Genomic DNA, 64,406 nt, shown 5'->3' with positions numbered 1-64,406 from the left:
GTTCACCTCACGAATCAAACAATCCTCAAAGATATGGACATAAGTCTCCGTAAAATGATCTCACACCAATCAACTCACTTGAGCACCACAATCGTCAACAACCACGGCAGGAACTCCCCAAGGGAAGACACGAAAGAAAGGGGACCACTAGTCCTAAAAAGGACAACACCACAACTCCATCTCTGAAATGAAAGACAATAAAGTCAACGACTTCACCCTCTACATGGAAGTAAGTCGACCAAAATCTATCAAATCCTCACCAAGGACTCAAGACAACAACGATGATCCTTATGGACCCACCAACCCCAAAATAGTGCACAACACAACGGAGGGAAGAGACTCACTCCTTGTGAAGTCCCTAACACGAACTAGCACAAAACCATTGTGGAAACCCGTATACAGACTACGTGCGACCAAGGGAAACGAATGGGAAAACCAAACCTGAAAGTCATGCATATGACAAGGAATGCAACTACCAGAAAGAAAATCTACTTACATAAATGAAAATCAAAAGCACATGCTGCATGTCTCCACATAAACACAAAAGCATGTCATTAAAGCGCAGTAACAACATAGCATCTCGAAGCATATAATAAAGGCATGCTGTTGCCACACAACAAGAAGGCAAACGTGGATAGACCTTCACCTACTCATGCATCACAATATCATAAATCATACTACTAACATGGTAGTAAATGAAACTGCAGAAAACAAAAGTGATGGAACAATGAACCCTATGGACATCGTGTCCTAGAGTGCCTAGGTAAAAAGGAAGGACCAGTCCTAGCCATACAATGACTCCAAAAACCAATGCAACAACAACCTGTCTCAAAACAAACGTGAGCCCTTACCACAATGGTAAGACTCCTACAATCCATCTCTGAATCTAAGGGTGACACTACAAGTGACACTAACAATGCAATGCTCTCTCTACCCGAAGCATCTATCAATCGACTTAACCCCAAAAGCGTCATCGCGCAAGGAGAACTCAAAGAAAATGGCAACTCTAGCCATATAATCAGACAACCAAATCGATCACTACGACTGATCCCCAAAACAACCATCATCATTATCAATCAAAAGGACTACACCTGTCGGAACAAAACCTAACGCTGATTCCATCCGAACTGCACTTGTAACTTGCCAGTATGGTAGCATGACAGTGCCATGCACCCGCCCACAACGTACCTGCCCACGAAAATTGCAATTTCAGAAGAACCTTCCAAAACAACCAAGGATCCCAAAAGGTCCAAAACCTAACCATGGCCTAAAATCAACAAATCCAGTACTACGGTTGTGCCTAATGGCTCACCCCACGAGAGCCTATACAAAAGGTGTCTTTCCACCTACCTCAAAACCAACTCTAGGTCAACAACAACCTAAACTACAATATAACCGTGACTACAATCACCATCAACCTCAACTTGAGCCTCAATGACTAATCTTGTGTCATGCCAAATATGCAATACAGTTATGCATATACAAATTTGATCTAGAATACATTATATGTCATGCTCTTTACATAATAATTAAATCATGCTAAACAAACGGCATACCACATGTAGCACGTAAGCACATAAACATGTTATCAAACTAAAACATGTTATCATGAAGCATATAAACACATAGAGTATGGCAACATAAGCATGATATGCACTCAAAACCCGTCGTCTAAGGTATTCAAACTTAGGAGCTCTGATACCACCTGTAACGACCCAGATTTCTCAACCCGGTGCGTTAGTGATGAACCGGAAGTTGACCCGATAACGGACCCGAAATGCAGAAGCGAAAAAAGCCAAATGACCTCAAGAGATGTATATCATCCCTAAGACCCCAAAATGACTCTCCATGAAGCCACGGAACTCAAATGAGCCAAGCAAATGAAGCAAGAATGCCTAACCCGAAAAGAGATGAACTAAGGGCAAAATGGTCATTTCTCACTGAAAAGGGTGCCACCGTGCACACCATTGGAAGGACAACGAAAAATGAACAAAATTAAACTCAAGAATCGTCTGATTCTGAGTCCAGGCAGAAAAGATATGAAATTCCAACACCCGATACGAAAGTTATGAAGTAATGACTTAACATTTTTCAATATTTTCATAATAAACTTTGAAAACAAAAGTGCATAGAAAATGAGATACATGTCATTGGCCTTCGGCCTCATCTCATACATGTTAAATACATTGAAAAGAGTGCACTTACATACACTTTACATATACGAATCAACGAATACAAGTTTAAACAAATCAGGCTATAAAGAGGCATCTTATGCTAACACTTGCATAAAATAGAAACTTAGAAACTGTAAGCCATCCAAGGAGCAATGGAATCTTCAAATCCTGAGTCATGTACCTGAAATATGCCCCAGTATCGTAGGGATGAGTAACATAAAGCTAGTAGTAGGAGATGAGCATTCATCGACCTAGCATTTTACAATTTTATCACCTTATGGTGAAACATGTTAAAGGGGCTCATGCCACCTAACGTCTATGTCAAGATGAGAACCAGGGAGCATCCTAAGCTACCTAGATCATTTCTATCATAATCACATTGTTCATGCAATTCAAACAACATAGAAACATGTTATACAAGGCAATAAGATATAGATTCTCAAAGTCTTCAACTTGAAATCCAAAATACGAAAACAACAAGTGTAGGTCATGCCACCTAACGTCTATGTTCAAAATGAATCTATAAGGTCATTCTTAAACTATATTTGAACATCAAAACACAAATTATGATATCGATGCAAGTTAACCAACAATGGAACTTCCAATACAACGCATGAAGCATGCTTTCACAAAGCTACATCTTAAGCTCAAAATAGGAAATCAAATAAGGAACAACAAGTTACGATATCATCTAGTTATTAACTTGAAATGAAATACAAAATCAAACAAAGTGGATACTCAGACGTCACGCCGGATCAGACCGACAACATAGTTACTTTAGGGTTACTAGCCCATGGGTAACCTGCCTATGTGCGCACTAGACTATATAGAGGGACAATCCCCCGTACTAGAACCAAGTCCTAGCCCTAGCCAAACAACGACATCCCCAAGTTTCTAAAATCATAAAATTGGGCAACAACGTATATATATCAACATGTATATACAAGATATCAACTATTTACCAAGCACAACCCAAAATTTGGAAACTTATACAATATATGCTCAAAATTCACAAGTATTATGGCATGTAGGATGTCAAATACAAAGTGTGCAATTCCTTACACATAGCAACAATATATTCAATAAGGAAAAACATATTCTATATTTAATTTGACAAGATTAATTTCAAGTTAAAACAGTTTAAGGGCAAAATACAAGTCCTTCTCTTCCATGCATGTAAAACACTCAATAATGACATAAAAATACTTCAAAATAATAGATCAATACCTCACTAGAGAATTGAATCTCTAGATACCAAAGCAAAACTAGGAGTTAGGCTAGATCCTTCAAGGGTTTTGAAGAGGAGGATGAGGGGAATAAAAAGTATTCCAAGTTCAAAGTTCTAAAGTGAGTGAAAGGGCACCAAAAATGAAGTTAAAGCTACTTGTCAAGCTTTTCTCCAATGGTGGCTTCCTTAGGGTTCTTGAGAGGAAAGTGATGAATGAATTAAAATGTGTAAACCCTAAGCTAAATTGATGGGCTTCTCCACTCACTAGGTGCTCTTGCACTACCTCTCACACACACACTAATGCAAGACTAAAGGTGAGTCCTACACTTGTCAGGAATCCAAGTAAGCTTCCAAGATTAAAAATTAACCCTACACTTGTCAACCATCCATGCCAACAAGTGCACCAATCCTAGGACAACAAGTGGGTGAATCTCCACCCTTCATGTGTCATGAGATTAAGCCTTCATGTGGTTCCACCACAAAATCAACAAGTGGCACCATAGGAATGTGACACTTGTCACATTTTTCAGAAATTGCAAAAAGGTCCTTTTTGAAAATATCTTCTAATTTAATTTACAAAATGGTCCCTAAGACAAAAAATAATTACTTTACTTAATTACCCAAAAACCCCTTAAGTTATGGATAATTACAAAAAGTCTTATTTTCATGACTTTTACAAAGAAAGTAAGCATTTAATATGCATTTCTACCAAAGTAAAAATGTAGATGTCATGGAATTTAAATATCATGGACGTATGCCAAGCCGGAATCAAATCCGAGTACAAAAAGTGAGGTTAAGCAAGGAAAAATGAAAAACGATTAAAGGACGAAAAAGGAAAAGACGAAAAAATGAATAGTGTCAAAAAAACAAAAAATGTAAAAATGACTCGGTTTTCAAAAGAAGTTGTCAATCCAAAGGAAAGAGTCTCAGAAACCATTTCTGAGCACTCGAGACGATACTAAGAGGCGGGAAATCGAACCCGAAAAGGAAAAGACAATGAAAAAAATTTATCCGCAAAATTTGAAGAAAGGGAAAGAAATGAAAATGACCTGGTCATTACAGTTTCCTGCAAAACAAAGACGGCAAAGTCAAACACCAATGTGGTGCCGGCCGTTAACCCTCCGACGATCAAGTTAGTAGGGGTTTCTAGAGAAGAATTTCAATCGTAATTTCCTTAATAAGAGTTTTTTTGTGTGTCCCTTATTCCCGAATCGTCTTTCTTTTTATCGTCGCTTCCCTTATTCGTGATAAGGGAATTTCATCATCCTTATCCCATGGAACTTATCCCATGGAAATCTTATCCTTGCTAAGATTCGTCATCATTCCCATGGAAATCTTATCCTGTATAAGATTTGTCATCATTCTTATTCAATGGAAATCGTTATCCCTAATAACAAAATATTATCGTTGATCACCGAAGAGATCTGGCGGTTGGTTAACACTTAGTTGCTTCTATCGTTAGGTTAAGATAGGTTAGGTTTATTTTTCTCTATCAGTTGCTCCCTATTTCTGTGTACGTTTCAGACTAAGAAAATAGTACCTAATATGTATATACTTTCCTATATCTTATTTATTTCCTTTTTACTACAAGCCCCCTTCCAAATTTTAGTAGGACTCTTTCACAAGAATTTCATTGTTACCAAAAATAGAATTTTTCTCTAAATAAATATATATATATTTATTTATTTACCTCTTTTATTTTTTTCTCTTTTCTTGTTGTCTAAAATCTTTTAAGCTGGATCATGTCACTGAGTTTCTTGTGGATCGTTGTAGTTATTATTGTTTTTACTTGGAATCTTCCAAACCCCAATCTATGAGATACATAATTGGGTCCAGTCATCTCTGTTGGGTTATTGGTGTAATTCCAAAGTGGTTTCGCTATTTTCTCGATATCCACAATCTCATCATGTCTATGAATGAAAATAACTTGAATGTTGAATCCCAGTCTCAAGACTCAACTTCTGAAAGTGTTGAACTTGATCTTGATATGCTGGTGAATCGAGTGTTGATTACTCCTCAAGACCAAGGATTACTTTTTCCAAGCAACCCCCATGTGAAGGAGAATCCTTAATTAAGGATGAGAATTTACGTAATTGTAGATTTAAATATTCCATTCCTTCATTTATTCACCTTCACATACCCAAACCAAATGATAGATGTTCTTCTGTTAGTTTAGGTGAGGTATGCTTTTTCGAGTCGATTTTCGCTGCTAGTTTACGTTTTCCGATTCATCAATTTGTAGAAGAAATATTTTCTCATCTGAAGATAGCTCCTTCTCAAATTGCCCCTAATTCATGGAGAATTATTATAGGCTGTTTGACTTTTTGGGGAAAGTGTGGCAATGGTTGTCTAACAGTAAATCTATTCTTGCATTTTTACTATCCCAAGAAGAAGAAGGATAACTTTTGGTACTTTCAGTGTAGATCAAAGAAGATATTCCTCATTGTTGCAGCTCTTGAAAATAATAAAGGCTGGAAGAGTCGTTTCTTTTTTATTTCCGGTGCATACGGAAAATTTCCAAGTGTTTGGAATAATTCAGATCCTGTAGGTAAGATTTATATATATGTATATATTTTCTAATCCTTTGGTGGTGTTAAGCAATTTTTTTTTTTTTTTTTTTTTGCCCTTAGGAACAGTGCCCACGGGTACTGTTCATTGAACAGTAAATTTTTTTTTTTTGCCCTCGGCACTGTTCATTGCCGTGGGTACTTTTTTTTTTTTTTTTTTTTCTTTGCCCCTCGGGAACAATGCCCACGGGTACTGTTTATTGATCGGAATTTTTTTTTTTTTTTGCCCCCGGCACTGCTCGGGAACAGTGCCCATGGTACTGTTCATTGAACAGTAAATTTTTGTTTTTTTGAGAGACATTTATTTTATTCACTCATTTAAAGAATTGCAACTTACAATTCCTTTTTCCAAACTTCAAAGACAAACCAATTCTCTCAACTCAAGAAGAAAAATATGACGGTAATGCCTCTGCTTACCCAACGAAGACCTTTAGTGATCTTATGACTGATGAAGCTTTAGAATTGTACGTATTTGCTACTGGCTCAATTGAAACTCCCACCCATTCAGAGAAAGGTAAGAAAATGAAGGTACCCATATATAAACTTACTAGGTCCTAGTTAATTTTGCATTAATATTTTCCTTATTACTTTTTATTTTTTATGTAGGCAAGAAACTTAGTAAAAGGCTCCTAGCCCAAGTCCAGTCGAGTAATCTTTCCTCTACTCCTACTTCCAAAAAATTACGAAGAGTGGGAGAGGAAAATCATAGTAAATCCTCAAGCTCTGGAGTGCTATTAGGTCCTACTCCTACGTCTTTAGATTTCAGCAAATTTGGTGGGTTCCTTCGAGTTTCGAGAGTTTTGGTTCGATATCGACTTCCACCAACCAAGTCTCATCCCAAGGGGAATCAATTCTTGGTAATGCTAATGTCGCGTATGATAGGTTACATAAAATGGTGGTAAAGGATGACGCTGCCAGATTGTAGAATTTGCCGGCATTTGAGCTTTCACGGAAATTTCTTCATCTAATTGGCCAAGTGAGATTTTAATCTTATCATGTGCATCCCTTTCTTTTTTAACTATTTGCCACTGTTTATTTATTTATTTATAGGGCACTACATACTCTGTTGTCATTGCACAAGAATACGAGAAGCTTTCCTTAGAGATAGCTTCCCTCAAGGCTAAATACGAAGATGCTACTTCTATACTTAAAAATAAGGAAGATGACTTGGCTAAAGCAAAATTAAGCTTTCAAGATGAGAAAGTGAGAATTACCAAAGAATACTCTGATAAGCTGGAACTTGAGAAGCTAGCTGCCGTGGAGAGCTTCAAAAATTCTGATGAGTTGAAGGTGCTTATAGGCAAGGCTTGCTGTGATGGTTTTGACCAGTTCAAAGCTCTTGTTAGCAAAGATCGTCTAGACATAGATTTTTCTATGTATGATATTCTAGCTGAGAGCGAAGAGGAAGATTAAACTTTGTAGTAATAGTCATATATATATATATATATATATATATATATATATATATATATATATATGCTAGGTTTTTCGCTTCCTTAGCATGTCGATCCCTTAAAACTTTTCAGAATATCTCTTAATTTAGAAAATGGTTGTGTTGCTTTTGACATTTTGTCTTTCATGATGTTGCTCCATACTTATTATTTCCTTATGCCGAATTCCTTTTCTATTGATGCGGCTCTCCCTTTGTGATATTGAACATATATTTGTTAAAGAAATATTCGAACACTTTTTCAGGCTTCACTCAGTCCGTCCTTCTTCTAAAGGAACGTGTTTTTATGAGCTTCACCCAGCTCGTCCCTTTAATAAGAGAATGTCAATCATCTCTTTTAATAAAGAAATGGACTTAACGTTTTACTAGTCCTTTTGTAACTTATTTAAATCAATAGTAATGTCGTTAGCAGTAGAAAAATGTGAAATAAAGATGAATAATTATTTTATTAAAAACTTATCGAAAGTAATATTCGATAGTCAATCATCAACATTCATTAAACGATGGTCCGTTTTATTAAAGCTAAAAATATTCTATCACTTTAAAATAGTCGATCATCAGCATTCATTAAACACTGGTCCACTTTATTGAAGCTAAAACATTCTATCACTTTAAAAGTTAGACAACAAAATAAAACATAGCCTGGCTCTGAGGCTCACAAAACCACATTCGAAGAAAACAAGACTTGAGAAGCTCGCCCTGAGGCTCACAAAGCAACTCCTGACTCCCAAAGGAAGGATTCAAGTCAGCCCCCACTCATCGTCCCATGACGCTAAAAAAAACAGAGACCTCAGTGACATCAATGACGTCAAGACCACTACGAAGTCCTAAGAGATGACATCGACACCTTTGACACTACCATGTCTACATCACGAAGAGACAAAAGAAAATGAGACGAAATGGTGCCTCCGTGGCTTACGTCTCATCTCGCCAGATGGAGACTACAGCTCTACATTCACCTGAGCCCTAACAAGAAGATCCTTCGTGAGTCAAAACTGTGACGCTATATGCGTGAGAAGGAAAATGAGATCAATAATAACACGAGTTATTATGATCGAATGTAACTCGCTTACTGAATGCATCAAATAGAAAGCATGTCAATGTATGCAACATACAATCATGATAAGGCAGATAAGCATACATAATATACTAAACAGGTAGTGAAAACTTCTAGGCACTTAAAGGCATAAGCATGTATCAAACCAGGATGCTTTTAGACACATAAACATGTAAGTGTAGAAAAAATGTAATCATACCAAACGTGTTATCAAGAAACACATAAACATGTTATAATACCGAAACATGTTAGCAAATAGCATATATATATGTATAACATAGCAACAAAAATGTGATGTGCACCCAAAACCCATTGTCCACGGTATTCAAACCCAGGAGCTCTGATACCACTTATGACGGCCCAAGTTTTTCAACCCGGTGCGTTAGTGATGAATCGAAAGAATGACCTGATAATAGATTCGAATTACGGAAGTGAAAGAAGAAAAATGACCTTTAGAGATGTACATCATCTTTAAGGCACCAAAATGACTTCACATGAAGCCATGGAACTCAAATGAGCCAAGCAAATAAAGCAAGAATGCCTAACCCTAAAGGAAATGAACCAAGGGCAAAATGGTCATTTCATACTTAAATGGGTGCCACCGTGCACACCATTGGAAAGACAATGAAAATTGAACTCAAGAATTACCTGATTCTGAGTCCGAACAGAAAAGATATGAAATTAAAACAAAGTGGCCTTCTCCATTTAGGAATTACCACGAACCTATCTCACTAAAATTAGAATAACTCTCACTATAGGTGGAGTTTTGAATGGTTGGTACCATTGGAAAGCTAGCTTCAAGCTCTTGAAGTTAGACATAAGAATCATCCAATTTGGATTAGAAATGAAAGAGTTATGACCCTCTAAAGTCAATGGAACAAAGCTATCCAAGGAAACTGAGAAGAAAAAATGTTCCAGGGAGGATTGGTTGACCAAAGCCCAATCGTCAGTTGGCCAAAATGATGATTTCCTTAAAAAGCCTACTAGAAATGGAGTCTTGAGATGTGTCAGTCGACCGACGCCTCTGTTGCTGCAAAAAAAAAAAAAAAAAAAAGGCTTCATAACTCATCCGGCCCAACCTCGATACAATGTATGAATTTCCATTGATTCAAAACATGTTTCAAAACATGCCAAAGCCATAATTAAGCATTTATAACATGCTAAACGAAAAAGAATCATAAACCATGCTCCTATGCATGAGTTTTTCAAAAAAATACATAAATCATTCCAAAAATAGGTCAAAAGTTGCAACTTAAGAGTTTTATGAAATATGATCATGCACGCATACATAAAATGACATTTTAGATGCACTACAATGGCATACGGCCTCAAAATAACCCCAATGCAAAATATGACCCCTCAAACCCCAATCTTTCATAAAAATTGCCTTAAAAGATGAAATATCACCCCATGGCATGTAAATGAAAATGAAATGGTGTTTGGCCCTTGGCCACACCTCATACATATCTAAACAATACTACAGGATGAATTTCATAGATAAAGTACACTCCGGTGCAAAATAACATAGTAAAACTTATGTTTTTTTTTTATATATCCTCATTAAAGGTAAAATACAACATCCATGACATATATGTAACTCTAAACGAAGTTTGGCCCTTGGCCGCATGTCATATACATAAAATAAGAATAAAAAAGTGTGCTTAGGCACACATTACAAGTTTAGAATCAAATATATATATATTGACAAAAAGGGCTATAAATGGCACTTCAAGCCAACCTTCACAAAATGGAACCTTCAAGTCCACAAATCATCTATGCATAATGAGAATCTCTAACCTTGATTCCTGTACCTGAAAAATGTCCCCAGTACATAGGTGAGTAACATAAAGCTACTCGCAGGAGATGAGCATGCAAGGACCTAACATTTTACGAAAATATCACCTTAAGGTGAAACATATTAAAGAGGTTCATACCACCTAACATTTATGTCAAAGTGAGACCCAGGGAGCATCCTAAGCTACCTTAGAATATTTTTAGCATAAATCACATCATACATGCAATTTCAACAACAGAGAAACATGTTATACAAGGCAACGAGATAGAGATTCTCAAGGTTATCAACTTGAAACCTAAAATGCAAAAACAACCAAAGTGGGTCATGCCACCTAACGTCTATGTTCCAAATGAATCTATAGGATCATTCTTAAGCTACATGTGAACATATAGCATAGATGTACTTAACAACATCAAAGTTCGCAATACCTCATTAAAATCATAAAGCATAAGTGTACTTAACAACATTTAAACCTGCGATGATTCATTAAAAATCATAATGCAAAATGTACTTAACAACATTTAAAACCTGTGATGATCCATTAAAAATCATAATGCAGAATGTACTTAACAACATTAAATCACCACTAACCAAAACCACAAGTCACAATTAAACGTCGGTTGTCAACTTGGAATTGAATGCGAAATCAAATAGTGGAATACTTGGACATTATGCCTTGGATAAAGCCAAGACTTATGGTTATTTCGGGCATTACCACCCTAAGTGCACACTATAAATGGGGAGAACTCATACCTCCCGCACTAGAGCCAAACTCTAGCCATGTCTCTGTATCAAATGTCCCAAGTGACTCCAAAATAAATAAGTCAACAACTTATATACGAAATATATAAAGCATGAAACTACATCTCATGCACAAGTAGGTTGTAACCACACAATACGTGTTTTAAATCCACAACTACTATAGAATGACAATGTCGAATCTTCAGAGTGCGATTCGTTACACGCTAAAATAACATCACATGTCGAATCTTCAGTGTGTGATTCGTTACATGCCATAACAATATAATTCAACATTGAAAACATAACTCATATATCCATTACAAGTCTAAAATCATGCTTCAAACATAATACCAATGTCAAACACATGATTAAATCATTGACACAATAGAAACGGAAATTAATTACATAACGTCATTAATTTCTCTAAGCTTCAAATCTTAATCAAATGATCACTAATTAACACATGTTAAACAACATAGCATGGTCATTGCATATACCAATTCAAAAACTTAATTAGGCCATTGGAACGATAAAATGGAATTTAATTAAATTATGATAATCAAATCGCTAAATTCTAAAACAACATCAAATGGTCCCAAATTGCCATATGCTAGTATGCAAGTCCTAGTCATCACCAATATCAAGTTAAAAACTTAATTAAGCCAATGGAACCTTTAAAATAGATTTTAATTAATCTTTTAATTAAAATTTCTAGATTTTCATACTCATCCAAATGCTCTCAAATTAAAGTATGTTAAAGAACATACCAAGACTCAATTTAAAAGCATATTACAAGTCAATTTCACGCAAGGTATGTCTTTGAGAATTAAACTTTAACCAAGGATAATTATTAAATAAAAAGTACAACTCTTATTCAAATAATTCTAATTTAATATATGTTAACAAATATATTAAAGCTAAACTTTCTAGCATGCCACAATTTAATTTTAAGTTGTATGTCCACATGAGAATTAAATTTTAACCATAGAAATTAATTAAATTAAATTCTATGACTTAAACTAAATCATGCATACAAGTTATAAAAGCTCCTAAAATCATCAATATAACATGAATATAACCCTAAGACACCCTTTACCTCAATTTGAGGTGAAAATCTCAAAAGCCACCAAAATGAAACGACTCCAAATTCGACGATGCTTCGAGGTTTAGTCGGGGATAAGACGGTGAATAAGAACCCCAAGGAAGCCCCATCAAAATCATAACTTAACTTCCAACCTGAACTCAAGAAATTGCCAAAATGGGATTCCAATCGGTGGAATCGAAGGCCTCGCCAAGACGAACATAAAACACTAAGGCACTACGGCGTTTCATTAAGGAGAAGAAGCTCAAAAGAGGAGAGAGAAGGTGGCAGCCATGGCTGCCATAGGATCCGGCCAAGAGAGGTGAGAGAGAGAGTTAAATCTAATTTTTCAATTAAAGACCCCTTATTTATAGAATAACTCAAAAAGTGCCCCGAAAGGGCTTCGCCGGGTCCGGAAAAGTGAAATTTGAGCAGACACACTCAAATAGCAAAACTTTATGAACAAAAAAGAACCAAAATGAGAAAATATGAATAATGGAAGAAACGGCGTCAAAAATTGAGTCCCGAATATAAAGATATGCCCCGAAGAATTTCGGCGGCAACTGGTGCCAAAAAACCCTGAAACTGGAGAAAAACAACCAGAAGGGAATTCTAAGAGTACACGACTCGACGAAAAGTGAAAATGAATCACGTACAAGGATCCAGGCTCAAAACAAGGCATTTTGCAATAACTTTCATTAATTGTGACGGGTTATTAGCCGCTCCTTATACGCCAAATTGATGTAGTGAATGTGCGGTTCAAAGAAAGCCTTTTTGGGTCAAGTTTAAATTTATAAAAAACCACTACCAACACAACTACTAACGTAGCAAGGGTGAGTAGTGATCGTCCGAAGGGATTATGGGGATTGAGTAATGTCAGAGTTGATTGTGGAATCACAATTAGGGCTAGTAGGTCGACTGATCAAACAATTGGTTGGTTGGTTGATTAAAGAACAACTAAGTTAAACTAAGTAATAGCAAAAGAGTGCAATTAAGAGTAAGTAAGAGAGAGAAGAGTCTTGGGGTTTAGAGATCACCACCAAACAATGCATTTCTATATTATTGACAAGTGATTAATGAGGACAATTAGGGTGTTGCAATATTGGTGCGTGTGTATTTGGTTGATTCAACAAGCATGTATGACTAGTTAAGCATGTATTGTCTAAACATCATGTGAAAGGCACAATATATCTAAGCAATAAAGCATATATTGTCTAAACAACATGTGAAAGGCACAATAAATCAAACCAAGTCATTAATCATTTCATTAGGCTCACAATCCTAATACAACACAAGATTAGAGACATATGCTAATTGCATTCAAAAGCTTGGATCATCAAACAACAAGCATAGATTGTCTTCCCAATTAACACTACACTACAACTACACTACATCTACACTACTAGCATGAAAATAAACTAGGGGAGAGGCACAATCCATCAAGAGATAAGCATGAACCATCAAGAGAGTCACAAAAGCATTCTTTTAAGCACAATGTTTTGACAATCTTTAAATCTATGGCATCAATACACATGGACATGCATCAATAACACAAAATCTAGAGACAAGAACATGAAAATCAATTCTAGCATACATAGACATATGAATAGAATGAAATTATCAATTAGAAGCATTAAACCACATAAATCTTTGAATAAACAAGATCTATATATATCAAAGTGTCAAAACATCAATTACAACACTAATCCTTCAATAATACACAAGATTAAGATATAGAAAGCATGCTTGGGGCTAACTTTAGCCCCAAGAGGATGTCTAGCCACTCATGGTGATGATGCTCCAACCCTCAAGGGCTAACTCCATGGAAGAGGTTTGCTCTTTGTTGATGAAGATCTCCAATGGTGTCTCTAGCCTCCTCTTCCTCTAAACTTCCTCTCCAAGAGATGATATGAAAGTAATAATAATCATGTTTTGAAAAAGCAATCCTTATCCTTATCTAGGTAGGTCAAAATGACACCCAAAATGAGCTGGGGTCGTGCACACAATATTCCCTAATGATTGGATAAAGGACAACTTTCAATGAGATGGAATTTTAATTTTTTCGCACTGGAGGAAGTTCGATCGATCGAAAGGAAGTGAGATCGATCGAAAGTAAGTGAGATCGATAGAACTTAGGCTGGATCGATCCAACTGGCTGAGCTTTTTGGAAAGAGACAAATCCAAGATATTTATGGGAAATATTTATAGGAAAAGGACAAAAGTGGTTAGTGGGTGGTACAACTGTGGATAGGATCAATCATTTGGATAAGGGCAAAGGTGTTCGATTGATCAAAGAATGATGTTGGATCGATCGAACTATTGGACTTTAGCGCTTTGGGTCAAAGCTTGGATCTATCTTAAAGTGCTGAGATCGATCGATGTTCGATCGATCGAACCTTGGACTTGGATCGATCGAACTTGCTGCTTTGCTTCATTTTGCTTCTTTCTTTCTTCACTTTGCTCCTTTCTTTGTTAAATCTCAAAATTACTTCAATTAAGCTCTTATTTGGCTGAGTTAGCTTATTTTCGGGATAAGTGCCTGAAAATGGAAATAATACGAAATCAATCTAAAATGGTAAAGTAAGATAGATAAATGTACTAGAATGCCTAAGCTTAAAGGGTTTAAATACGCACTTTTCAGTGCTCATCACAGCCCCAAACTTAAATATTGCTAGTTCCTAGCAATGAACTAGATAGTAAAGGAATGAAATGAACAACTATACAACTTTAAACTAGAAAACAATAAATGGATAACGCCACTTTCGTAGGGAGCATGATTGCATTTAGCATATGCAACAAGCCTTTTAAACCCCTAGGTTACCCCTAGTGGACGAGTGAAGTCTCGTGAGGGTTTCCAGAAATGGTACCCACAAACATTAAGCTCATTTTTTCAAAAGAGGTACCAATATTGCAAACAAGCATTGGGAGAAAACTACCTCAAGTATGCAATTTTTCAACCCTTTCCAAGCAATCTCCCAAAATCTCAACATCAAGCAAGCAAGTATGGTCCTTCACACATCGAGAAAATAATCATGCAAATCAAAACAACTCTAGAATCCTTTTGAGTGGACCGGCATTAAATGTGTTGTTATCTAAGCCAACTAAAGAATTAATCACATCCTTACCCTCAAACTAGCACACAAATCTAGTACCGATCATCAAGACAAAAAGTGGATCTTTTATTAAAGCTTTATTGTTCTAGGTGCGCTTATTCTTTTCACTCATTTTATTTTTATTATTATTATTATTATTATTATTATTATTATTATTATTTTTAAAGGATCAAAGATGGAAGCATAGTGCAATGTATTGATCTATTAAGGTTTCTAGCGATTTATGAGGTCGAGCGTTAGGTCAATGACTCCCAAACCAGACGACTTTAGGGCACTAGGTGTTTAAACACCCCTACGGACTTACAAGCTCAAATCAACTAGGCTACAAATCAAGACAACAACCATCTAATCATTTCCCAATTCTCAATTTTTGAGAGAAGTGCTCACTTTTTATTGCTTTTGCTTTTGCTCTTTTTTTTTTATTTTTTATTTTTTAAAGCAATTTCAATTATTAACCTAGAGTTTAGGCCCTCCACCTTTCGGCGCGAGAAGTTCAATGCTTGATGAGGCTAGAATCCCGGCTACTTAGTGAAAAGGGGTTGTTATCCACCTTTATCAAGAATGAAAGCTTTCAATGCACTATTAGCCCAATTGGGATATAACCAATTCAATAATGAACAAAGCATGTACCCCACAAATGAATGCTAGTGTGCACCTGTGTTAGTGTAGAATCCTAGAATGAATCTCAAAACAATCACAAAATCAGGATGATGTGGACCACAAATGCAAGCAAGATATCAATCTTTCAAAAAATTTACTCCTAAATGGCTTCCACAAGGCATACAAGGAGTATTGGTCTCTCAAGTCAAGCAATTTTTAAACTTTAAGTAATATAGTCCTCAAAAGATCAAAATCATAGCTAGATATGGACCAATTATAGAAATATCCCTCAAATACACAAGTCATGCTAAAAATTTAAATTTAAAACTAACACTGTAGAGCACCATTCCCCCCAAACTTAAATTGCACAATGTCCAAAATGTGCAAAGAGAACAAATGCAAGAGTATACCAGTGCAACTAAGCAAGAATGATCGGGACTGAAGTATCCGAAGTGGGTAGCATTGCCCCCCCAAACTTGGGATGAACTGTGGTCCTGAAAATTAGCACTTGGATAAACTCATCAGATAACAAAATGGGATAATCAGTACACAGTGAACATGTAAGTGTAAATGGGATAAACAGATAACGAAATGAGAGAGGTATATGGGTGGTCCTGGAAATTGGGTAGCACTCTCTCACTGAAGTTACTGTGATACACCTGATGGAGTCAAACATACAGATATGAGAATACAATCATATGACATCCATAGAAAAAATAGATATATAAAATAGAGAAAGTGTAGGTACAACAAAAATATCAAAGCCGACAGACCGGCTATAAATATAATACAGTGACAATAACAGAGTATCAAAAGGAGAGAGGGATCATAAGACAGAAAAGATTAGGAGCTCAGGAAGATGAGGTAAGACGGGTAGGTCTGGCTCCGCGGATGTCTCGGGATAGATCTCTGAACATAGCTGTGACATCCGTGCGGAAGGTAGCGAACTCCGCTCTGTGGGTCGTGAGGTCAGCTCTGATTGCAACAACAGCGTCCTCGAGCGTCTGCAGACGCACTCCAAAGCCGGGGGTCAAGTCTGGTATGGATGAGTCAGAAGACAGTTCCTGGGTCTGCTCCTGCTCGTGGATAGGTGACCTGGCTGGATAATGCTAAGCTGCTTCATCCGCTGAGTGCTCCAAGTTAATGTCTATATCAATGTCATCATGCTCGGCAGTTGGATCGACTGGTGCATCGTCTGCTGCGGGAGTTCCTGCTGCTGGCTCTGCTAGTGCCGGGGCTGCCTGTGCTGCCTCCTCCTCCTCTAACTTCAGCTCTGCAGCCGCCAGTACGGCATGGATCTATAGGTGAGTGATAATAGCTCTTTAGCTCTTGTCCCAGTCCTTCTTGAGGAACTGACAGGAACCTCTCTCGGGGTCCTCCTGCGGGTGGATGGGATAACGCTGGTCAATAAGAATCTAGGTGATAAGGTGGCTGAATGGAAGAGACTTAGCCCTTCCGGGCACCTCCTTGTTAACGTACTCATCGTAAAGCTTCCTCATCACGCTCCAGATAAGCGCAGGAATAGATACCCAGTGGCCGGTATAGAAGGCGTACAGGGCTGCTAGATAGCTGCCACACCTTTGAATCTTGTGTCCTACCATGTATATGTTTCGGTAGAGCACCGAATCTGTAAACTACAGGTCATCCGGCAAGAATGTCCGGGTGGTGAAGGTCTTGCCACCGGCATGGTGACTTGTGAGAAAAATGGCCATATCGGCGTAAGAAGGCCTGGGAACCTGGGATATGTCTCCTGAAGCTCGGGTGGGTACCGATGTGGACAGGAAGTCGAATGGGCCAGAGTATCCACTATAATGGTGATCTCATGGCCATCGATAGAGGTGATGATCTCAGCTGTAGTGCGCGGCGATGGTCAGAGGTTCTGGTAGAATAACCGTACCAGTCGAGGGTAGATCGGCTCTGTGACTGGGGCAAGAATAGCTGAGAGGCCCCGCTGAATGATGCCCTGTTAGGCAGATCAAGTCAGCACCGATTTGGAGAAAAATGCGATGTCGAATGCTAACTCGTGCTCGATAATCATGTGTGCATATCTAGGCGCAAGCTTATCGTGCTGTAGATGAGTTGGTTGAACAGGTGGAGCCGGCTGAGCTGGCTGCTCAGCGCCTCTATGCAGTGGAGATGGTGATGGAGTGAGCGCTAGATGAGCCGGCGACTGGGGTGGAGTAGGGTGTAATGGCTCCTCTGTATGAGAGGGCTGCGCAGTCTCCCCAGTCCGCTGTCGGACTCTCTTCTGTGTGTGGTCGGGAGTAGGGTCACGGACATGAGATGGACCGGTCCCGTCGTCAAGTCTGCGTCTGGTGCCGTAATGGTGTCTATGCGCTACAGTCTTAACGCGAGCCATAGTCTGCAAATAGAAATTCAAAAGTTAGTGCCATCATATATAGAATATAAAGCTCAAGATAGAAATATGTATGTCAAATATGATAGACAAAACAAAATATCGCATGATTCTAAGCAAGTGGCAAAATATGAAACATACTGAACAATGTGAGTATGAAATGCATCCAATGTGGAATATCACAGGCATTGGGCATATATAAGGTAGCATGAATATAAGATAAGATGAATGAAATATGTATATAAGATCTGTGAAATCCGATCGATTAGAAAAAGAAATGAGATCGATCATAAAAGTTGGATCGATCGAAGGTTGAGTTGGATCGTTCGCAAATATTCGATCGATCATAAATTTTCGATCGATCGATCGAACAGTGCAACGATGAAACCTAACAGTTACAGATCTGTGGCTTTTGAAGCATGGGGCCCATACAAGTGAGTTCGTGGGCCCTCCAACAACATAAATCAAGCCTAAATGTATTCCAAACGTGGCCCAAACACCCAAATCTAACAAAATCTTCAAAATCTATGCACACATATACACACATATATATATAGAGATGGATGCTAAAGCTTTGAGAATGGAAGATTCAATATGAGAGCAACATGATTACAACATTTAAAACAAGTATTGATACATGAGAGTTCAAATCTAGGGAAGGATGTCTCGGATCTTATCTCAAGAGAGCGAGAGAAAGAAGAATAAACTGAGAAGATCTGAGATGAAGAAGATGGAGATGAACTGAGATTCAAGATACTTGGATCTCACCGAAGGAGTTGCCGGAGCTAGGAGAGATGATTCACAGTGAAGAGGGACGAGAGGCTAGGGTTTGGTAAGTGAGATCGATCCAAATGATCGATCTCAAGACCCTTGGATCTGTTTTTAAAAATATTTCCCGACTAGTTCGATCGATCGAACTTTGATGAACTCCTTTCAAAGTATTTTTGGATTTTTTTTAATTTAATTAATTAAAAACTAAATAAATTAAAATATTTTTGAATTTTTGAAAACTTGTTGAAAATTAAAACAAAATAAAATGAGAGTGAAAATAGAATAAAAAAAATAAAAATGAAAATATTTTTGGATTTTTGAAAAGTTGAAAAGTCAAACTAAAAATAATGAAATGAAGATTTGTGATCGATCGAAACAAGAGTTCGATCGATCAGACAGAGAGCACAAATATGCAGGTTTTTGGTTCAAAAATTTGGTTAAGTGTTGGAATATGAGATCGATCGAACTGAAAAGTTGGATTGATCGAAGAACTTTCAGATCGATCTTGGAATGTTTCGAACGATCAGACAGAGACCTGAAATATGCAGGTTTATGCAGGTTCAAAATTTTTTCTAAGTGTTGAGTCCTGAGATCGATCGAACTTGGAAGTTGGATCGATTGAAGGTCTCTTGATTGATCTTGGAGTTGGTTCAAACGATGGGACAGAGAGGTAATTTGGATGCAGGTTTCTTCAGGTCGAAAATTTTTCTAAGTGTTGGATGTAGAGAAGAGTTTGATCGATCGAACTTAAGTTTGAGATCGATCGAACTTTGCCGAATGCTCAATAATGACATGAAAGCATATGCAATCCTTACCAAAGTTCCTTGAAATGCATATGAACCAAAAATAAGTATCTAGACTTCGCAAGAAACAAAATGAAAGATAGAAATGGGGGAGAAATAGGGTTTTGACACCCTACGAATACCTTTGCTAGTCTTTAACGTCTCTAGCAAGACGTTAGGCTCTTTTAGCCCAGGTCAAAGATCTTGTGACGCATCCCCTCCTTGTTGGGGTGATAAATGCTTTAAACTCCACCCAACAAATGGTCCTTTGAAGAACTTGTTGGATCAAGCTCAAAAGAAGCTTTTGATCATTTGTCTATGCAATTAAAACCTTTGGGCTTCCATGCCTTTTTAAAGCAAGAATTTGAAACAACACTTTGAGAATGCAAGGTTGAAGATGATCCTTTGGAAGTTTTGATTTTACACAAAAGCTCATTTCCTTGGCAATGAAGATTATGACATTTTTCTACAACATTGACCTCTTCTTCATACTTGTCAAGTGAATTGGGTGTGGGATTAAAGATATTCAACTTTACCTTCATGTGGCCAAATGAAATCTTCATCACCCCTGTTCTATAATTAATGTTGGCATTGGCGGTTTCCAAGAAAAGACGGCCAAGGATAACGGGAATTTGGCTCTTAAGATTGGAAACTGGTTCTGTGTCAATGACAACGAAATCAACCGGGAAGAAGAATTTATCAATCTTGATCAAAACATCCTCAATGACACCCCTAGGTTTTTTAATGGATCGGTCAGCAAGTTGTAAAACTACCGACGTCAGTTTCGATTCACCTAGGCCCAATTTAACATAGACTAAATATGGAAGAAGGTTAACACTTACTCCTAAGTCAAGAAGTGCCCGATTAATGATATGATCACCAATGATGCATGATGTAGTGGGTGAACCGGGGTCCTTAAACTTTAGAAGAGTGTTATGTTGCAAAATTGAGCTTACTTGCTCGGTCAAAACCACTTTTCTTGGTGTTTGGCTCTTGTTCTTCCGCTTTTGGGTGCACAAGTTTTTCAAGAATTCGGCATAAGCCGGAATTTTCTTGATTACATCCAATAGTGGAAGGTTAACTTTCACTTGCCTAAACATTTCCATGATTTCATTAGTTTTTGCCTTTTGCTTGTCTTTTGAAATGGATCCTTTTAAGACATCTGAAAATGGAACCTTTGGTTCAAACACTTTTTCAGAATTTTCTTTTGAACTCTTTTTAACACAAGAAGTTTTCAAATCATTTTTTAATAAAACCTTTTCAACATCATTTTTCAAAACTTCTTTTTCAAACACATTTTTCAAAACTTTCTCATTTGCAAGATCATGTGTATGTAATGAAGGAGGAATGGGATGTGAAACGGGACGGGTGATAACTTAAGGTTGCACCGATTCATTCTCTTCATTGGATATTTCAACTTGATTGTTCACAACTCTACCACTCCCCAAGGTAGTCACCGCATTAACATATTCAATGGTATGCTCCTCCGATGAGGAATGGGTTTTCACAACACATTGTTGCTTAGGTGGGGCATTTATAGGCATCTTTCCCTTCTCTCTTGCATTAAAAGTGTTTGTTATTTGCCCTACTTGGGTTTCTAGCTTAGCAATGGATTGCGAGTGAGAATGAAGTAATTGTGTGTTAGCCTTAAGAGTCCTCAAAGCATTTAAAACTTTTTCTTCAAAGGCGGGACTTCTAGTGTTTCCTTGGGAATAAGATTGGTTGGGAAAATGAGAATTAGAAAATTAATTCCCTTGTGATTGATAAGGTCTATAACCTTGGGATCCTTGGTTTTGAAATGGAGGTAGAATGTATTTCCCTTGGAAACCGCCTTGGGAAGGGTTTAAGCCTTCTCCTTGGTTTTTCCAAAAGAAATTCGGATGATTCCTCCAACTTGGATTATAATGAGTACCATAAGGATTGTTCCCTTGGTTTACAAAAGCCGCATTGACTTATTCATTAGGTTCATTATGCAGTTGTCCATGAGGACAATGAGAAGTAGAATGAAGAACACTAGAACAAGTCATACATGTTTCATTTGATGCACGATGAGAATGGTTAGGAAAGGAAGATACTTGGTTCGCTGAGTTTTGGTTAATCAAAAATTGATCAAACCTTTGAGCTAAAGACTTCATTTCGGCGGCTATTTCATTTGAATGTTCGACTTGATATAAGCCAACACTCTTCCTACCTTGTGAATTTCTACCATTCTTAGATGATAGTGTTCTATGCAAAGAATTTTCACTCATGCTTTCATAAAGACACCACACGTCATCCTCATGCCTATCAATGTAAGAGCCACACATGGAAGCATCAACCATACCTTTATAGTTGTCCGATAAGCTCTCAAAAAAATATTGAACTAATTGCCATTTGGGTATGTCATGATGTGGACACTTCCTAAGCAATTCATTGAAGCGTTCCCATGCCTCATGAAATGTTTCTCCATCCCCATGTGAAAATTCTCGAATTGAGTTAATCATGGCATTGGTCTTAGAAACCGGATAGTACTTCTTTAAAAAATCTTGTTGTATTTTCGCCCAAGAAGTGATTGAAAAAGGCCTAAGATTGTTAAACCAATACTTTGCTTTGTCCTTTAAGGTGAATGGAAAAAGTTTGAGTCTTAAGACCTCTTCCTGTATGTCCGTATATTTTACGGTGGAACATACTTCAAGAAACTCATCCAAATGCTTGTAAGATTCTTCACTAGGAAGTTCATGAAAGTTAGGAAGCATTTAAATAGTTTGTGCTTTAATTTCATAATGATGTGCTCTAAATGGTGGCAATTGAATGCATGTGGGTGTATTATATTTATTAGGCACATAGTGATCTCTCAAAGCAAGAGGTGGGTTAGTTATTGAGGTGCAACATGAACAGCTTGGTTATGAATTCCTTGATTAATGACGGGACGTTGTGGAGCATACATTGGCCTTGGCATTCCATACGGAACTTGGCCTTGTTGTTGTGGTGGTTGGATGAATGGCCTTGGCATGCCTAATGGTACTTGCCTGTTTTCATTGTGCACATTGGGATGAAGGATACCTTGTTGGTCTATGTGACCAATGTCCTCAATATAGTCATCATTATAGTCATCCATAGAAATTAATTAAATTAAATTCTAGGACTTAAACTAAATCATGTATACAAGTTATAAAAGCTCCTAAAATCATCAATATAACATGAATATAACCCTAAGACACCCCTTACCTCAATTTGAGGTGAAAATCTCAAAAGCCACCAAAATGAAACGACTCCGAATTCGACAATGCTTCGAGGTTTCGTCGGGGATAAGATGGTGAACAAGAACCCCAAGGAAGCCCCATCAAAATCATAACTTAACTTCCAACCTGAACTCAAGAAATTGCCAAAATGGGATTCCAATCGGTGGAATCGAAGGCCTCGCCAAGACGAACATAAAACACTAAGGCACTACGGCGTTTCACTAAGGAGAAGAAGCTCGGCTGCCATGGGATCCGACCAAGAGAGGTGAGAGAGAGAATTAAATCTGATTTTCCAATTAAAGACCCCTTATTTATAGAAAAACTCAAAAAGTGCCCCGAAAGGGCTTCATCGGGTCCGGAAAAGTGAAATTTGAGCAGACACGCTCAAATAGCAAAACTTCATGAACAAAAAAGAACCAAAATGAGAAAATATGAATAATGGAAGAAACGGCATCAAAAACTGAGTCCTGAATATAAAGATATGCCCCGAACAATTTTGGCGGCAACTGGTGCCAAAAAACCCTGAAACTGGAGAAAAACAACCAGAAGGGAATTCTAAGAGTACACGACTCGACGAAAAGTGAAAATGAATCACGTACAAGGATCCAGGCTCAAAACAAGGCATTTTGCAATAACTTTCATTAGTTGTGACGGGTTATTAGCCGCTCTTTATACGCCAAATTGATGTAGTGAATATGCGGTTCAAGGAAAGCCTTTTTGGGTCAAGTTTAAATTTATAAAAAACCACTACCAACACAACTACTAACGTAGCAAGGGTGAGTAGTGATTGTCCCAAGGGATTATGGGGATTGAGCAATGTCAGAGTTGATTGTGGAATCATAATTAGGGCTAGTAGGTCGACTGATCAAACAATTGGTTGGTTGGTTGATTAAAGAACAACTAAATTAAACTAAGTAATAGCAAAAGAGTGCAATTAAGAGTAAGTAAGAGAGAGAAGAGTCTTGGGGTTTAGGGATCACCACCAAGCAATGCATTTCTATATAATTGACAAATGATTAATGAGGGCAATTAGGGTGTTGCAATATTGGTGCGTGTGTATTTGGTTAATTCAACAAGCATGTATGACTAGTTAAGCATGTATTGTCTAAACATCATGTGAAAGGCACAATATATCTAAGCAATAAAGCATATATTGTCTAAACAACATGTGAAAGGCACAATAAATCAAACTAAGTCATTAATCATTTCTTAGGCTCACAATCCTAATACAACACAAGATCAGAGACATGCTAATTGCATTCAAAAGCTTGGATCATCAAACAACAAGCATAGATTGTCTTCCCAATTAACACTACACTGCAACTACACTACATCTACACTACTAGCATGAAAATAAACTAGGGGAGAGGCACAATCCATCAAGCGATAAGCATAAACCATTAAGAGAATCACAAAAGCATTCTTTTAAGCACAATGTTTTGACAATCTCTAAATCTATGGCATCAATACACATGGACATGCATCAATAACACAAAATCTAGAGACAAGAACATGAACATCAATTTTAGCATACATAGACATATGAATAGAATGAAATGATCAATTGGAAGTATTAAACCATATAAATATTTGAATAAACAAGATCTATATATATCAAAGTGTCAAAACATCAATTACAACACTAATCCTTCAATAATACACAAGATTAGGATATAGAAAGCATGCTTGGGGCTAACTCTAGCCCCAAGAGGATGTCTAGCCACTCATGGTGATGATGCTCCAACCCTCAAGGGCTAACTCCATGGAAGAGGTTTGCTCCTTGTTGATGAAGATCTCCAATGGTGTCTCTAGCCTCCTCCTCCTCTAAACTTCCTCTCCAAGAGATGATATGAAAGTAATAATAATCATGTTTTGAAAAAGCAATCCTTATCCTTATATAGGTAGGTCAAAATATCACCCAAAATGAGCTGAGGTCGTGCACACAATATTCTGTAATGATTGGATAAAGGACAACTTTCAATGAGATGGAATTTTAACTTTTTCGCACTAGAGGAAGTTCGATCGATCGAAAATAAGTGAGATTGATCAAAAGTAAGTGAGATCGATCGAACTTAGGCTGGATCGATCCAACTGGCTGAGCTTTTTGGAAAGAGACAAATCTGAGATATTTATGGGAAAAGGACAAAAGTGGTTAGTTAGTGGTACAACTGTGGATAGGATCAATCATTTGAATAAGGACAAAGGTGTTCGATCGATCAAAGAATGATGTTGGATCGATCAAACTTTTGGACTTAAGTGCTTTGGGTTAAGGCTTGGATCTATTTTGAAGTGCTGAGATCGATCGATGTTCGATCGATCGAACCTTGGACTTGGATCGATCGAACTTGCTGCTTTGCTTCATTTTGCTTCTTTCTTTCTCCACTTTGCTCATTTCTTTATTGAATCTCAGAATTGCTTCAATTGAGCTCTTATTTGGCTGAGTTAGCTTATTTTTGGGATAAGTGCCTGAAAATGGAAATAATACGAAATCAATCTAAAATGGTAAAGTAAGATAGATAAAGGTACTAGAATGCCTAAGCTTAAGGGGTTTAAATACGCACTTTTCAATGCTCATCAAATTGCACAATGGCCCTTCCAAAAAGTGAAAACTACACAACTGGCCCAAAATGAAAATATCTTCCAAAAAATATTTTCTTAGAAACCCCTGTAATAAAATATCTTCAAAAGATATTTACGAAAAACACCCCAAGAAAAGAAAAAGTTTATGAAGAACTGTACATCCATACCCCTATGGACACCGGGAACAATCAGAGTACTTTTCTGCAAAAATAATGTTACGTATTTTGTGGAAACCACTTAGAATGAAGATATGTGAAGTCAAAAACCAACTCCGAACACAAAAGGTGTGGTTGTGCCACCTAAGTGACAAACGGGGAAAAGACAAAATAGGGAAAAAGACAAAAAGTGAATAATGTCGAAAAAGAAAAATGTGGAAATGACTCGGTCCTCAAAGGAAGTTGTCAATCTAAAGAAAAGTGTCTCAGAAATCATTCCAGAGCACTTGAGACGACACTAAGTGACGAGAAATCGAACTCAGAAAAAGAAAGATCAACGGAAAAAAAATATCCGTGAAAATCTGAGAAAAAGGAAAGGAAGGAAAATGATAAGGTCATTACAATGCATAACTTGTTTGTTTTGTTTTTAATGAGTTTGAGGTTTTGGGGCAGTGTTGTATGTTAAGTTACAGAAGGTTTTGACCCACGTAAGCGAGGGGCTTGATCGCTTTTATGTTTCTGATTGTTTAGTTCTTATCGAACAAATAGTTTGACCACTGTAGCTTATAGATTGAGCTATTTTAAGTATCCTTGTTTCGATCATTTAGTTGCCTTTGTAGAATCGTGTTTGAGGATGACGTAAAGAGATGGATCCGAATGAAGTTGGACATCGAGTAGGTGAAGGGCCATCCCAACCAGATAGGCTTTCAATAGGACAGGGCCGAGATAAAGAGGTGGATGATAATCCACAAGTACTGGTGGATGATATCTTATTAGTAAGGGCTGTAACCTCAGCCTTTCAGAATTTAATGAGTACCACAGCTCCTCAAGTGGTACCACGACCGGCTATTCAACTACAGCAGACAGAAATAGAATGGAATCTTAGGTACCTGATTCAGTTTGACAAACTCATGAAAGTAGCATTTGAGGGAGGAGCAGACCCGTTGGTAGCGGACGATTGATTAGATGAAGTTGAAAAGCATTTCAAAGCAATAGCTGTACCCGATGATCGGTTGAAGATTACCTTAGCCATGTATAAGTTTGTTAGTAACGCGATAGTCTAGTGGAAGACCATGACTAACGCGTATGACATTGACAGTATGAGTTCTGATACATTCAAGAGTCTTTTCTTTGATAAGTATTTCCCGCAGACTAAAAAACGGGAATTGAGGACACAGTTTGATGGGCTTGAACAAGGTGGTGTGTCAGTGACAGAGTATGAGAATAAGTTTATTTCTCTTTTATGTTTCGCTACAGATGTGTTAGGGAACGAAGAAGAGAAGACATGGCGGTTTGTGTAAGGTCTAAATCGTTTTATTAGGCAGGGGGTGACACTTTTGGTATTAAAGAATTATTCAGAAGCGGTTACGAGAGCACTGATGGTAGAAGCCAAAGCCAAAGATTGGCAAGAAAGGAGTAGTATTGTGGGTCTTAGGAACGAGGTACGAGTATAGGTACTTTATTTAGGAGCCAGGACAGGAGGAGGCACATAGGTGTTTCATTGTTTTCTCAAGAGCAGCGAATGACAGGTGTTATTCCTATTGTTGGTGCTTCTTCAGGGTCTCTAGGATGAGTGTGGTGTGTTATCACTGTAGATAGCCAGAACACCACAAGGCAGAATGTCCTCTTAATAGACCTAGCTCCGGAGTTTGTTTTCGGTATGGTCAGTCAGGCCACATGAAGAGGGGCTGTCTACAAAGGAGATGAGAGATTACTGTGATGTAATGGGGGGTTTCCTGTGATTGTGTAATGGGGGATACCTACGAGTTTTGTAACGGGGGTGACCTATGATTGTGATGTAACAGGGGGTTACCTGTAACTGTGTAACAGGGGATACCCGTGAGTTTTGTAACGGGGGTTACTTGTGAGTCGTGTTGTGTTGTAACGGGGGACACCTGTGAGTCGGTTTGTGTTATAATGGGGGACATCTGTGAGTCATGTCGTATTGTAACAGGGGACACCTGTGAGTCGTGTTGTATGGTTGTCTATAAGTCATGTTGCATAGTTGTCTGTGAGTCGTGTTGCATGGATGTCTGTGAGTCGTGTTGCATTGTTGTCTATGAGTCGTGTCGCATATTTATCTGGGAGTCATGTCGTATTGTCATATGTGCGTCTTGTTATGTTGTCGCCAGTGCGTCGTGTCGTGTTGTAACAGGGACTACCTGTGAGTCGTGTTGTGTCGTAACGGGGGGTACCTGTGAGTCTGGTGCAATAACGGGGGTTACCTGTGACTGTGTAACGGGAGATACCTGTAAGTTCTGTAATTGGGGATACCTGTGAGATTGGGTGTGACGGGAGATGCCTACACACAGTTATTATGGTAATGGGGCCTACCCATGAGTTTGGACAAATGCCTGTGCACTTTGTGCAGTGTCGAGTTCATTTGTGCCAGGATGGTGGACAAGTCCTATAATGTGGTTCCAAATTTGGATGATGCTAATGAAGGTTAGTGTGTGAGCCCTTGGGGTAGGATATAGTTCGAGATATTTTATATGAGTTTCAAGTTGTAATGATGTATCAGTTGTGACCGTTATGTATTAAAACAATGATGTATATGTAAGACTATATGAGTATTTCAGACAAATTTATTGGATACTGATGTGTATTTTATGAGTAGTTGGGCTATTATGTGTTGGTTTTATTAATAAATTGATGACAAAAAGGGTTTTTAGCCATATTACTTTAAAGGTCATTGATGTAATGGTCAGCATTACCTAGTTGTTTCTTTGAATGGAAGGTCTAGATTTTCGCTTATAAGGTTCTTCTTTGGGTAGGATGGGACGCGATGTCTTAGGATTCGTTGTTTAGCCCTAGTGTTTTGGGAAAAGGCACTATTCTCTATTACGTGTCGATGTTAGGTGTATGAGTTACAGATTGAGCTGTTTCATCTCCGTATAGTTCTTCTTTCATGGCATATTGTATGCAAGGTATCGCTAGGTGCGTGTTCAGTTTTGTTGTGGTAAAGGGACTTGATCTTCTATCTTCTTGTTCTGGTCCTGGCAAGGACTTTGTTGTCTGTGAGTTTTGTATCTCCACATAAGAGTTGTGTATGTCAGCAGGTGAAAGAACTTTTTAGAGTTCTCTCTTTGTTAGAGACCTAAATGAGGGTTTAATCAAGATCGTCCAGCTTAACTCCACAGCAGGAGGTGAAGTCTGGGGTTTCAAAGGATTCATTTTGAGAGGTCGTGACCGATACGACGTAAGGTGTGACTTGTTTACCGGTGTGTACGTTTTCTTAGGGTCTTGGAGTTAGAAATAATATCTAGTAGTTGTGATGTGACTCATGTGTGGGGAATGGTTAGACCGTGTGTCGTGGATCGTGCATCTAGAGTATACGTAAAGATTGGTACATATGTATGCTTGAGGATTAGACCTAAAGACAAGAACGACGTTGCTGTTGAGGTCGGATCGACGATGGGAATGGCTTGGCCAACCATTTCTCTGAGTCAATCTTTCCTTAACACAATGTCGGATTAAGGGTCAACGATCATTGATTTTAGTATGCTTAGTGACAGTCGGAGTACCGTGTTGTGCGTTGCATACACGTGGTAGTACGACCCCATTTTAGAGTGAGTCTCACTTGGGATTGGTGGTATTCTTTACACGTGTTCGGTGACTTGTCGTGGATGGTGGTGTACTTGGTGTGGGATTATGTGTCTAAGGAATTTTAGTTGTTGGATCAGTTGATCCTTGAGCTATGCTGATGGGATTGTTTTCTAGGTATCTGATGGTATATTTGACAAGTTGGATGGTTTTCTCGATTTTAGTCTTAGGTGTTCAACTATGATATGGCTATTGAAAGCAGCAGTTATTAGTGATGGTTTTAAGAGTTTCTTTAGGATCACAAGTTAAGCTCACGTATTGGTTCGTTGAACGGTTTTGTAACAACTATTTTGTGGGCCGTAGGGCGTTTAGCGCGGATTGTGTGAGGCGTTGCTGGTTGGACCTACCGTGTATGGAATCCAACAGCTTTCTGGTGGGATGCCTCGTGTGGACCGCGTTAGTGCGATTTTATGTATTGAATTGCTTTTGATCTGGGTTGAATGTTTCACCCCTTGTTTTTCACGTGCGGAAGTAGATGGTTGAGTGTCGTGGTGACTTAGATTGAGGAATTCTTTACGTAATGCGTGTTATTGTGTGGGTTGATTGAAGCCATCATTTGCGGATTTGGTATCGACTAGTGGTAAGTTCTGGTTATAAGGATGATAATCCTAATGGTTCTTCGGTGGTTAGGATTCGGTGGAGTCACAGAGTTTGGTTAGGGACTTGTGCCTCGTGTGCTTATAGGTGATGGTAGAGAGTTTTATTTGGTATTGCAGTGCCTTTTTCATTCAGTTAGTTGTTCTGGGGGATGTGATCATGTGTGGCTATGGTCACTGGTCGGTCGAGGTTGCGTTGGGTCATAGGCACAGGGTTACGAGTGACATGGGTCATGGATTCTTTGTGTCAAGGTTTTCGATCGTGTTACGTGGGGTACTCGGAGACATACTTTATTTTTTTTTTTCCTTACGTTTTTCTCTTGTGAGGTGGGTTGATTTCAGGGACGAAATCCTTTTAAGTTAGGGAGATTGTAGTGTTTCCGATTTTCACCTTTTTCTTTTTTCTGGAATTTTCTGTTTTGCAAGGGCATTTTAGTCTTTTCTCATTTTATGTGCCAGACACAGTAGGGTGTGCCGGGTGTGTCCAGGAGTTGGTTGGGACATTTCCTTGAGTTTAGGACACTTGAAAATGCACCGGTTGCCATTTTGGCATTTTTTCGTTTTTCGTGCCGGAAAGTCCCGTGTTGGACCCGCTACTAGAATTGTGCTTACGGGGGTTTTGTTTGAGTCAATTTACATCTCATTTATTTTTGTTTATTGTATTTTATGTGGATGTGGTATAGTGTGTGTGCATATATGTGTGTGGTGTGAAATAAAAGTTAAAAATGAGATTTTTTTGTGATGGGACCCACCACTAATGCACTTAGTGGCCAAGAGTCCACTGTGGCCTCACATTTCTCTCTCTCATTCTCTCTCCCGGCAGCTCTCTCTTTTTCTCTCTATTTTCTTTTTTATCTTTCTTTTTCTCAAGCTTTTAAGCTTGATTTATCTCCAATCATTGAGAGACTTTTGGTGCTGTTTGCGGCAAAATGGAGAGCTCGGCGAGATCTACACGTTGATGTAAACCATTTTCTTTTTAGCTAACCCTAGGAAATTTGAATTTGATGGTTCAAATTGGGGGTTTTTGCATCTAAGTGAGGTAGGGATGTCCTAATCCACAAATACTCTTTGATTTTTGTGAATTTACTCTATAATTGAATGTATAGCATGCTTAATTGTGATTGATTCTTGAAAAAAAATCATTATATTGTTGTTAATGACATGTATATCTATGTGAAATTATATGTGTAGATGATGTATGTGTAAGTGGTTTGTAAACTTGATGTGGGAAACATGTTTATGTGAATTTGTTTTATAGATTATATGCTTAACATGCTAGATTATTGTTGAATGAAAGCGCCCGCGCGCGCGCACACACACACACAGATATATATATTTTATGGAATTTCTTGTAAAGCATGCTAAGTGGTTAAGCGTGAATTTAAATGTATGATGATAAATGTTGGCATGACTTGTTTACGACTTGGACTTGTTGTTGTTGATTTTGTTGTTAAGTCCTTTCCCCTGTATGACATGATCCCGTTGCCTATATTTCTATTCGTTGTATGGATTCACGGAGTCACAAAAGGCATGTCTTAGGCACCACCTACTGAGCAATTTGCTCACCCCTTTATATTAACATTTTTTAGGTCATTTAGCTTGGATTAGAAGTCTATTTTTAACAACCTTTTGTAATTAGATCCCATTTTGCAAAGCTTTGTATAGCATGCATAAATTTTGTAGCTTGTGGATTGTAATTATAACTTCATGATAACAAATGTTGTAAACTTGATACAATGTTGATACAACACATGTAAATCATATTGGGATCATGTATTGAGTATGCAAAACTTGTATTTCAATTGAATGAAATGTAGAAGTCATTTTGCAACTTGTTAGAGTAGGTTTAGATTCATTTCAAAACTCTGGCATGGATTATTATACACTTTTACAATTCACAGCAAAACAGTAGCTGTTTCATAGCTCAAAGGGCCATTTCGGCCGACCGAAATAGGCACTTCGGTTGGCCGATCATTCCAGTAACCTCAGTTACTGTTTGGGAGTCATTTCGGCCGACCGAAGCTCTATTTCGGTCGATCGAATTGTAACTGCTTGTATTTTCTTATTCCTTCCTTGGTATAAGTAACCCCAAGTCTTGATAGTTGCTTAGAGCCTTCTTGATGCATACTTAGAATGCAAGAATGATGTGTTGACCCTAGACTTGATGAGTTTGACTTAGGTGACCTCGGGTTCGGGTAAGGACCCGGTTAACGGTTCGGGCCTACGGGTTCGGGTCGTTGCATTGACATTATGAAAGAAAATTTCTGTATATTTATTTATTTTGATCTTCCTCTGCTTTAGAGCTTATATACTTGTGTTTAAGCAATTTTATTGTCTAACCAGAGATTATTGACATCTGCAGAAAATATGGCAGATTGTTCTGAAGGTTGGTTGCTTTCCTTACTAGTTCTCCTATTGGGTTTAAGTGTTCAAACTTCACAAGCTCGAATAAATATTGAAAATGGGGTAAAATCGTCTGTCTTTCTATCTCCTAAGTTTGTACTGAAACCAGGATCAGTGGTAAACAAGTACTACCATGACATTGACTTTCCAAGAGGTCATATTGCCATCAAGAATTTCAATGCTGAAGTAGTTGATGAGGCAGGAAATCCCATTCCCCTTTCCGAAACTTACCTCCACCACTGGCTTGTTGTGAGATACTATCAGCCTAAAAGCCTAAAAGTGTACAACGAATCTGATATTATTTTGGGTGGGAACGCTGGTGTATGTGGTCGTGCTATTAGCCAGCATTTTGGCCTTGGATCCAAAACACGGACAACAGCCACATATGTGCCAGATCCCTACGGAATAGAAGTTGGTAATCCAGCAAAAGTTCCTGATGGATATGAGGAGAAATGGTTGATGAATGTCCATGCAATTGATACGCGGGGTGTGGAAGATAGGGTGGGATGCACCGAGTGCAGGTGTGATCTTTATAATGTTACAAAAGATGAAAATGGCAGACCTTTGAAGCCTGGTTATATGGGAGGCTTGAAATGTTGCTATGATCAGACACAATGCACGGTGAGAAAAGGCTTTGTGAGTGCCAAGAGAGGTCTACACATGAGATATACAGTGAAGTGGGTTGACTGGAGTAATTTCATTTTGCCTGTTAAAATATATATATTTGATGTAACTGACATGTGGAAGAAGTTAGATAACGGAGTTACAGAACATCATTGTCAGGTGAGTTTACTTTTCTTCTATGTCTTGAAGTCATTAAGTTTTGTCTAAATTATAGATAGATGCAAGAAATTTTAGTATATGCATCTATATATCAATAGAAAAGGCTTTTAAAATTATGTAGTGCTAAAAGAATGTCCCTTATCAGAGCAGCTTTACAATAGTTTATATGTGCCACATAAGTGTATAAAGGTAGATTTTACAAAGTAAGGTCTTGATTGCATACAATGTATGTTAATTGTAGAGCTGTGATGATACTTGTTAAATTAGTTTCTAAGAGAATGTTTTGGGAGATAACTCCATTTATCATTATTTGAAGAAAAAAAAAGGTGGGGAAATTAATGTTAACTTGTATTTACTAGAGCTATATAATTTGTTTGTTTCTTTATCTTTTATTTATTTATTTATTAGGTGGAGTATAATGTTCATGCTTGCACTGCCACTGATGGTTGCATTGACACCAAAAGAGTAAGCCTCTCCATGCCAACTGGCGGTAATGTCATCTACGGTGTTCACACCAGCATGCAGGGGGAATTGGTTCAACTCTTTATGGAGAGGTGATTTTCTAACTTCTTACTCTCATCTGCTAGATTGGTCGGATTTTGTTTTTTCATAGTATATTAATTACCAGACTTTGCATCCTTAACTGCCCTCTTTGATGTTCTTAATTAGTCGATTTTTCCTACTGAGATGTGTCATGAAATGATAGGTCTCACCAGCAAAAAATACTTAAACATATATCTCCCGTCTAAAATTTAACCCTGCTGTCAAAGATTATGAAACTTCTGAGGCTTGATGCAAGAGTAATATTCCCACATGAGGATTTGATGATTTCATTAATTTCTCAATATAAATTGTTGAAGATGGAAAATGTTAGTGTTTTATTTATTTTATTTATTTATTTATTTTTTTACACGGTGGGCAACAACATACATGGCTAATAAGTTGAGTAATGTTTTGTCATGATTTTATCCAAGACAAAATGGCGATCATTTATCCATAAAAATTTAATACAAAAGAAATTTCTTGTAAGAATGAAAAAGTGGCTATCCCGTCATGGACTTCTAATTTGTTTGTGAATACTAGTTTGTATTTTTTTTTTTTTTTTTTTTTATACCACAAATTACAAATTCCTTTAGTATATTTCTTTGCTAAAAGCATGTAACCAATTGTCCTCCATTCTTTTACCCCCATCCAAGAGTGCAGGCTCAATGTTGTACATGGTATGGAGAATGGTGTCATTTTTCAGAAAAAAAATTCTTGTTTTGTGGGGCTTAGTTTGATATCTTTACCTTCATGTGATTATTGAACATGGACTAATATTGAATTAGGATGGACGGGTAATATGCCATTCGACACCTACTTATGGAGAAGGAAAGGAGGCAGGAAATGAGGCTGGTTATATGGTAGGAATGTCCACTTGTTATCCTCAACCCGGCTCTGTCAAGATATCTGGTGGAGAAACTCTAGTTCTGGAATCAAATTATAGCAGTGCCAAAAGGCATACAGGAGTTATGGGGCTCTTCTACATTATGGTTGCAGACTCATTACCACAGTCCAATTCTTTCCTGCCTGTTCAGGTTGATGTAAGATTTTCGTTCGGCCTTTATTTATAATTATTGTTTTAGTTTGTTTTAATGATATTTGAACAATCTTGTAAATGCATTGATGAATCTAGTGTAAAAAGAACTCTTTTTCTAGAAACCGTAGGATTCAAAAGATAAATGGTGATCAAGGTAGGAAATGTATCTTATCAGACAGGAAGCTTATCCTAGCCTCTGATTTTGCTTGGTTCTTGCAGGAGCATGAAAAGATGACATTACCATATAATCGAATCAAACCGATTACTTTGAACCATACAAGTTTGGGTTGAGTTGTTTTGCATTATGTGGCTGCATGGTTCTTGAGTTCAAGTTGTATTGATGGACCTAAGTCAGGTAATCATAGTAGGGACTAAGGGTTGTGGTTCCAAGTTAATTGAGTTCTAATGTATCAGGTTGCTTGACTTTCTTGTGGATTTTCAAAATAATAAATTCAACTTGTCATGATTGATGCCTAATTTGTGTCTCCATTAGGTATGTCACCATACTACGAAAATGCGTACACATGCACACTTAGCGCTTGTCATTGAGTACTTGCTCAAAATGCTTTAAAAAATGTGGCAAATTAGTGTTAGTTTTTAGGTAGTCTCTTAAAGAAGCATTCAATTTTTTACAAAGTTCGGTATATCTCACGCTTCCCGACCTTGCCCCTTTTGCGTATTGCTTTGGACATTTTCTCCTTGATTCAAAACAGATTTGATCCCAATTGAACCCTTAAATACATCACTTAAATGACAGCATTTTGCATTATATGCCAAGTACAAAGCTGATGAAATGTCTTGGACATCACAAGTGATCAGTGAAGATTGTCTTAGAATATTTTTTTCCACATTACCTCAAGAAAGGTTTCAAACAGTCAAATGAAAAAAATCAGCGGTCTCATTAAACATTATGCGACTCCAAAAATAATTGTCTCTCAATGGTTACTAAATCCAATAAAGACTGCAAATAGTCAACTTGCTTGATTTAGTACGTAAGTTAAAAAAGTACACCAGTACAAATAACACTCTTAATCAAAAGTTTCTACATCACCAATGACTAAAACCCAACATCATTATTGCATAAGCCTAGAATATATTTGTCATTTTCTCTTCATTGTCTAGCTTCAAAGCACAAAATGTTTAATGCTGAAAATATTTCAACACACTTCATGCCTCCCTAAATGCCAAATCTCGATGTTGTCTAGTTTGCAGATAGTTTTATTTATTTATTTATTATTATTTATATTTTTTTATCTTACTTTGTGAAACCAAATGATTCCCTTCCTCCTACTTTTCTTCCTAACAATTCATATGCAGATCTTAAAAGTATCCTTGCAATGACCCAAATCCGGACACTACTTTACTAAAACAACTATAACTCTCAATGTAGATGGAATCTGAGAATGGATTTGGTACCATTAAAAGCTAACAAAAAAATATTCAATCTGGTCTCAAGAATTTCTGCATTTGGATTTAAGATGGAGTTATGATTGACTACTCAAAGTTGGGGGTCCAAAACTGGAGTTTTGCCAAGACAACATGGTTATGAGGGACTTGAACCGGCTCAACATGGGTAGTGTGCCCGTTGGGAACCTAATTTCACTTTTGAACATGTTCAAGGGGGTTGAACCGGTTCAAGATGGCCAGAACTATAAAAATGACCCAGAAATGCCTAATTTGAGTGCAAAGGGTTATGGGGACCTCTTAGGTTCCATGGAGGGTTATTAGGGTTCTTCCTAACCTACTTAAACATGATATATATAACATCCAAAACTCCCATTACACTCATAAACAAGAATATGCAAAATCATCCAATCACCTGCATAACTATTCTCCATTCATTTGAGTTACGTAGTCAAAATAGTCCGTTTATATTCATACTCATTTAGCCATCCATGGTTAAAATAGATCATTACATCATTGTCCAAAATAAACATAATATAGTCCCAAAAGAATAATATTACAAGTTTGAAACCCTTAAGGTCAAAATTACAATGCCTTTACAATTAAGATCACATAAGCTATAAATTGGTCACAAGAATATCGAAAAATGCTCTCATCACCCTAACTATACTTGTGAGAGTACGTCATCAACCACACATTTGTTATAACCTGAAAAATATTAATGGAAGGGGTGAGCACGGAGATTCAGTAGAAATTGCCTAAGGTGCCAACTTTGGACTCCCTTGAGCCACACATCACACATTCGGGATAAAAGGAAACAGGGATCATTCTTGGAGATTTCATAACATTTAATTCACAAATCAATCTCAACGATAGCATTTCGAAATTTCAATACAAGTATGCATAGAATGTAATACAATGCCCATGATTTCCCAACCTTAGTCTCAACCGACTCCAAACTTGGCCTTTACCGGCCCAATTCCCACCTACGCTAACCGACTTTACCAAGTTGGGATTGACACTATCCCTGGCCTCTTGGCTATTTGGGGCCTAGTATCAACTTTTTCACGTCTTACACCGGACCGCGCCCCCTCTAGGTCAAGTTAGCATGGGCTCACGATACCCAGTTAATTTCTAAATTTCTCTTTCCTGCTCATCCTAAGATGGCTAACTTGTCAAGTTCCTCCAGCTTCCTCACCATTCTAAAATGGTCCATTGTCCTTCTCATTTAAAATTCCCACCATGCCATGCATATGCATCAATGGTATGAAAATGACATTTTCAAGTAAATTAACTTAACATGCCATTTCTTTATAAATTGAATACCACCATAGCATTTTTCACATTAGAATAACAAGTATGGCATTCTCATTTAATTTAATCACAAGCATGCTCGTCATATATCATATCAACACAAATCATGTTATAATCGTCATTTAAACAACTTTTGCACAAAGGCCATGTTTTACACATCTTTTGCATGAAAATAATCACATCCTTGTACTATAGGCTAGCATGGTCTAATAATCAAAACATGGTCATTTGTAATTCTACACACAAGAAAAAATTCAATGGAGTTTAAGTATTTTTGTTTAATGAAAAGTAAAGTTTGAAAGCTTAGAAAACCCCTATCTCAATTTCTTCTAGCCAAACAAGCCCTAAGGCCAAGGCTAAAAATCGAAATCCTCTTAGCCTATGTAATATTGGTACCAAATGAAAGCCCTCCTCGAGCTCTCCAACATCTCCTTCTTGATCATCTTCAAATTCCCACTCTAAACCTCACAAATTTAAGCTTAAAATATTATGTATATATGTATATGTATAGATATAGCAAGAGAAAGAGAAGAGATAGAGAGAGAAGGGAAACCGAGAATAAAAGGAAGAAGCGGTTGATGGCTTGGTCATATATTGCATACTTGGCCATAATGTGCCACTTGTCAAGCTTAGAATGGTTTCTAACTTTAGTCAAATTACTAACACGCCTTCACCCTTCCTTTACAAAGCCATCCAAGTCCCTAAAATATCTCCTCAATGTATACTTACATATATATGTATATGTGTGTGAAAAGACCACAACACCCCTCAATGCAAATGGCAAAATCGGGAGAAGTTCTCAAGTCAGGTAATCATCCCGACTTCCGAAAAATTATGGAAATAATCCTGTCAATAATTTAAAATATATTTTTAAAACCCTCAGCTCGAAAAATGATCAAAATGGCCCTCGGGGCCTGCGAAACACTCAAAATGAGGTACGAAAAATAAATAAAATAAAATTTTAAAAAAATCCAGAAAAATTTGGGACATTACATATAGAGAGAGAGAGTTGTAAAGAGAGGGAGATATAGCCCGGTGAGAGGAGAAGAAAGTAAGTCCATAATGGGATTTAGCCCCATCCAAAGTGATTGGTCCACATTGGTCTCCCCTTTGACTTCTAAAATTACTAAAGTAACCTCCTTTCATAAAGCTGACACATAAGCCACAAAATATCCCCTCCCACACATACAACACACATGTGCCCACATAAAATGCCTCAAATGACCAAATGAATAAATAAGGTAAAATATTCGAGGTACGAAAAATAAATAAACTAAAATTGCCAAAAAATCCAGAAAAAAACATAAAGTATGGGACATTACAATCTCATAATTGTCATCCAATTCCAATTCAGTTACTTGAACCAAAGAATTTCTCTTTTGTGAAGACATCATATGGTTACATTCTACCACAACAAAAGGATGATTATGCATTTTCACAAACATATTTACCCAATATTTTTCACTATCTTTATTTGATCTAACATTAATTAAGACATCATAATCGATTCTCGTCCCAATCCTAGAGTTCTTTCTCATACAATTTTGACTGTCTTTAGCTCGAAACCTTTGCTTAGAACAAACAAACAAACAATCTTGATACAACATCTGTAGTAAAGTTTATATTGCAATGCGACTTTCTTATACTAAATCCAATTATATGCCCATGCTTATTATAAAATTTAGATGCATCCTCAATCAAATTGTAACGACCCAAACTAGAGGGTCCGAAACATCACCTGGGTCCTAACCTGACCCAACACTGCTTAAGGGTAATACAGTCATTACAAGGTGAATGAGAGAATGATTTGACTCTAAATGAGATAAAGGGAGTCTATTTAAATCATCATAGCCATATAAACTCATTTGGTGCAGTTCTAGATACAAAGACAGTGATTTCACTTAATTAGGCCTTTACGGTTTGGAAGATTTTAGTAGCAATCTAAACTAAAATGGTCATAACTTCCTATACGGTTGGAATTTCGGGATAGGATTGATATCATTGGAAATCTGACTCAAAATCTTTAAATTTAGACCCAAATTTGACCCAATTTGGTTAAGAAATAAACGAGATATAATTGTTTGAAGTCAGGTCAGGAAAACTGATGCGCTAATGGCTTCAGCTGGCTAAAACCACGTGTTAGCTGACTAAAACTAAAGGATCAACAGGCTGATAGTGATGGTCAATCAGCTGGCTTATATCACCAGCCAGTCGAACCTTCCTAGGAGCTAAAAAATGGACCCTTTTGGGATACTTAAAGCCTTTGACACCATCATGGCTTACTTGTGTGCTTGAATGTGAATTAAAACTTCCCCAAAACATGGACACATTGATAAAATAACATCCGTACATCATAATGAGATCAAGTTACCTCATTATACATCAAGATAAATTTATCTACATTGAACTTGAATACATGAGATAACAAAACATAAACTTCCTAATCATGATTAAGAAAGTGAAGGCGTGTCATCTTCTTCATCACCTCAAGTCCTGAAAATGTTTAAAATAAAGGGGTGAGCACCACCACTCAGTAAAGTATGCCTAAGGCATGGCTCCTAAAGCCAAGTGAGCAAATACACAAAGAACATGAGGTCAAGAAAAGAGATCATGCTTCCACGGGAAAAATAATAAAATCATCAACACATGACATTAGCAATAATATATAGTTGTAACCACATTCACATACACAAGTTCATTAGAACATTATCAATATAATCAATGCTCATGCTTCATGCTTAATGCCATGACTTCATCCTAGCTAATCCTATGACCTCTTTCTAGGTATACTTATACCATTTCAATCAAACAAAAATCCTCACATTCATCGTCACCAAGATCCACAAACACCAAATGGCACAAGTCCACCACTTGTCCACCATTTGGCTCATCGGCTAGCTATCCCTAGCGTAAAACCACCGCTCATCACCATTTTGGGGCCTAGCTACCAAAATCTCATAAAAAAGACTAGTGTTTGTCTTTCATTCATCACAAACTTCCCTTAACTTAAATTTCATCCTTTTCACATCACCCTTTCACTCACACATTCCCTACCCAATGCATGAGCTAAAAATACTTATAATGTCCCAGATTTTTTTGGATTTTTCTGAATTTTTATTTATTTATTTATTTTTCGCGCCTCATTTTGTGTGCCAAACAGGTCCCGAGGGCAATTTTAGTCATTTTCTTGAGCCAAGGGTTTTAGATGTGTATTTTAAAAAAAAAAATCAATTAGAGACAACAAGATTAATTTTAGAATTTTTCAGAAGTCGAGACAATTTTCGAGTTCGGGAACTTTTCCCGATTTTCTCATTTTAAGTGAGGGGCATTGTAGTCATTTTGCATGCATATACATATATATATGTAAGTATACATTAGAGTAGAGTGTGGAAAACATACTACTATTTGAATAAATAAGTGATTAATATCATGCTAAGTATGTGAATTATATGATTTTGGCGCAAAATGCTTAACGTATGACCTAGTATGGTTTATTATGTTATGAGATTTAATAATGAGTATGCTTGTAAGTAGTTACAATAAGATGTCATGTTCTACTTGATTTAAATGGAAATGCTATGATTATGATCATATTAATTGAAATGTCATGAATGGGGTAAATTCTAGAAATTGTTACATTCATGCCATAGTTGCATGCATAGCATGGTTTGGGACATTTGACTAATGCATAGCATGGTTTTGAAAGGATTTTATAAAAAGGAACCGGATTTCACGAGTCCGATGATAATTTGACCTAGGGGGAGCACATGCCGGTTTTGGACGTGAAGAAGTTGATACTAGGCCCTAAATGGTTACCGGATTTGGAACCAGGGATAGTTATCAATCTCACCTTGGTAAAGTCACTTAGCGGTTTTCAAATATGAGTTTGGGGTCGGTAGAGACCAAGTCTAGGGCCGATGTAGGCCAAGTTAGGGTCGGTACAATACTTCCATGAATGCACCTAGCTAACCTCATGAAATGAATATGTCATTAAATTTCATCATAACCATCTTACAAAACAAAGCTTTTTTAACACAAATTTCAACAATTTACTTCACATTGTTAAGTTGTCAACGTCAAGCATGCTTATAGTCTATAAAGCTATATTCAAATCATGTAACACACAAGCATTACCAATGTCATGTTATAACATTTACCATTATCTCAAGAGTTAACATTTAACACTTAAACTAGCTCAACTTCCACTTCTAAAGCATGCTTACCAAACTTTCACATAACTATGTTTGCATACAAGATTGACACATTCTCATCATATAATTCATGCTCTCAATTAATTCATATAATCATCTTAGTACACAATTTGATATAATTTTTCATGTTAATCATACTAATAATTCCTTCCACAAAAATAGTATGTAATCAATATCATTAAGCATAAATATATATATATATATATATATATATTTGTTATGACATGAATTCTCATATAGTAAATCAAATTATTACAATAAGGATACATAGCATGTGGTATCATGAAATCAACACAAAAATACTCACAAATCACCAAGGACTCTATGAATTAGACACCCCTAACTCTTGAATGCATAAACCCTAGCTTTGGTCCCTTGTGAAACTACACCAAAATGCAAATTATAACCACCAAAATGAAGAGAAGGAGAAGGAGACCAACTTTCCTTCTTGGGGCAACCCCAAAAGTCCACCCCTAGCCTTGGCTGAAAATCTAAGATGCCCCCAATAATCTCCAAAATCATAGCATCATGTAGATCAAGGCATGCTTTCCATTAATGGAGGAAGAAGAAGAAAAAGAAAAAGAAAAAGAAGAAAATAAGAGTGGGGCGGGTGGGAGAGAGAATATGCAGAAATAATACCCCCTTGTCCCCCACATGTGACTTGGTCAAAGGTTGGTCCACCTTTGACCACCAAAATGACCTTTATACCCCTCATATACAAATTAATAAACCCCAGTCATGCCACATTGATGCAGAAACCCACTTATACCCTCACATTTACACCAATTAACATATATAACATGTACATGAATCCAGAAAATAAATCCGAGCACACAATTTTCGGGCATGGGGCCCACGCGGAACCTCCTAGCCCGAAAATTAAAAAAATACAAAAACATACCAAAATACATTTTTAAGATTCCTAAACTCAAAGAAATGTCCCAAATGACTACCAAAACCCTTATAGCACTCTAATTAGTGCACGACATGTAAAACAATGTATAAAAAATTCATTAACAAAAATTGAAGAAAATTCAGAAAAATCCGAGACGTCACACAAATCAAATTCCATTATACGTTAAGGTTTCTATTCTACATCAATTGTCTTCTTATTTATGGGATGCCTAAAACATTGTCCAAATATTCACATTAAAAAATCACAACTCCTAATCAATTTAAATAAAATAATATATCATCAATTCAATTAACAAAGCTTGCTTTGGGATTCAGGCTTTGGGAGCCGCTTTCTTTGCTCTATTTGGTTAACTTTATAAATTATTTTTTGGGGTTATTTGATTGGCAAGGGTTCGAGAGAGGGGCTAGAATGTTTTATGTAGCCATATCTTTGTCAAATGTCCTCTCCTGTATTCTTGGTTAGCCAAGGAAAGGGAACCCCCAAGTATAGGATCGTTGATATAACAATAATGTAACGACCCGAACCAGGGAGTCCAAATCACTAACCGGGTCCTTACTCGAACTCGATGTCATTTAAGGGCAACTCTGTCATTTCAAATGTCACAACATAATATAAACGTCATTCCAAGTCTCATGGTGTCCCATAGCATCAATAAGTAGGTAGGAAATGGTCACAAAGGGAGAAGAAATATGCATTAGAGGAAAACAGAAACCGATTGACGTGTAGTGGAAACATGTCGACTGGTTTGCTTCCCTCGAGCCAAAAACCACACTGGAAGATACCGATCGACGTGTTCTCCCTAACAGTCGACCGGTTCACCCTGCTAAAGCCTGTTTAGCCTGTGATAACTACTCTGCAACCCCGACACCCCATTGGTCCATTTTGGACCTTAAATACAGTCTAAACCTATCCCGAAAACATACATTTGATGGTATAAAATATAAATAAACATCTGTGCATTCAATTAAACTAAAAAAGAGTCTAATACATCATTTAATGTTAAACGAGTCCGGTTACATCAAAGGGTTGGCTTAAGGCCTTACATAAACATAAAAATCCTAATGAGATCATAATATACCAAAGAGTGGTCTCAAAACCATTTCTACCCATGAAATATATACATATCCTTCCTTAATACAAATTTACAACAAAAGAGAAACATATATATCAATTGCAAAAAGGTATAAAAAAATAATCCGTTAATCCCAGCAAAACTTGTGGAGGGATGTCATCCACCATCTCTTTCATATGACCTGAAAATAGTAATATAAGGGGTGACCACAAAGGCTCAGTAGGAGGTGCATAAGACACACCTCTTATTGACCCCGTGAAACCAAATAAAGTATAGAATAAAGAAATACAGGATCATGCAATTTTAGGAGACAACATAATAATAACAAGGGTCATCTGACCATATATACACAATACCAACCCAATGGAGTGCAATGATATGCCAATGTCACTCCTCGATTCCAAAACATTTCAACCGTTAATGCAACCCGGCCTATAATAGCTCTATGGCGCCACGAGAAAAAGGGCTGGCTAACTATCCCTGATCACATGGCAACTCTAAGGCATCATTTGGGGCCTAGGTAGCTCAACCACACTACGGTCCCTCCCTAGTTCCCTCTAGATCACATTAACACCACGGACCACTAGGCAACTCCTAGGTGCCCGGTTTTCGCAAACAATTCAAAAAAATTTCCCAAAACAAATTTCATTTCTTTTCAAATCATTTTACCTATTTCTTGCCCAATGCCATGCATGAATGTTTCATGCTTTCCAATGCCATGACCATATCAAACTCTATACGATATATCAACATTATTCTAACATAGCCACTCATACATCAAACTATAACATTCTTGCATTTTTTGAGGAAATTAATTCAACAAATTCTCAAACAACTATTTCATCAATTATAACATTTGACATTCAAGCAATTGAGTGTATATCATGACAATAAATCATCTAAGCATGCAATTGAACACATTCAACACATAGTACACCTTAATATGCTTCACTTACATAAAATCTCAAATAACCATAAACAAGACCTACAAATTAAGCATACCTTTGACAAAATTAAAGAGAGATAATTCATCAAAATCAAAGAAAGAATGTATTAGAAACCCCTACTTTAAAATAGAAGAAAAACCACAAAGCTAGCCCAAATCACGAAATCCAAAAGTGGGCCAAATCAAGCTTTGCTCCGATCAAATCAAAGCTCTCGTCATGCTCATTAACTTTGCATTCAGTGGCAAAGTCAAATTCTAAGTGGAAGATGAGAGATCTAAGCTTTTGTATGGCGAAAGAAAAAAGAAAAATAGAAAAAGAAGCAAAAGCTGCAGGAGAGAGAAAGAGATTTTGGCCCAAAACTAATTTGTGAAAATATATATATATATACATTAAACTTATAACACGTGGGGTCCGTCCAAATGAAATCTCTTTAACATATATATATATATATACACACACACACACACACTAAACACATCACAACCACACATTTCTAAACATACAACCATGTAAATATACATCAAATAATAATGTACGAAATGCAATGGCCCTGAAAAATAATCTCTGTGCACCACAAAACCGATTATGGGTCCCACCCGCGACCTCCCAGCCTGAAAACTAAAAAATGTCGAAATGGCCAACAATGTATTTCTAAGAGTCCCAAACTCGAAGAAATGTCGCAACCAACTCTTGAAACTCACTCGGCGGGGTGCTCGGCAAACAAAACGAGGAAATAAATAGAATAATTCTGAAAAATAAAAAAATTCCAGAAAATGAAAAATAGGAAAAATCAGAAATATTACAAATAAGAGTTCTAAACTGGTCTAGAAACATGTCTTTTATCACTGTTCGGATTACTGGTGTTTAGCATATTAATTTCAAACTCTTTTTTATAGTTTTGTGTCAATAGAAAGAAGTAAGACTAAAGCCTGATCACACTCACATTAGGATCGGAAATTACTTTGTCGATATCTACCATATTACTAAAAAGACTTTCTCATGAGGCCTATATCTCAGCAAGACAAATCCTTCCTTTTTATGTCACTTCATTCATCTAGCACCTTTGAAAGGCTATTGCATCGATATAAACCATTTTTTGCTCCTAAGCTTACATTCATTTTTCTGATTTTGTTTGGCCACAAAAAAAAATAAAATAATAATTTCTCAGTTCCTATGGAGCTGTAGGCATGCTAGGAACTTTAGAAGTTCCAAGTGAATATCAAATCTAAATTCTGGAAGGAATATATAATGGATCAGGTGATTGAAAGGAGGCCTGAAATGAACCAAACCAAAAAAACAACCCCTGAAGAGAGAACATAAATAAATATAAGGAAATAAGACTTCATGTCAAATAAATGATGCACGTTATCCCTCTATTACCAGAAAGATAAAAAAATTCTTAGGGATAAATTATGATAGACTAAAGATCCTTACACATCTTGGAGTCAAGCTGCACGACTTGTTAAGCCTATTGATGCTGAGTGTCTGAGACTTCATCACCATGTTCGCCATAATGTGCGTGTCATACCCAATGATACCACTATTGCTAGAGTTCCCATCTTCTCCACTCACCAGCAGTGTCAGAGTTGTTGTTGAGTTACCCCTAGTTGTGTGGCCTTCTGCCACGAGTGCAAGCTCAACCCTGAGAGCACATAAGCTCGCCCCATGTGTTCATAGAACTCCACTCTGCCATTCTCCCCTTTGTTTATATCAACTCAGCTTCAAACCAGTTGTAGAGACCATCCCATACTTGGGCAGATGCAAAAGCTAGCAAGATTAATTTCCTATATGCAAGCACGACCCGATTTCCCATCTTAGCTAAGTCTTATACCTCAACAATGCCTTTTGCCACCCAAAGGTGATTCCTTTGTCGATTAACCTCCAATGTCATTATCATGTTTAGAGGAGACAAAACCTTAGGTTTCTGTACCTCCACTCTCTTAGGTAGAACTATATATACTATCTCATTTGACACGGTATCTTTGTAGGAACACATTATGTCCAACATGGATGTTTTTTCCACCTTTTCCTTATCTACAATTGCTGAAAGTATTAAAATTAAGAGGTAAACCATAATTATTTTCTCCTTATTTGTGTACAAGTCTCTAATTTCTATGACACTATTGTAGTTTAGTGGTCATGTGAGGGCTTTTTGGTTATTTTATGGGTGATGTGTAGTAAAACTCATACCACTTGCAATAGTACGAACCTTGTAGGATAGGGCTATATAGAGGGTGTCGAACCTCAGGGACTATGGTGGTTTATCGAATTTTCAATTAATACTATTTTAATTTAGGAGAAGGATTTGTTTGTTGTATGTTGTGATTCAATAACATCAACAAAATTAAACTAATTAAAAGATTGAGATCAGGGAGAGAAGATCTTAGGGATTGACTTCACCACGAACCTCATAGTATGGTCAACTGTTCAACCTTGGAATTTCAACACATATGTATAATACGGAATTAAATTCAATAATATTCGTTAATTTAATTTAAAGAAAGATGTTTCATGAATTTCAGTTAATAATAACATATTTTTGGTTGGCACAAATTATCTACTTATGTACTTCTAACTAATGTTGTAGTATAATTTGTTTTCCCTAGGCATAGAGTATGAAAACATTCATTCACAAAATGCGTTTGAACACCATTGCATGATCTCTATTGTTATTGTCCGAGAAGCCCTTAGCCGCCAATCTCACACAATAAGAATATATTGAATATAGATTATGTGATGGCCCTGGATTTCCAAACCCAGTGCGCCCTGTGATTACCCGAAGATGACCAGTTATCGGGTCCGAAATGTGGAATCAAAACATAACAACTCTTAAGAGATGTACATCCTCCCTAAGACACAAAGATGGCCTATCGAGTAGTCCCATGACTCAACGGAGGCAAGACTAAAGCTAGGGTTTCTAAACCCTCCAAGAAATGGACCAAAGGTATAATGGTCATTTCATACTGAATGGGGTGCCATCGTGCACACCATTGGATAGACAATGAAAATTAAATGAGAATCGACTCAAGAATCGCTTGATTGTGAGACCGGATGAAGAAGTTAGGACTAAACCAAACCCTAAGTCAAGGCTACCCAAAAAGGGTCTCTGTCGTGCCTTGTGTTCGAATGCCAAGGGTGGCATGCAGACGGAAGGTAACTTTGCATTGTGTTAAGATGCCAGAAAGCTACGTCCAGACGCAAGCCAACCATACACTACGTTCAGACACAAGGCCATGCGTCCGAACGCCAAAAACTGAACCTACTGCCTAAGTTTTGGATATGTGTGTTCGGGTGGTCCAAAAATTGGCCAAATGGTAAATGCAACTCTAAAATACCTATATAAGACCCCCAAAACAATCAGAACGATTGGCATAACTTTCGAACAAAAGTTGATGAATAGTGCCAAAGTCCAAAGTTGAAAAGTTTAGAAAAATTTGAATAAAATAGAAAACTGAAATTGAAATGGGATTTCCGAGACTGAGATGACGTTTTCTTGAAAAAGTCTGTGAAGGAATCCCCCTCCCCCCAAATAATCAAATTTTTTAAGTGACCATGCCAAGGCCGAAATTTATTTGTCAAAGTAAAATCCCCAAAATGCCCTTACAACAGATTTGAAAAAAAAAGGTCAAAAGTGTCCAAAGGGAGTTCATTTCATGAAATGGTGTGTTTTGTGCCTAAGTGAGTGTAATACCCCTAATTTTAAAAGGATAGTCTCGGTATTTATTTATTTGTTTTAATTGTATTTTTTAATTATTTAATTAATTATTTGACTAATTGCTTATGTGTTTAATTGAATTAGGTATTACTTGATTATTTGATTATGTGTCTATGTATTATTTGTATTTGTATATGTGTTAATTGTTTAATTAGATTATGTACTTAAATGGTGTTTTGATTAATTGTAAATTAAATGTTTTCTTTTCTTTTATTATTTTATTTTATTTTTCTTTTATGGTTATGGTTAGTAGTAATGGGCCAACCAATTGGGTCACATGGATTACTTGGATAGGAGGTTGGATGTGTATGGATTATTAACCATGGATTATATATGTATATATATAGATATATATTATATACATATATAAAAAGGAAAGTAATTTATTAATTATTTTTATGGTAACTTGGGTAGTAATATTTAATCTGATGTATATGTTTTATATTTAAATAATAAAAATATACATAGATTTGATACGTGTTATGTTTTAAGTTACTTTATAATATTATAATAACTTAAGTATTATTGAATAATCCATTAATAAATAATGGAATGTGTATAATTTATTTATTTAATAAACATATACATAAATTATATACGTAACATATTTTACTTACCTTTTTAATATATATATAAAAGAGAAAGTAATTTATTAATTACTTTTATGGTAATTTGGGTAGTAATATTTAATTTGATGTATATGTTTATTTAAATAATAAAAATATTCATAGATTTGATACGTGTTATGTTTTAAGTTACTTTATAATATTATGGTAACTTAAATATTATTGGATTATCAATTAATAAATAATGGAATGTGTATAATTTATTTATTTAATAAACATATACATAAATTATATACGTAACATATTTTGCTTACTTTTTTAATATTTTTATTTTCATTTTTTTTTAAGTTGACTTGGATTGGGAAAAGGGTTAGGGTTATTTTATTTAACCTATAAATATATAGCTATAGGTTGTAAAAGGGGGTTAGAAATATTCACGTGATATATACTAGAGAGATAGTGTTAGAGAGGGAAGGAGGAAAAGGAATGAATGAGGAGAAAAACCCTTTAGAGAGAAGATCAAGGAAGAAGAAGTTTAACTTTCGATCCGAAAGTTTAAGGCAAGTTCTTCTTCTATCTCTTTCCCTTTGATTCGTGTTTCTGTACATGCTTAGGAAATTACAGCATTTATTAAACACATAAAATTAAATAATTATGCATGTTTAATTGGGTTAGAACATAGGTTTTATGAAATTGGTTCATATCTGTTCTTGTGTTATGAATTGATAAAATGCATGATTTTGATTTGATTTCTTATGTGAATTTTTACATGTTTAAATTATGTACTTTTCACATCTGTGGAATGATGGAACGTAGAAGCATGCCTAGAATTCCTAAAAATTAAATAGGGACTAGGTTTGGGTTTTAATAAATTTAAATAGACTCAATCATAATGATACTTGCTATTTGAATGTTTTAAACAAACGAATGGATTTAATCTTTTAAAATATTTTAGCAATTGAGATTAAATGTGTAGGATGAATTGGATATAGAGAATCCTTATTTCACGGTATAATAAAATATCATCATGTATAAGATTCAGTTTGTGTAGGACATATGATATAGGAAGTTTAAAGAAATAATAAGTCATTCCTATTATGTGATAACTTCATATCATATTTATCATAGTTATTTATGGAATGTTTGATGTATTTCCTTAATTGTTAAATCAATTGTTGGATTGTGTGTTTTAATGCACCGGTATGGGACGGTGGCATCCTAGAGATGGATTAACTTATCAGTTAAGTCCTACCTATTTTATATAAGGGAATGGATTAACTAAAATGTTAAGTCCTACTTATATTTAAGTCAGGTCAGCTGAACAAGTTGAATGACTTATGGAAGATTAATTTATTATATAAGGGAATGGATTAACTAAAATGTTAAGTCGTACTTATATTCAAGTCAGGTCAGCTGAACAAGTTGAATGACTTATGGAGGATTAATTTATACTGGATAGGATGGTTACTAGATTATATATATAAGTATGGTGCCATGATATGAGCTTGAGTCTCAAGATCAATGGTTAGGGCGCGTATATCGCCAGGGATGTGTAGCTAGATATAGTGTAGTTGTGTACCCTGATAGGTCTAGGTACTCATGCCCACTATATGTGCGTTTTGCATGTTGCTTACTATTCAGGTTGAGACAACCTTATAGTCTAGTGAGGTTCCTTTAGTGTGTGTATATATATATACGGACTACTAGTTACTGTTGGATTGACTAGGATGTATACGTGTATCGAATCTCTACTTGGACTGTAGTAGAGTAGAACTTGTTTGTGGGCCTGACCCACCATTATTTTTCAGGTGTTCGTCACGAGTAGAGGTTGTTCGTGCTGAGCGGGGATCAGCCTACTTCATTCTTCTGATGTTACATAAGAGTTCCTTTATGATTCAGTTTCCTATTTTAGATTACTGTCATTTGTTTAGTTTGGATTTTCTAGGGGTCCACACAATATGGATTCCCGAGTTGTAGTTTAGAGGATCAGTTGTATCAAAAGAGTTTATTAATTAATGAAAATATATTATGAGGTTTATTATTAGATTATCATTTTAGTTTCTTGTCAGCATTTTATTTATTCTTCTTTATTCTTTTGTACTATGTGTTCGTTTATTATCAATTTGTTTTGATATCCTCGGGTATTCGGGCGTGGGCCTGGCCAACCCGCATTCGGAAATTCGGGGGTATCACAGTGAGCGTGCACACATACGTATTATATCTATTTAGATGCGTGATAATGATTCACGGCCTCCAAAAACACTAAATGCGAAAAAATGACCTACCAAACCCCCATTAATTAAGAATTTGCTTAAAAACATAAAATATGAGACTAAGAGCATATGCGAGATCAAAAAGGTGTTTGGCCCTTGGCCACACCTCAAATAAAATAAAAAAACATCAAAAGTAAGTTCATAACCTCAAAAATACCGCCCGATGCAAAAATGATACCTAAAAGCCTTAGGTTTTACAATTTTTCCTTTAAAAGCAATTTTCCACAAATAATGCATAAAGGTAATTCCAAATGTAAATTGGCCTTTGGCCAGATGTTATATATACAAAATAAGTATCAAAAAGTGTACTTAGGTACACATTACATATTCAAAGCAAAATATAGCATTTTACACCAAAGCGAGATTACATGCTAACACTTGCATGTTTTCCAAAATACACCAAAATACTTCAACGCATCAAAGCAACTTAAGGATGTCATGCATCTTAAAACAAAGTTTCTTTACTTGCAAAATTACCCAAATAATTAGGGTGAGTAAACAAGTTACTCGTAGGATGTGGTGCATGCGTATACCCTATAGTTTTAAACATAATGTAAACTAAACATAAATCATCACAATGGTGTATTCCACCTAACGTCTATGTTTTCAAGATTCTCTAAGGAATCATCTCAAGCTATGCAATTATTTGAAATGATAAACACATGGCATCCAAGTATATATAAACAAGTACACTAACCGTATTGAAACTAAAAGTACTAAATCAAAAGTTACAAGAAATCCATGATTTACAACTTGGAATTGAATGCAAAATCAAGTAATGGAAAGATTAGGATATGTGACCATGAGACCATACAAGTTATTCCGGGTAATTACGACCCGCAAGGTACTACCTAGTGCGCACTATGACTTAGAAGAATTATTATCCTCCGTACTAGAGCCAAAACCTAGCCATCAAACATTTTATATCCATACAAGCTTCCAAAAATCATCAAGTCCATGACATTTATATAATCACAATGCATGAAACTACCTACCAAGCACAAGTAAGATGAAACCACACAAACCATGCCCTAGGGTTACATGTTTAAAATGGCATACACCATGTCGAATTTTTAATGAGCGATTCGTTACACTTATGAACGTCAAATGTTGAATCTTCAATGTGCGATTCGTTACACGCAATTTTATGATACTACACATTAAACTAAAACAATTTACTATCAATGTAGGCCAAAATTTCTAATTACACAATATAGTAATTTATCTACAAAGCTATTACAATTACTATAAGCAAGATTTTCATAATAAACCCTTAATGAAATCTCTAGTATTAGGCAAGTCACTAAACAATAACCTACCTACTCAATGTAATCACAAGTATACATGTTTAAATTCATAATTTATAGGTCAAACAAGTATTGATATATATATATATATATATATATATATATATATATATATATATGTAAAATTATTGATAAATAATTATATATATAATTTTAATCGAATCGGATCGTATCAGTATAATCTATATCTGATTTGTTAAGTTAACGGATTATCGAATTTGGATCGTAATCGGGTTTTTGAATTTTTTGTTCAATCCATATCCGACTAATCGGATCGGATTCGGATCAGAATCCGCTCCATTGACAGGTCTACTATTTAGTCTCTTCGTCTTATAATTTTTGAATTTTTTCTCCGTCTTTTTATTTTGGGCGAGCAGGCTGAAGTATCATAATTATGTTTAAAAAAATTTCTTATGTAATATTTGCCCAGTTGATGTGGCCTAATAAAATTTGGAAGCGTGTTTAAATTTTTTAATTTTTTAATAATGTTTAGTCTCTTCTCTCCCTTCCCCCTCTCTCTCCCACAAATTTAGGGCTGGCAACCGGTAGGTTTACCTAAATTCCATTTGATCATTGGCAAGTATATGCCCATCCTGTGCCCCGGGTTAAATTTTCATATCCATGAATGTTTTGCCCTCAGCCTGCCCTGGTAACAAATTTTTTCCTTCCACATTTTGAGACTTAAGCTGTCATTATCTGTTTTTGGTATTTCTTTATTTGTCGATAACATATTTTTTCCTTCCAAGGTTTGAGACTTAAGCTGCCATTCTTTGTTTTTGTTCTTTCTTTCTTTGCCGGTATCAAATTTTTTCCTTCCACGTTTTGAGACTTAAGCTGCCATTCTCTGTTTTTAATCTTTCTTTATTTGTTTCACTCTCTCACATTTCTACGTTATATATTCACTTTTATTTGACCAAAGTTTTTTTTATTTTATTATTATTATTATTTATTCTTGTATTGCATAAAAAGACAAATCTACAAAAGCTTTCTTTTTATTTCAGCACATGTCAAGAGGACAAAAAGCATCAGGCATGCTAAACCTCTGATCCATGTGTTGAATGCACAAAGACAAACACATCACAGAGGATCATCAAGCAAAAACACAAAACCTTAAAAATCAAGAACAATTAAGATATTAAAATCACAAACATAAATACAGTACTATCAACAAAATAATATTAAAGTTTGAAGAGTCAGTATCAATCCCCTGCTCTCGTCGACGAGCTATTTTCGTCCTAAGAAATAATATTTAAATTTACAGGTGAGTGCGTGGATCTCTCAACGAAATAAGAAATAAAACAATAATATTTCAATTGTCTTCTTCTTATAATCTTATCTTTCAATTCAATTCAAATTTTTTTTTCCTTTTCTTATAATCTTATCTTTCAATTCAATTCAATTCAATTTTTCTTTTCTTTTCTTTTCTTTTTTTTCCAAATTCCATTCAATTCATTTATCTTCGTGGTGATTTCATTTTCCCATTAAAAGTCAGCTCGCCTTTATGTCATCTTCACTCAGTCTCAAATTTCGGCCACTTTATATCTGATTTGTTTGTATTTATAGAATAAAACAGTCAGTAGCCTCACTTGGGTTCTGACCCTTTTATTTCGGATTTGTAAGGACTTCCAACTTTCCAAGCTACTCTGAATCACCATCTCGTGAGTTTCATCTATGCTCTTGTTTTCTTTCTTGGTTTTTTTGGTTTTTAAATCCTGTTTTAATCATTAAATTCAAAGAAAAACAAAAGACAGATTATTCAACCCAGTTCAAGCTATCAATGTGTGATGAAATAATTATGTCATTTTGTCTGTGTTTTCTTTTGACAACATTCCCTAAAGCCCCATAATAACTGTCTTTGCTTTACAATTGAATTGCTTAAATTAGAGAACTAGAAATGGATATGATTTGTTATGAAATTTGGTTCTAGCTTTGTGGGTTTTGCAAATAATCTATTTGCTTTCTAAAAATTTTAGCTATAGCAAAATTGCATAACCAATTATAAGGTTCTTTGAAAAGGGTGAGTTATCTGTATGTCTAACTTTTAGTAGCTGTCTCTTGATGATCTTGTTAGTTAGAAATCTCTTTAAGGTTAAACAATATCATTAGGGTCCGTTTAGTTAGCGTCAAGTAATCAGACAAGAAAAGAGAAGGAAAATATTTAAATTTTTTTAAAGTTTGGTTAAAGGGAAAGTGAAAATTTTGGGAAAAGTAGGATTCCCGCGTCTGAAAATTTTCCTCAAAATTTTTTATGCAAAAAACACAAGAAAATTCACTTTCTTGCAAAAGTTGTGCACTTTATAAATTATTTTTCTATTATACCCATGTTAGTTGTCTCTCTTCTTTTTTACTTAATTACACAGACTTCTTTGAAAATGAGAGTTTATTTCTTCTGTAAATTGCTTTTTTTTTTATAAAATCTTGTATTACTAATTAAATTGTTTGTATTTTTTTATATGTGCATCCAAAATTAATTAATTTTTTCCTTTTATTATGAATTATTTTTTTTTCAAATTTTTTTTTTTTTTGAAATGTCTTAAATAAGTAAAATATTTTTTTCTATAATTGATAATGATTAAGAGTTATTATATATATACATAACTATTTGTTGATAACAAGAGTGTTAAGTGAAAACTAGTTTACATTATCTTAACACAATTTGTTTCATACCTAATATCAAACATTATCTTTAAATAAATAATTGATGATTTGTAAATAGTTTACATAATCGGTCTATGACTTTATTTTCTCAGTGAGAAAGTTGTAATTAGATATATAATATCCAGTTACATCATTTACAAATAAATAATAAAATTAAAACTAATATAAAGAGAAAATAAATACTTGAACTTTGATGGTCCACTTTACAAAAAACTTATTTTTCTTACCTTAAAGATCGAGAATTCAAGTTTACACCGGAACAAGTGATATATAAAGAGAGAGGAGAAAGCAAATATATATAGAGAAAGAAGAAAGCAAAAAAATTGTATTATGATATCACATATTATTTTATTCCATATTTCATAATTTCTTTACTAAAATAAATAATTAAGTATAAATAATATATATCAAACATAAATTTATTTATTTTTTTACTATTTAAAATTATAAGGGTATTTTCGGTAAGTAGAATCTTTTTCTTTTCATTTTCATGCTATCCAAATTAATAAAATAATATTTTCTTACAACTTTCTTCAAAATATTTCCTGCTAACCAAATGCATAATAGAAACTTGATTTTCCTTTCTTTCACTTCACTTTCCATAAAATTTTCACTTCACTTTCTTTCACTTTCACTTTTAAAATATTTCCTGCTAACCAAATGCATGATGGCAATGGGGCGGCTTGGGGTGGGGATCTCATTCCCCATTCCCTTCTCCGTTTAATTTTACACCCTCATAACAGCTCCAAAATCCACCGGATTTTTCAAAACAGCTCCATTCCTATCCCCATTTACATAATTGGTTCTCCAAAACCGGCCCAAACGAGCCAGGATGGGAATTTTTGAATCTTTAAAGATCTCCCTTTTTGTTTTTCCTTTTTTAGGTTTAGTCATCCCTATAGATTTATTTGGTTTGTGAGGAAATAGGCTTCTTTTTTTTTTTTTTTTTTTGAGCCACGTCCATTGTGGTCCGGCTAAAGGTGTTATCCTTGGCGCTTTTTGTGCTAAGTGGCTGCTCTCATAGCATTATCACCCTTTCCGCCCCAAGATTTTGCCATCTTCTAAGAAACATGAATGCTTCTATGAAGGTGTCGTGGACACTCCTGGACATGTGTCCAACACTTCATGGCCTTGTCATAATCTAAAAATAATTTTTATTATTTTGGACACTTGTGCAATACATCTTGTACACTTGGCCGACACATCTCAAATACTTAGTCAACACATTCCAGACCCTCGTCCAACACATCCTACACTCTTCCATCTTATATAAACAAACAAATGACATGATAATGCTGGAAACATTATGAACATACATTAAAATGTGTAACATTTTTATCTTTAAAAATTGACATTAAGCACATGTCACAATACGTAATGAACAAAACATAACTATAATAACAAGATAGGAGAGTAACATCATATATAATATAATAATCGAATTCATTTATCTTTAGTACAGAAATTATAAATTAATTTAAGTCCTATAATTTTTTTTTCATAAGTAATTTAAGTTCTATAATTGTCTTAATCAACATATATATAAATGAAATTTTATATTTATATTAGCCGTGTCCTCTCTGTATATGTGTCTTACATTTTTTAGAAATTGACGTGTCAACGGATCTATGTTATAGAATTTGATGTGTCGCTGTGTCTATATCTTACTTTTTTATAATTTGATGCTTTACTCTTAGAATTAATTTTTTTTAAAATTTTATTATTATTATTATTTTTGTATTAGGTCTTAGCCATCCCTATAGATTTGTTTGGTTTACGAGGAACTAGGCGTTTTTTTTTTCTTGCCATCTTTTGCCATATCCATTGTGGTGTAACCTTTGGCACTTCTTGTACAAAGTGACTGCCCTCATATAGTTCTCATCCTTTCCGGGTCAAGATTTTGCCATCTTCTACCTATCTAAATTGACATTATGAAAGAAAATTTCTATATATTTATTTATTTTGGTCTTCCTCCCCTATAGATTTGCTTGGTTTATGAGGAAATGGGCATTTTTTTTTGGCCATCTTTTGCTATTTTATCCATTGTGGACTCTCTAAGGGTGTTTATTACCTTTGGCAGTTTTTGTACAAAGTGACTGCCCTCGTAGCATTCTCACTCTTCCCGGCCTAGGTTTTGCCATTTCTACGTATTTGTATTTATATTGACATTATGAAAGAAGATTTCTAAATATGTATTTATTTCAGTCCTCCTCTCCTTTAGAGCTATACTTGTGTTTAAGCAATTTTATTGTCTAACCAGAGATTATTGACATTCGCAGAAAATATGACACATTGTTCTGGAGATTGGCTGCTTTCCTTACTAATTCTCCTATTGGGTTTTAGTGTTCAAACTTCACAAGCTCGAATAAGTACTAAAAATGGCGTAAAATCGTCGGTCTTCCTATCTCCTAAATTTGTACTGGAACCAGGATCAGTGGTAAACAAGCACTACTATGACATTGACTTTCCAAGAGGTCATATTGCCATCAAGAGTTTCAATGCTGAAGTAGTTGATGAGGCAGGAAATCCCATTCCCCTTTACGAAACTTATCTCCATCACTGGCTTATTGTGAGATACAATCAACCTAAAAGTGTAGAAGGTCCAAAGTACAACGAATCTGATTTTATTTTCGTGAAAAACACTGGTGTATGTGGTAGTGCTCTTGGGCAGTATTTTGGCCTTGGATCTGAAACACGAAGAACAGCCACAAATGTGCCAGATCCTACGGAATAGAAGTTGGTAATCCAGCAAAAATTCCTAGTGGATATGAGGAGAAATGGTTGATGAATGTCCATGCAATTGATACGCGGGGTGTGGAAGATAGGGTGGGATGCACCGAATGCAGGTGTGATCTTTATAATGTGACAAAAGATGAAAATGGTATGCCTTTGACACCTGGTTATATGGGAGGCTTGAGTTGTTGCTATGATCAGACACAATGCAGGGTGAGACAAGGCTTTGAGAGTGCCAAGAGTGGTCTATACATGAGATATACAGTGAAGTGGGTTGATTGGAATAAGTTCATTTTGCCTGTTAAAATATATATATTTGATGTAACCGACATGTGGAAGAAGTTAGATGACGGAGTTACAGAACATCATTGCCAAGTGAGTGAACTTTTTTTCTATGGCTTGAAGTCATTAATTTTGATCTAAATTATGCATCTATATATCAATAGAAAGGCTTCTAAAATTATGCTGACATCAGTTTTTGAAATTATGACACTAAAAGATCGTCCCATATAAGAGCATATTTACAAGCCCTGAAGTCCTTTTTTCTTTAAGTGCAAGTACAATTAGCATCCTTATCAGAGCAGATGTTCCACATAAGTGTATAAAGGTAGATTTTACAAAGTAAGGTCTTGATTGCATACATAGAGATTATGTTGATTGTAGAGCTGTGACGATACTTGTTAAATTAGTTTGTAAGAGAATAATTTGGGAGATAACTCCATTTATCATTATTTGCAGAAAAAAAAAAAAAAAAAAATGGGAAATTAATGTCAACTTGTTTGTTTCTTTGTCTTTTTATGTTAGGTGGAGTATGAAGTTGCTGCTTGCACTGCCACTGATGGGGTTCATGATGCTTGCATTGACACCAAAATGGTAAGCATCCCTATGCTAACTGGTGGTAATGTCATCTACGGTGTTGCACACCAGCATAGAGGGGGAATTGGTTCGACTCTTTATGGAGAGGTGATTTTCTAACTCCTTATTTCCAGTTGTGTCCCATGTCTTCTTTTTTATTCTCATCAACTAGATTGGTCTGATATTGTTTTTTCGTGGTATGTTATCAGACTTAGCATCCTTAACTGCCCTCATTGATGATATTAGTCGTTTTTTTTCTACCGAGATGTATCATCAAATGATAGGTCTCACCACTAATTAGATTTTTTTTTCCTGAACGATGAAACTTCTGAGGCTTGATGCAAGAGTAATATTCCATTCCCACATGAGGATTTGATGACTTCATTAATTTCTCAATATAAATTGTAGAAGATGGAACATGCTGTTATTTATTTATTTTCTATCTTTACATGGTGAGCAACAACATGAATGATTAATTACCTTGGATAAAATCATGACAAAATGGCGATCATTTATCCATAAAAATTTACTACAAAAGAGTATTATTGTAAGAATGAAAAAGTGGCTATCCCCTCATGGAACTGCATTTCTTTGTGAGATTTTTTTTTCTCTCTCTCTCCTTTGAAAGATGCTCCTTTACACCTTTGATTTAGATTAGCTAATTTGTTTGTGAATACTAGTTCTTTTTTTTTTTTTTTTTTTTTTTTTTTTTTTTTTTTTTTTTTTACCACAGATTACAAATTCCTTTAGTAAATTTCTTTGCCATAGCATGTAACTAATTGTCCTCCAGCCTTTCACCCCGATCCAAGAGTTTGATATCTTTACCTTGATGTGATTATTGAACATTGACTAATATTGAATTAGGATGGACGGGTAATATGCCATTCAACACCGACTTATGGAAAAGGAAAGAAAGCTGGAAATGAGGCTGGTTATATTGTAGGAATGTCCACTTGTTATCCTGAACCCGGCTCTGTCAAGATATCTCATGGGGAGACTCTAGTTCTGGAATCAAATTATAGCAGTGCTAAAAGGCATACAGGAGTAATGGGGCTCTTCTACATTTTGGTTGCAGACTCATTACCACATTTTGGTTGATGTAAAAGGAATGAATTTCTCTATTTTTGTTCATGAATAATATGGGAATATATATACAATACAATAAGTATTTTAGATCCTAAATTAGTGCATATACACTATAAATGCCTATTTACGAAAATGGAAACGAATCAGGAAGCAATCTCAGTTCTTGTGCAATCCCAGATTTAGTTGACTTTACATTCCTTTACATAAGGAATAAGGAAGCAATCCCAGTTCTTGTGCAATCCAAGATTTAGTTGACTTTATATTCCTTATCACTCCCCCTCAAGTTTGGAATGTATGTTGATAATTCCTAACTTGCTGAGTAGAGTCGAGAATTGTGAATTACTCAATGGTTTTGTAAAAATGTCTTCTAGCTAGTTTGATGTGGGTACATGAGTCATCTTGATCATTCCTGAACTTTTTCTCGTGTAGGTGACAATCAATTTCTATATGTTTTGTTCTTTCATGGTAGATTGGGTTTACAGCAATATGGAGTGCTGCCTGGTTGTCACAATACAGATTAACAGGATGTGAATGTTTGATGCCCAAATCTTGTAGAATTTTTCTTAACCAGGTATTTTCACAACAGGTTGCAGCCATAGATCGGTATTCGGCTTCTGCGCTGGACCGTGAACTGTCGTTTGCTTCTTGGTTTTCCAGGAATTAATGAACTGCCAAGAAGTATGCAATACCCAGTAACTGACCGTCGAGTGTCACGACACCTAGCCCAATCTGCATCACAGAAGGCATTCAGTTGGATTGAACTTTCTGTAGAAAGAAATATTCCTTGTCCTGGTGTTTGTTTCACATATCGTAAGACACAATGGGTTTCTTCTAAATGTGGTACTCGTGGCTTGTCCATATATTGACTTAAAACATACATGGACTGCATATGCCAAGTCAGGTCGTGTGATGGTTAAATAAATTAACCGCCCAACGAGCCTTCTGTATGAAGATGGATCACTAATATAGTCACCTTCAAACTTCTTCTTTTTTCCCTAAATAGTCACCTTCAAACTTACTGAGAGATAAGTTTTGTTCTATGGGAAAAGAAGTTGATTTCACACCAAGATATCCAACATCTTCAAGAATCTCGGGAGCATATTTTCGTTGTGAAAGAGCAATGCTCTTGTTAGACCGTGCAAGCTCTATACCTAGAAAATACTTCAATTGTCCAAGATCCTTCAGTTTGAATTGATTCTTCAAGAATGACTAGGTGTCTTCAATATCTTGTAGATTGTTTCCTGCTACGATGACATCATCTACATAAATAAGGAGAGCCGTGAATTTACCGTTCTGGGATCGGACGAACAAGGAATAACCAGCCTTTGATTGCTTGTAGTTGGCTTGCTTGAGAGCAGTAGAGAGTTTAATGAACCATTGACGCGAAGCTTGTCTAAGGCCGTACAATGATTTGTGAAGTTTGCAAACTCGTGTCTCCCCCTTTCGTCCGAAACCAAGAGGTAAAGACATATAAACATCTTCATCAAGATCTCCATGTAAGAAGGCATTACTGACATCGAGTTGGTGAAGATGCCCGTGTTGAGTTGAAGCTACGGCAAGGACAAAACGAACTGTCATAAGCTTTGCAATGGGAACAAAAGTCTCTTGGTAGTCTAGGCCTTCAACTTGGTTGTATCCTTTTCTACCAATCTGGGTTTATAGCGTTCCACAGTGCCATTGGAGTGGAGTTTGATCTTATATACCTGTAGACATTAAAATTTTAGTGGGCTTTAATTTTGACAAATGGACCCATTAAATATGGGCCTAATGTTTAATTAAGTTATTTAATTGGAACAAGCCTAGTCCACTTAAATTATTTAATTAGCCCAGCCCAGATGATTAAATGGAAAGATAATTATTCCTAATAAAACATATTTGAAATAATTATTTTTAAGGATAATTATCATAATATAACCGGCCCGGCCCAGTTATGATATTTTCCTTATCAGAAAGGACACGTGTTATCATCCTATGGATCCGAGAAGCCTATAAATAGAGGCCTGGAGGAAGGGAGAAGGGGGACATATTCAGAGTCCAGAAATCCAGAGAATCAAAAGTCTAGAAGGTCCAGAAATTGAGAGAATTAGAAATCCAGAGGGCCAGAAATTCCGAGGGCAAACCTGAAGGCAAAAAACACCAAGCACATCCAAAGTCGTGCTGTTCTTCACCAAATTCAACAAATTCTCTCCTCTCTGAAGACGAAGAACAACAAGCACATCCAAAGACATGCCGTTCTTCCTGAAATTCAACAAAGGATACAAATTCAGAATTCAGAAGTTCAGAAATTTAGACACAAATTCAGAATTCAAAAGTCCAGAAACAAAGGACACAAATTCAGAATTCAGAAGTCCAGAAATCCAGAAATCCAGAGACTCAGAAGTCAGAGACACAAATTCAGAATCCAAACCCAAAAGTGAAGAACATCAAGCACATCCGACAACGTGCCGTTTTTCATCAAATCCCACGGTGATCAACAACAAGCACATCCGACAAAGTGCCCTTCTTCATCAAATCCCATGGTGATCAACAACAAGCACATCCAACGACGTGCCGTTCTTCATCAAATTCCACGGTGATTCAAGAACAAGCTCGTGCAGCCCTTGGATCCAACCACCAACAAAAAGGAGATCGAATCAGAGGACCATTCTTTTTGTAAAAGATAACACAAAGGATTGTACTCCAAATATTTCTGATTTAATAAATTATTATTTTGCTCCATATTTTGTCTTATTTGTAGATTACAAAATTTGTGTGTACAAATTTCTGGCACGCCCGGTAGGACATCCTCTACCTCTCATCTCTTTCTCCTACATCAAATCCTCAACAAATTCATCGTCAGATTCTATGACTTCCAATAAGATTCAGATGAAAAGCAAGAATACCACCAAAGACATTACGGTCACTACAGACAACATCAATACCATCATAAAAGGTGGCAAGAAGGTTGCAACTTCGTCAAGTGGTACAAACACCTCTGCAAGTTCAATGATGTGGAGCATGGTCAAATCATCCATTCCTGCCAAAAGACAACACGATGCAATGAGAGTCAATTCTGCTAAATCTGTCAAAGTAACAACTCAAACTCATACCGTCTTCACCTCGCTGGGGGCAAGAAGGAAGGTTCCTACAACCTTAAAGGTTGCTCCAGTCACAAGTTCAAGTTCCAACCCGTTGGGGGTAATGAGGAAAGTTCCTACAACCTCAAAGGTTACTCCAGTCACAAGTTTGAGTACAAGGATGGTCCACCCAAGGTCAAAGATTTTTTCTGACTCCATCACTGTGCCAGTCATGATGACGAGTACTACCTCGTACGAAGAGCAATTGAGGATTATGGCCCGTGCAATTGAAAGATTACAACACTCTCTTAAGGAGCAAGATCTAAAAATTGCCTCACTGACAGAAAAGTTAAAATTGTGTGACGACAATGCTGAGTCAAGCAAAGGCCGAATTCCTCATTCTAATTCCATGCCAGAGGGCACTCTAATTGATGATCAAAATGACGTGTCTGCCAATCCAACAATTGATGTTGCCTCTATTACCTCACTTTCTGTCCAACAACTTCAAGATACGATAGTGAATCGCATAAGAGAACAATACAGTGGTGTTTCTCAAAGTGCTCGCATGTACTCAAAGCCTTACACAGAAAGAATTGAAATCTTAAAAATGCCAGTTGAGTATCAACCTCCAAAGCTTCAACAGTTTGACGGAAAAGGCAATCCCAAGCAATATGTCGCACACTTTGTAGAGACTTGTGGTAATGCTGGTACCGACGGAGATCTTCTTGTCAAGCAATTCGTTCGTTCCCTCAAAGGGAATGCATTTGATTGGTACACAGACCTCAAAGTTGGAGGTATTAACAGTTGGGAGCTGATGGAACGAGAATTTCTTAACCATTTCTACAGCACTCGTTGTACTGTAAGTATGCTGGAGCTTACAAACACAAAACAGATGAAGGGTGAACCCGTGGTTAACTATATCAACTGTTGGCGAGCACTAAGTCTTGACTGCAAGGATCGTTTATCTGAAATTTCTGCAATTGAAGCATATATGCAAGGCATGCGCTGGGAGCTTTTTTACATCCTATAAGGGATTAAGCCTCGCACATTTGAAGAGCTTGTTACTCGAGCCCACAACATGGAGCTTAGCATGGAAAATTATGGTGCTAGGAAAGATGTTCCAGATATACCCGACAACCTTCAAGAAGATAAGGAAAGTGAATTAGAAAAAGAAGACAAAATACTTCTTAACTCGGATGACGAAATAGCTTCATCTTTCATTATAAGTATCATCTCGAAAGACTTGCATCAAGAAATAATGACTTCAACCGAAAGTGCAAAATCACAGGGGGCATTAAGTCAAGGAAACCAAGAAGAAAATCCTTAAAGTGACGATGAGATAGTCCATACCATTCAGCATAGGTTTGGATTACCGTCTGATTCTTACAAAGTTAGAGAATAATAAAAATTGATGATGCTCCCAGATACGAGCTTAAACTGTCAATGATGCTCCCAGATACGAGCCTAAACTGTTGACGATGCTCCCAGATACGAGCCTAAACTGTCAATGATGCTCCCAGATACAAGCCTAAACTGTCGACGATGCTCCCAGATACGAGCCTAAACTGTCGATGATACTCCCCGACACGAGAATAAACTGTCAACTTGAAAAAAATGACACCCCTTGACACGAGTTTAAACTGTCTACCTAAAAAAAA

At 36.3% G+C, this 64,406-nt stretch overlaps 1 non-coding gene and 1 pseudogene across 1 annotated transcript; both read left to right on the top strand.

Moving 5' to 3' along the window:
- The first annotated feature begins 22,094 nt into the window (after positions 1-22,094).
- LOC132287437 (small nucleolar RNA R71) lies at positions 22,095-22,198 on the top strand. Its single transcript, XR_009473023.1, has one exon. It is a non-coding gene; the product is annotated as a small nucleolar RNA R71 (small nucleolar RNA).
- A 10,039-nt stretch (positions 22,199-32,237) lies between these two features.
- On the top strand, positions 32,238-59,710 carry LOC132281097 (uncharacterized; annotated as a pseudogene).
- Positions 59,711-64,406: the final 4,696 nt, after the last annotated feature.

This window comes from Cornus florida, unplaced genomic scaffold, assembly GCF_030987335.1.
Source record: "Cornus florida cultivar Cherokee Brave unplaced genomic scaffold, ASM3098733v1 CherokeeBrave_3.0.0_Hap2_Chr11, whole genome shotgun sequence".
NCBI classification, from domain to species: Eukaryota; Viridiplantae; Streptophyta; class Magnoliopsida; order Cornales; family Cornaceae; genus Cornus; species Cornus florida.
The sequence above is the reverse complement of the archived record's forward strand: the minus strand, read 5'-3'. Positions and strand labels throughout refer to the sequence as shown.